Source organism: Sander lucioperca, chromosome 8, assembly GCF_008315115.2.
Source record: "Sander lucioperca isolate FBNREF2018 chromosome 8, SLUC_FBN_1.2, whole genome shotgun sequence".
In the NCBI taxonomy this organism is placed as follows: Eukaryota; Metazoa; Chordata; class Actinopteri; order Perciformes; family Percidae; genus Sander; species Sander lucioperca.
Window position 1 is genome coordinate 31893706 of NC_050180.1, and position 60147 is coordinate 31953852.

General features: G+C 40.2%; 2 protein-coding genes and 1 pseudogene across 3 annotated transcripts; 1 reads left to right on the forward strand and 2 right to left on the reverse strand.

Annotated features, from left to right (window-relative positions):
- Positions 1-20304: 20304 nt before the first annotated feature.
- LOC116054159 lies at positions 20305-21928 on the forward strand (annotated as a pseudogene).
- A 6248-nt stretch (positions 21929-28176) lies between these two features.
- Positions 28177-35129, reverse strand: LOC116054291. 2 transcript variants are annotated; one of them, XM_031305884.2, is made up of 5 exons: positions 34898-35129; positions 34337-34457; positions 31705-31916; positions 31341-31401; positions 28177-29214 (listed from the first exon to the last, which is right to left on the reverse strand). In XM_031305884.2, the coding sequence occupies exons 1-5, from the start codon at positions 35016-35018 to the stop codon at positions 29178-29180; spliced, it is 552 nt and encodes a 183-aa protein (XP_031161744.1). In that variant the 5' UTR covers positions 35019-35129; the 3' UTR covers positions 28177-29177. The 2 variants fall into 2 exon arrangements, with proteins under 2 accessions (XP_031161744.1, XP_031161663.1); XM_031305803.2 differs by having other exon boundaries at positions 31265-31401; positions 34898-35124.
- Positions 35130-47594: 12465 nt separating this feature from the next.
- cd28 (CD28 molecule) lies at positions 47595-54045 on the reverse strand. Its single transcript, XM_031305689.2, has 5 exons — positions 53819-54045; positions 50999-51249; positions 49353-49509; positions 49082-49242; positions 47595-48287 (listed from the first exon to the last, which is right to left on the reverse strand). The coding sequence occupies exons 1-5, from the start codon at positions 53889-53891 to the stop codon at positions 48195-48197; spliced, it is 735 nt and encodes a 244-aa protein (XP_031161549.1). The 5' UTR covers positions 53892-54045; the 3' UTR covers positions 47595-48194.
- Between the last annotated feature and the right edge of the window lie 6102 nt (positions 54046-60147).

Sequence of the window (60147 nt, forward strand, 5' to 3'; positions counted from 1 at the left end):
GTTCAGTGACACTTTTGATGTTCGACAGTTCTCATTTATCTCACCCGATGTAGCGATTGTACAGTGGCGATACACAGATGGTCAAGTATCCAGAGTAAATGATGTGAATGTTTTTATAGGAGCTATGACCACAGCCTATGCACGCATGGAGCTATATGATTTGTTGGATAAGCTGCAGGAGCGTATTTTATACTGTGACACTGACAGCATTGTCTTCACAAGCAGAGACGGTGAGTGGATCCCTCCTCTAGGCCCTTACCTCGGGGATCTCACGGATGAACTTAACAGCGAACAACTCTGTGGGGCTCCTACAGAGGACTATATAACAGAGTTTGTTTCGGGGGGTCCTAAATGCTATGCTTATAGGACTTTGCAAGGCCATACACAGGTTAAATGCAAGGGTGTGACCCTTAATGCCGCAAACGCCAAAGTGGTTACACACGAATCTTTAATTGGTCTTGTTCAATCCTTTGTGACCAATCAGCAACCTCCTATGCAGCTGACCACGAATGCATTCACAATAAAACGTAACAACAAACAGTTTCATCTCAAAAACGACACACTGACACGGAAAGTACAAGTTGTTTACAACAAACGCCGCGTTCTCCCCGACTATACAACAGTCCCTTATGGCTACTAGTAATAACAATAGGCCTGTTGCAGGATTTGATGGTAGACTGCAACACCCTTTCAGCATCGTTATTAGTGGTCCTTCTAATTGTGGAAAAACATATTTTGTCAAAGACATTATTGAAAACAGGGCCTCTGTTATTTCACAAAAAATAGATAACATTGTATACATCTATTCATGCTGGCAGCCCATATATGATAAAATACTTAAAACAGTCAATATAAATTTTGTGGAAGGGCTCCCCGAATCGTTCTGCGACGAAACATTACTGCCTCCCACTAAGAATAATTTGCTCATTATAGATGATTTAATGAATCAAGCCTGTGATAATTTGGAAGTTCAAAAAATTTTCACGCAGTATGTCCATCACAGAAATATTAGCTGTGTATACTTAGTGCAGAATCTTTTTATTCAAGGTAAAGCGAGTCGTACAATCAGTTTGAACACAAACTATATGATTCTTTTCAAAAATGCTAGAGATCAGCATCAGATAAGCTTACTGGCACGACAAATGTTTCCCGGAAATACTAAATATTTTTTAGAAGCTTTTAACGATGCCACTAGTTCAGCATACGGCTATCTGTTGATAGATTATAAATCCACAACCCCCGATATTTTAAGACTCAGAACCGCTCTGATATCCCCGCAGCAGGTTGTATACATTCCAAGAAAAAAGGTGTAATAATGTCAAAACGAATGGAACGAAATTTTACAATGTTAGACATGCTACATAAGGCATCGCCCAGAGCCAGAGGTGTCATTGTGAGCAACGCTAGTCCAGACTTTATTAATGCACTGTGTGAAATTGCTTTGAATGTGTTAAGAGGTAACATACCACTGTCTAATATTCAGTACAATCTGTTAAAGAAGAAGAAGAAAGTTATTAGACTGATAGCTGATAAAAAAAACAAACATTTAAAAAAAAGAAAAGACAATCAACCAAACAGGAGGGTTCCTACTGCCTCTACTGGGGGCTGCAATCCCGTTCATAGCAAGTCTTATCAACAGGAATTGAAATGGAGCACACTCAGAAAATGTTTTTGGTTCCTCAAAATCAATTAGTGGCATTACAGCAGCCTCAAACATCTGACTCCTCAAATGTATCTCTGCGACAGTCTGTACAAAGTGAATTGGATCGAGCTATGAGTGATATATTGAAACAGCTTGACATCGATGTATATGAAAAAGCTAAAAAATATTCAAGTATTCTGCAGAGATACCTAGCCATGGTGAAACAGGGCGAACGTGAGAAAAGTGTGATTACATTATCAATGCCCCAAGTTGATTCAACGGATGATTCAAAAGATGATTCAAAAGATCAAGAAGAAGATATGTTAAAGACAGAAGTGTTGAAACATATGCCTACAAGAAACAAAAGAAATGCGGAATACATAATGGCTTCATTATCCCATCACAATGACCAGATATCATGGACCAGTCAAGGGGAAATAGTAGTTGAAAATAAGAATGTGTCAGGCAGCCACCTTTATGACCTACTGAAAAGTGTCACAACCCATAATAATGTTTCAGAACGTTCAAGACCAAAAGGCTGGACCCTATTTTTAAAAACGTTAGCTAACTTAAATGTGCCGCTATCCGTAATCCCAAACACAATGGTACGTCGTTCTATTGAGGCATTTAAAACAGGGGCACAGGTTGAAACCAATACACAATCACCACGGACTGATTTACGCTCCCCTCGCACTCCTAGAGCAATAAGGCTTGCCCCTACATTTACGCATAGCACACCTTCGGCTTTACAAGCAACTAGTACTCCTAGACCCTTTAGTATTACATCGCCCTTTACTACGACTCGTTGGGCTAGTTTTTAATCTATTTTTATATTTTCTATTATTATTACACTCATTTTATATTTTCCTTTTTTAACATATTTTTTTATTATTTTTTCTATTGAGGGGTATTTTCTTTATTCAAGGATGTGAATGTAACCTGTAACATTAAATGAATGTGTTTACATTTAATTTTATATTTTCCTTTTTTAACCTATTTTTTATTATTTTTTCTATTGAGGGGTATTTTCTTCAAGGATGTGAAAAGACAGTGCTGAATGTAACCTGTAACATTAAATGAATGTGTTTACATTTAATTTTATATTTTCCTTTTTTTAACCTATTTTTTATTATTTTTTCTATTGAGGGGTATTTTCTTTATTCAAGAATGTGAAAAGACAGTGCTGAATGTAACCTGTAGCATTAAATGAATGTGTTTTAATTTTATGTGAATGCCTTTTTCTGTATGGCTCTTTAAAAAAATAAAAAACAAATAAGACATTGTAAGATTAATATATTCCGCATTCTTTATTGAAAAACATCATTACACAATACTTTTTACCTATAGGTAGCGCATGAACATTGTACACATTTAAATTTCTGATCGTGACACACATTAGGATGTATTCTGCTAACAAAATGATTAACCATTATGTCGTTGCATACAAGATTAGTTCCATACATGTTCAATACTTTTGTATAAGGCATTTTTTTCTGAATATGACATAAAAAGAAAATGCAGTGCTGACCACAGGTTGTAGAATAATTATTTTGCACTTGGATTGCTGAATGGTACATCTCCACACAGTTTTTTAAAAGGAAATGGCTGATTTCTTGAGGAAAAAAGCTAGGCGGATGTCCAAAGCTATCAAAGAACAAACCATGCTTGTTCTTGGTAATGTAAATACCCAGCCAGTGTTCACCAGGCATGTTACTGGGTTGTGTGTTTACAACTAACATAGCAGGTAATTTACAAATTACGTTTTTTGGGAGATGATCACAAGGCAATACTCCTAAGAAATTAGTGTCTCTAGTCATTCTTTTTCTAAGCACACTAGTGAGTTCTATTGTATTCATCTTTAGTAGTGATCCAATAGAACCTGCCTTCGGTTAGATATTTCGATTACAGAATCAAAAACAGAATAGCAGATAAGGGTCACCGTCCGTGGAAGTGGGTTTCTGAAGCGTACTTCCAATCGAACGTTGCCATTCTTAATCAGTGAAACGTTTCCTGACCCCCCACCATCAGGTTCCAAATTGAAACAAAAGAGTGTATATCCATCTCCAAAATCGGATCGTGTTATGGCCAACGAGCGGTCTTTTAAATGGCGCCCTGTTGATTCCACCATCTGATAATATTCCCGCGCATATTGTCCTCTTTGAAAAAGGGGCTGAAAAGGGCGGGCAGGGTGTGGCTGACCATCTGCATAAAGACTGATGAACTCTGTATTATAGTTTCCAAAATTAAACGGATTACGGGCATATGATCCTGTATATGCTTCATTATCTACAAAAGCTATGACTACGAATTTAGGTATCTGGCCTATGAATAGATTTTCTTGGTTGCAAACACGTGTGCCTGTAGGTATGGAGAATGTTTTTATGGCTACACGGTCAATAGCATACTTTGCATTAGTATGCTGTAGGGCTCGACTATGAGCTAGTCTAACAGTTGGAGCCACTGATATTTTCTTGACAAATAGACTAGCAGACATTATTTTCACTGTGAATTGAACATTTCCCGGGGTCATTAATACAAAGTCGTCTTTTGAACGGATAAATTTCAGAGACATGTCGACGCCATTTAGCAAAAGTTTTTCCTGAAAAAACAAATCGGCGTGTACAGGCGATATTAATTCCACAATATGGCTTTCAGATGTGTAGGAGCCCCTTTGCTCTAGCCCCAAATTATCACCATTGATAGAAGTGTCATCCATTTTACCAGACGTGTCCTTACAAAATAGCCCTGTGCTAAATTGTGTGTCCAATGTGTCCTTTCCATAGTTAAGCAAACATTCTATAATTCCACGATAGGGGTACGTATTTGAAGACTGGGTGATCAGTCTATCACCCAACATAATATCTACTTGCGAAAAAAGACTGCATCCAGGATAGTTTATAAAACCGACATCAGCTGCATTAGCCAACAACGTGCCATCAGGGTTTGTAATCCTTACACGTGTGTACAAGTACGAATCGTTAAGGTCTAGATAATCCTCTCCACTAGCCGAAATGAAAAATTCAATAGGCCCATGGTCTGTTAGAGCTGACATTGGAGGTATTTCTACAAATGTTGATTTTTCGATAGATGTTTGTGTGAAAGGTACCGTGAACAAGTCGAGTTCTGTTTTCACACACTCTTCGGACTGATTATGAATGTATGCCATGATTAATTCCTTAAAATGAATCTAAAATATGTCTTTTGTCAGAAACAAAGAACGTCTGTTCGGTGCTCTGCGTCTTCGGACAGCTGTCTTCTTTTTGACGATCCTTCGTTTTTTGCTTGTGTTTTTATTCTTTTTGTTCACAGGTTGGTTACGCCCACATCCTGAGGGGGTTCTTTTTAATGCTTTGCGTCTGTACACCACGAGACCTTTTCCCTGCTGTCTGGATGCAACGGCATTCCTGACATTAGTCACTACATCTCCTATAATACTACTGGCAGCTGTTTTCAGATGAGGTTTGGCTATATTAAAACCCTTTTTTAAAAGAGGGACAGCCATTCGAAAAAGATTTCTGAATACACCTCCTAGGCCCTGACCATACTGCGTACTGGATCCTATAAAGCCCTGTAACTCTCCACCGGCTTGATTCATATAATAAGCCATATACCTTCCATCATCAGCCATGTACGCTTTCCGCATCATTTTTAATGTTGTTTCACAGGTCTAAAATGTAGTTTGACAATTACTTTTCCGTATGAGAAAGGGATATGGTGATTTTGATCGTCTCGTAGATCTATTTGAATGTCAGTAATAGTGGAGCGTGACAGCGATGTGTAGTGAGGGCTGTCGTAACTCAGAGTGGGCATACGTTTGTTCTCATCAGAGATATTTATACAGCGTAATAGGGGTACATGACTATCTCCGACTAACTGGTAGTCCACAATGTCACTATAAATAAATATATTATAACGTCCCCCATGAATGTCAGCAGGGTGTGGTGCTATACATTTTAAATGGGGTCCGACGTGTATTTCAAACACCGTGTCTGGAATGAACCCTAGAATTTCGGCCAAACGTCCTTTAAATACAATATGCCACCCATCACCACCCGTGAAAAATATCTTATTAGTGATATTGTTGTGACTCATAGTTATGTGGGCTAGGATTGCACAGACGCACATTTCATATTATATTCTTTAACAATGCTGTTGATCGTATTATAAGATCCAACTGTTAGCCTTAGCTTGTTGATCAGTTTTGTTTTTGTGTCGAAGAATTCAACCTTGGCGTCGTTCTCTGTGAAACTATTCCAGACCCTGGGATATTGTATTTCGATAAGACCCACTTCATACGGTTGATGCAATATGGAATTTAATGTAATTTGGATAAACTATTTGGATAAACTATTGGTGAGGCATTACTAGGCAGCGTAACAAAAAATCCATTCTTATTCATAGCTCCGGTCCCCTTTCACTAACAAGTCACAATGACTAGTTTAAGAGACTGACCCTCTCTTTTATCGTACATCAACTATGTCTTTTTCAGAGATCCATGAATTGAATTTCTCTGGCCATCCTAACCATTTCACAAGTACTAGATTTTTACGACCTGTTTTCTTTCTAGCCAGGACTTTCTCAATTTTAAACACTTTGTTTTTGTCTACAATTACAGCCTGTAACTCTGCTTCGTAAAAGGTGCCTGACAATGTCTCCCCACTATTGTCTTTTAGTATATAAACAGGAGGAGTCCTGCCTATACGTTTTGATATTGTAAAAAACTCGTCTGTAAAAGATTGTTCGTAACCTTTACGAAACAAGCCTCTGTGCTTTGATATCCTAACGGTGTCCCCCGTCTGAAATTTAAACATCACCATTCCGTGGGGTTTCAGTTTGTACAGAGTGTTAAAGACTGTTTTCTCATTGTCTTTACACACAGAGGACGGTGCCATTTTTATTGAACTATGGTATGCAGAGTTGTAAGCGTTAACCATATCTTGTAGCACATCAATATATCGACGCAAATTAACAGCCGTTAAATATCTCCACATCCTGGTTTTGAAAGTCCGATTGAAACGCTCAACAACACTTGCTTTTGTTTCGTTCAATGTGGAAAAATGGTGAATTTTATGCAGAGTCATCAATTTTTGAAAAACCTTATTATAAAATTCTTTTCCAGCGTCTGTTTGAAGTTTCAGAGGTGTGCGTCCTTGTTCCAGTATTTCTTTAAAGGCACTTGTGACAACGGGACCCGTTTTGTTTTTAAGACCTATTACCCAGGCATATTTAGTAAACACATCAATGCATGTCAATAAATATTTCACATTATCGTTTTCCGTAGAATATTCCGTCATATCGACCAAATCAGCCTGAAATTGTTTGTTGATACCATTAACAATCACCCTATTTCTGGGGAAATGTTTCAAGACAGGGGCGTGTAGAGTGTAGGCGTCTTGCCTCAACAGAAACTTTTTAACCGTGGGGATTGACGGAGACAAGCCCGTACATGCTTTGACGGAATCACGAAGCTTGTGTACACCTCCTAACCCCCCTGGGTGGGACGGGTCATAGTATATTTTTTGCATAACCTTCTCCATGATTCATTTAAAAACATGTGACCACAACAGTGTTATGTCTTGCTTTTTATTTTACAAAAACACACAACCACATTCATACACACACCAGTCATGAAGACAGTGAAACAGCTTCTATCACAGATAGCATCTTTACTAATTCGGATACATTGCTTTTACTGATTATGAATATATGTAGTTTTTGCAAATCCTGTAAGACGTCGTTATAGGGTTTTTCTTTTACATACAAACTCACTGTATCTACAAGCATTGTATACATAGCCATTAGGTGATAAACTTTCAACATCTTAAAATCGTGTGTAATGTTAGCTATGACATCACAAAAAGTTTCCACTACACTCTCTCGTGTCATTAACATGGATAATAACATCTGCAACAGATCCTCCCAAGGAGGTGTGCTATGTTGTCTTCTTACAAGCATCATCAATTTTTCTAACCTACAAACAGCTGTATGATCTACATTAACACTCTTACATTGGTATTTTGTAACATCATTCACGTTATTAGCAATGGCTTGATCTAGTATACCAGATACATGCGATATGTGATATCGCTCACTGATATGGTTATACAACAGGCATAAACAACTCCCCATATTTTCACCCTGTTAGTTTTTTCTAGCATATAAATTACTCCAATAGTCCCCAATCTCTCTAATTTCGGCTATTTTAACGGCATCGTCACCTACAAAAGCGTCATACATAGCCCTGATTTTAGTCGTGACATCTTCAGCCGTTTTCAACTCGTACAAAACGGTTTCTGTTACTCCAAGGATTCGACCCTCGTCAGCCGTGAGATGTTTAAAGGACAGAAAACGCTGTACAACACCAATGAATTTATCAGTCAACAGTCTTTTCATGAGCTGATCAAAGTGGACCACATAGAAGTGTTCTGGTAGCCCCTCTAAACAATCATCTGGCTTGGATGATTTATTTGACAGCCATAACACAGCTCCTCCAAATACTTGTAAAGAACAATGTTAAGAAGATGTAGGGACGCTGTTTTAACACTGTCTATAAACAAAGATGACACCGCCCCGTCCGTCTGATCAGGCGCCACTGTGTCCGAACAATCAACAGCATCCTGTTGTAATACAGCATATGTTTGAGGGGGAGGGGTGCAGATCAATAGAGAGGGAGGCAGAGGAGGTGACATATGGGGTGATGATAGGAAGTGTTCCGGATTTAGAGTGGGGGATGATGATGATGATGATGATGATGATGAAAGGGAATGGGGTGAGCCTGTTGCCGTCAGGGGGGCAAATAAACCGGGGTAGTCAGATGGCGTTCCAGGGGACGTATCACACCAATCCATTGGCTCTGGAAGAAAAAAATCACACGTTACAATCACAGTAGCAAAAAAAATAAAAAGCATTTTAACTATTTTGGCAAATAAATAGCACATACAAATTAGACCCACCGTTTTGTTAGTCTTTGTGTGTGACGATTTTAGGTCTATAGAGGGTCCGGGGGAGGGTTAGAGACTGTTGGGCATCGTCCTCAAATATCAATCTTTTTCTTATGTTCTCATAAGAATTCCTTATTTTGTCTCTTCTGATAACATAGTCGATGGTATCAAACTGTGTCTTCAATATCTCCCAGTCACACCATTGTATATAGAAGCCATTTTTAAACCATTTCTCATATTCCTCGTTAGATACAGGATATGGCTTTAACTTCCATTCTTCACGACCTCTGTCTGCAACTAACTTCGCCCTTTCGGTGCATACGCTAAGGAAAATAAAATCCTCTGCTGGTCTGGTGAAACGGTCTGCTTCCACACGATAGATACCGTTCCCACTGCTGTTGTCCCATTGAGACACATACACTAGCTCAGGAAAGCCAGGATTGTCAAGATCAGGACAGACAACCTCACGAAAAAGACTCCAGTCTTTTACAGACATTGTACAGGCTGTTTTAGCTTTGCTAGATAAACCGACGACAACACTAGTATAGACGGCTAATGTCACATATCCGGAACTGTAGCTAATAGAATAACTGTAACCATTGACACCAGAATATTCTAGATCAGCTGTGCACGTGTCAGTCATGCTTGTAGAAAAGATGTCGGGTCGAAATCTCTTTTTTCTGGGGGCCTTGCTCAAACCGAATGTTGCTCCAGTATTAGTCTCACCGCAGCGCAATGACTCTTTTCGATGGACACGGCTCAAACCAAATGCAGTGGGATCTGTTATAGCTGTCTCACCTTCTTCGACACCAGATGATCCGGATTGTTGTCCAAATGCGTAGAAAGACATAGCTGAAAAAAAAAGCCGTCTCTTTTTCTTTCAAACAGAAAGAATTAAAAAGCAAAATCTCCAGAAACCTTTGTTAAGGGGAAAAACGTGGTAACAAAGCTAGCTAGCAGCCTAGCTAAAAACGGAGGATAAAAAAGTGATCAGACCGCCTTGAAACAAGGGTTTTTAAACACCACAAACCACACCCTGTAGGGCGTATTTACAAGTCACCAATAGCAAACCCCCTCTTAACAGCTAGCCATTGGTCTATCAGATGTTTTTACAAATGTAAATGATGATGACTCACACAACGTAAGCGACGTCATTACACCCCCCACGAGCTGCGCTACCCAGAATCGTATTTACAAGTCACCAATAGCAAACACCCTCTTAACAGCTAGCCATTGGTCTATCAGATGTTTTTACAAATGTAAATGATGATGACTCACACAACGTAAGCGACGTCATTACACCCCCCACGAGCTGCGCTACCCAGAATCGGCCGCTAGAGACACACTCGCTCCGCGAACGTAAGGATGCGATGACGTTATTACGGCTGCGAGCTGCCCTCCCTGCATCGACCGCTAGAGGCACGACCGAGCCGCGAACGTAAGGATGCGCTACCCAGAATTGGCCGCTAGAGACATGCACGGAAGACGTGCACGGATGTTCGACCAATCAGAACGCTAGAAAGACAGGTGCGTGCCACTAAAACACACGTGCACGCGCATTGCTGCCATGTATACACGTGCACGCGCATTACTGCCATGTATATACTACTGGCAGGTGTTAAAGCCTGAGTCCGTTTTTTTGTGGTCCACTTTTCGGTCCACTTGGATGACAGATGCCTGTAAAAACACCCTTAGTATAGCAGCCTGTGCCATGCAACAAGTATTGTTCAGTGTAGAGCTACATTATCTGCACACTTAAACTGCCACAGTTATTCATGAAATGCTCTGCTGACTTGCCAGAAGATGGAGCTGTTGACTTGTATTTTGCAGGATAGAAATGAAGTAAAGCAGTTGAGATGACAAGGTGATAGTGCCTTAGTCAAGTCCACCTTTGTCAAGTCCAAGACCAGGTCTAGTCAAGACTGAGTCCAAATGAGAGACAGAAAAAGAAAATCCTCTTCAAGACCACTTAGACACTTGTTCATAATGTATGTGATGCAAGAGACACTATATCTTTTATTTTAAGATAATCATTTTGCATTATTTTTTGTAATGATCCAAAAGCAAGTACAGTGTAACAACACTGTAGGATCAAATTAGGCTATAGACAGGTGTCACAGGTGTTACTAAAAACACAGGTGACCCTAAAAAATACAAATGTTCCCATTTTTTAAACTTGTCTGGAAGAATCCACAGTACAAAGTGCTCAGTGACATTGTGCCTGTGGCCGAAATCAAAAAAAGCTTCGCTGCTCGGCCCCTAATAATACAGGTAGAGTATTATTAGGGTCCACGCAGCTTCACTGCTCGACCCCTAATTATCATCAAGGGATTTATAGGAAATTTCCTCAGGTATGTAAGGTATATCAAATGTGGCCAACCTCACTCATCGTAGAGCTGAGAAATATAGTACACCCAAAAGTAAGTGAAAGAGCAAGACACTCTAATGGGGTTATTCACTGAGAAAACAGCTACTATGGAAATGTTTTTTTGCACTTCATCAAAGGACCAAAATGTACTCTATTTAGCAAAACTGTGATAAGATGTATGTAGGTACACTTAACATACACCACAAGAATGAGAGCACAATAGTAGCATCAGGCATAATGATGGCATAATCTTTAATAAGTGTGAATGGATCAAACTGACACTCCAAAATCCACTATGAAAACTAAAGATCAAGATGAAAGAGTAACATCAATATTGAACAGGCTAGCCTGTTATGTAGCTCACTTCAAATCAAGCTAAAAGAGGTGAAGAAAACAGCAAACATTTATAAGATAGTTAAGTACAATAGGTCAAACTATGCTAAGCCAAATGAAGCTATGGACTCGTGTGCAGTAAGGGTTTTTAAGCAGGAAGAGGTGTACGTGTATGAACTGTTTATTTAAATCTTCTAAATTAAAATATCTTTGATTTTGTGTCTCTAATCCTCACATAAGCACAATGCCAGAGTACACAGTGGCATGTTAACCTAGGACACAAACTAATGAGCTGATAATTTCAGACAGGTGTGTTGATGCTCTGAAACATCTAAAACTGATTATGTACAGTATGAGATGTGGCTCGTTTGAGATGAACTGCGCCTCATCTGTAAAGTGGACGAGAGCAGGCAGCCGGGGGCGGTGACAAAAATCCGCTGTCAAGTCAGACAGTTTACAGCCGATTCCAGCAGCCTTCAGGCTGAACAGGAAGTCACAGAAACACTCATACCCTGTTAGGTCCGATTCCGATTTAATATAATGTTATTAGACCCATATATCAGCTTGTACACAGTCTCCAGTTGTTTTTATTATGACTGAGTAGCTGTCAAAATGCTCTACATGCGATCTGGTGCTGATTTTAATAAACAACACACTGTAGATGATCTGTAATCAGACAGATTTAGTCTCTCTGACTTCTAAACGTAACTATCAGCCACGTAAGTGGTTTGTACAGAACAATCCTTTAAATCAGACAAATGGCAATTAAAATCCCTCCAATTCAAAATCAATAAAAAGTTCATATAAAACGTCATCATGTCAATTCTGAACCAATCAGCTGTTCGATCAGCTGAGAGCCAGGCGTTTCCCAGCATGCCCTGGGTCCGTCTGGGTCTTGCAGTCGGTGAAAAGCAACTGCGCTGCCTGCGTCTCAAACCTGCGGCCGCCTTGATCTCGTGAGGTTTTCGTTGCACACGTGTGCATGACATCAGAACAAAAAAATTATTTCATATTAGAAAATTCTGAGAATTTGTGTACTTGGTTATGACAACATAGAGATGCCTGTAATTTATTTTCAAAAGATCAATAAATAACAGATGTTTAAAGATGCTCTATTTTGCATTGATTGCAATGCGTAGATGAGGAGACAATTCAAACATTTTCTTTTTAAATTTACTTTTTTAGATACAATTCTGAAATTTTGCAAACTAAATCTACAATGATCTTCAAATGTTGTGATTTCTTTCCATGAACATCAAATATTTAGTTTGGAAGAAATTGCAGGATTTGTTTATACTACTGTATGCAGTAAAATGTTTTAATGCACTATGGGCTACATTTTTGATGAATCAAAAATCTGAAAGGTAAATTTGTGGAGGACAGCCTGGAGATGTTGTTGCCCGAATGTGGTGTCAATTGAAACAAACATGTGGGAGGAGATAGGTTTAAGAAGAGAGTGATGGACAGCTTCGCTGCTCGGCCCTTAATAATAATACAGGCTCAAATGATGCAGCCAGGAGTATAGGTGACCAATGTCAGTGCCCGTTCTAGATGGATTTTAAATTAAACTAATACCTGCTTACTGAATAAGCACACTTCAATGGTTTTTGTTTTGAAGGAGAAAGTTACTTGAAGTGCTGTGAAGTGCTGGACTCATTCAAGACCAACTAGAAAATTTGGCGAGACCAATGGTCAAGTTCGAGACAAGTCCGAGTGCAATGACCAACGAGTCCAAGACAAGTCTGAGACAATAGACACAACATATGTAATAGCAGACAGACTTTAAAAAAGATTCATCTACTGCAGAGCAGTTTAAAGATTCCTCCCTCCTCTCTTCAGAGTACACACACTCGCTGCTGACAGTGCTAATGATGCACACCTGTTTTCACTAATGAGCACACTATGGGTACATCTCAGGTCGTTAAATTGCATCAACCCCAAACATTTCTATTAAACTAAGGCCATCTCTGGTGGCAGTTATTCTCTCCTGAAGAAGCCATTACATAAAGAAATGTAGAGAGCTCTACTTTTAAGTTATTTTACAACCTTTTTATGGCATTTTTTTAATGTGGATTTTAACCCCTTTATTAAAGCAGTGATTGCTTTTAATCTCACAGGAGGATTTTAACCTGCAACAGCTCATTTTAATGGAGGACTGTTTTAATAAGCCAGCCAGCCAGGAAACCTAAGGGGTAAGTCAGCTGAACTTATTGTGTGTGCACACTGAAAACTACAAAACTCCCCACCTATACAGGATGGCCTTTTATCAACTTTTAGTGTGTGTTTTTATCCTCTTTAATAACTTGGAGACTGTGTGGACCCAGGGGATACCCAAAGAGGGCCCCTTTCTTTCGGGCAATGGCCTAAGCACCCACAAGGCCTCCGAACCTGTGAGTTTTAAATTCTTTTAACCTCACTGTAACCTTTTACTTCACAGCTTTAAGGAGCCTACCTTCCTTTACTTTTCTCTTTACTTTCTTAATCCCCTTCTCTTTTTATTCCTCTGTATTTTCCTTTACTGAAGGTTTATTGGGCCTATGTAAACAGGTTTCTTTTATTTTACTTTTAATGGTTTTCATCTACAGGTGGTCTCTTTCTTCTTATCTGCGGGCCCGGCCCATGTTCTGTGGAGGTGTTTTTTGTTGGCTTGGACTGTCCTACATTTTTTTTTGCAACTATGCCAATAACATTACGAAACAGGTTCACACCGCTGGCGTTGGCCAAAGGGGGTCGGGCTGAGAGGGTGGCAAACCATCGCTCCTCTTCTGCCCTTCCCCCGGGGGTCAACAGCCAGCCTCCAAACATTACAGTCCACCATAATTACCTCCACACCAAAACATATTTCAAACTTCTACAGGCCATCCACCACTCAGAAATCATGAATAAAACACTACACATAGGCACCTTCCCACAGGGAATGATGAGACAAATTAATAGGCTTACATCTTTCATCAAACCCTCTTCACCTAACAATAATACATTAGAACTGGTTAAACTCAACACAGACACATGGATGCACAATAACATGAACGTATTTAGGGATCACTATGACACAGTCATTGCCACACAACTGCAGGACCTTCCACCATTCACACAGGCATCTTTTAATAAAGCTATTCAGTGGGGAAGAGTGAGATACAGGAGGAAACTCACAGCCTCCTCTGTCGCCACACTGAGGGACCTCATATCCAGGGGTCCCCAGGTGGAGGAAGCCCCTACGGCGCCATCTCAGCTCTCTCCCAACCATTGCTTTTTGTTTCCGTCCTGTGGTTCAGGAGTTATGAGCCATAAAGTGAACTTTGCAATGTCAAGAAGTGCAACACACTGTGTAAACACACTCCTCTGGCTTGTGTTTAACTTGACATGTCTGCAGCCACTGCTGCACATTCCTCCGTCTGTCTAACGGGAAGGAGGCTCAGCAGGCAGCTCAATGTCACGATGAAGCCAGGGCTGTATTTCATCACCCTTAATTGATAGCTTCTTGACTCCTCGGTCCTCGGCTGAACCGGAAGTTGTTCTGTCCCTCCTCGGTGAAGGCCGTCTCAAAGCCCTTATTTCTGCCCTGAGGACTGAGGACCGAGCATCAAGGAGCTATTGGGCGAGGATACACAAGAGCAGCCTTCCTGGAAGCCGTGCAGCTGAAGGAGTTGCTAACTCCGCCCAAACAGCCAACGTATTCACGTAACGCTTCAGAAAGGACAGTTCATCCCTCTAAAAACACATTTCCTCGGTTCCTCTCTCCTCCCATGATTTCCTCACATCTCTCCCGTGCCTCCTTGGTGGGAGTTACTAAGATGCGAGGAAGGTAGGCAAGTGGAGGAGTCGAGGAGGAAATTTAAGATGAGATGAAGACATGAGATGCAGCCCAGACATGTAGGGCCCTATTTTAACGATCTAGCAAAAGTGGATTTGGACACGCCCTAAACGCACCTGCGCCATGCGCTTCAAGCCGTGCGCTTAGGGCGTGTCCAAATCCATTTTTGCTAGTTTAACGGCAGAAAAAGATTTTTTTTTGCCAGATTTTGAGTCAACACTTGTATTTGACGCTCAATATTAAGGCAGTAGAAGTTGGGAAGGGGTGATGAACAATTCATAAAAGCATGAGTCCATGCAAACAGCAACAAAAAGTATTAAAGCTGCAAGCAGCGTTGGATGGGCCCTCACTCCTCTGCGCGCGTCAGGGTTACTGGCGGATGGCACTCAGACACTACAAATGAACCAATGAAAACGGAACTCCCTGCTGAGTTCAATGATACCTCACACAAGACACTACGTCATACAGTTCATTAGCTGTGAAAGGGCCGTGGCCAAAGCATAGGGGTCGGGGCAAACCTTTACCAATAAAAAAGGAAGTCTCTGCTGAGTTCATTGATACCTCACATAAGACTCTACCTTAAATGGGTCATAAGTTATAAAAAGGGGCGTGGCTACAGCATAGGGGGGCGGTTCAAACCATCACCAATCAAAAAGAAACTCTGCTGAGTTCATTGATACCTCACACAAGACTCTACCTTAAACGGTTCAAAAGCCATAAGGCTGGCTTACCCCCTTGCAAGAATCCAGTCTGTATCCCAGCCTGCCACCCAGTCTGCTAGCCTTGGAATCATTAACCTCCAGCCTGTCTGCCTTGACCCAGTTAACCCTTCCCTTCCTTGATCCAGTATCTCCTGATCCCAGTGAGCTTTCAATGAACCAGTTGAGGTACCACCCTGCTGTCGACCATCTTTCACTGGGTATCGCCTTGGCTTTTTCAGATGGTATCCCTGTGTTGGAGTCCCCAGAAGAAGGCCTGGTTCCCATGGCTACTGAGGCTGCCCAGCACGTTGACCTCTCAGCTCCCAGTGCCACAGTCGCCCATCGCTGATTACGCTCATGGCCAAGCTCAGCCAGATCCTCAGTCATCGGTTAAACCTGAGGTCTACTGCATCGCCCTTATCCAGCCCCCGGGCTTTTTGTCTAAGGTCTCCCTGCCATGCTGATCTCCATTGTCCATGTAACCCTTGTCTTTGGTTCTTCCCTTTTTTGGCTTTATATGCCTGCTTTCCGAGGAACTGAAGATCAAAGACGCCCTGCTTATGCCCGACGTCTACGGTTGCTGCAGCTTTATCCTCCTGTGCCGCGGGTTGTGTGGCCACGTATTTTGGTTCATCGTGGAATTAATGATACTTTTCATCATTTAAGTGAACACACAGAACCTGGATTTTAACCTTCTCATTGATGTTTTGAAGAGTACTGGAAAGCCTGTTTAATTTCTGGCCCACTTCCGTCTCTTGGTCGTGGAGCTGGTCATTAGCAGACTCCTCAACCTTTAGACTGGCTTGAGTGCGCCAGCAGGCTCCACATCATGGTTTATATGCTGACTGAGACTTGGCAGAGTATGGAAAACGGCCCTCTTTGAACTTTGACCATCGGGCTGTTCTTTTATCAGTACTCCTAGGACCTTGGGTCGGGCTGGAGGGCTCCCTGTGTTGTATAAGAACTGTTTTTGAAGTAGGACGGTGTCTATCTGGGTTTTTTCGTCGTTTGAACTGCAAGTGACTAAAGTTGGTAGTTCAAATCCGTTTTAATGTATTTTAATTTACCCGACACCCAAGTTCTAACAGCTCTTTAATGTCTGAATTCAGTGATTTTTTTTATTTTTTATTTTATCCTCTATTATTGGGTTGGACAAAGTAGTTATGGTTGGTTATTTAAATATTCACGTCAATGACTTTCTTGCACCTTTGCTGCTGATTTTCTTTTAATCTCAGTCTTTTAATTTTGAGAGAGAGAGAGAGAGAGAGAGAGAGAGAGAGAGAGAGAGAGAATAAGGGAGCGGTTTCGAACATAGCTCATGACATTTTGTTTAACCTGTCTTTTAATTAAGATTTCCTTCCCAGTAAAAGTGTAAGCTGCTCTTTCATTTTTAATCACTTTTCAGCCAAAAAGTTTTTGCAGCTTTTGACCAAAGCGCAGTGTTGTTTTCTCACTCTGACAATAACTTCTCACTCTGACAATAACTGTCTAGTCCACTCCTTCAATACATATACTCTTCCATTTCGATGAAGTGGTTCCAAGTAAAATGAGAGTTGTTCCCTCTGTCAACTCATCCCCCTGGTTAAATGACTCCATTCGCTGTTTCCTGTGTAAATGTCGGTATACTGAATGACAGATGCTGCAATAGTACAGCAATAGTTCCTCTAACCTAGTATTTTGGACTTGAGACTTACTTGGGAGCTGAGCAAACACTGAGTGATGGATCTATGATGTAGCATCTAAGCTAACCTTTTTAAGATCCTCCATTTTTTTTTTTTTCAACAGTCGCCCAGCACACACACCTACACCATGCCCTTAGCTGCCAGTAGCTCTGCACAGGACGCTGATTGGCTGGGCCACAGCAAACCATAGATTGTAAATATAGTGGATGTAGCATCAGTGACATGACGACACCCATTGGTTTGTGGACTGCCGTTTTAAAGCCAGGAGTTTACATTTTGGCCAACACCATCTTGCTATTTTGGAGACAGAAGTGACCATATTTGGACAAGAGGGTCCCTGCTGGAGGGAATGATGCGGCTTAGCCACCATCATGTATGGTTTCAATGGCGCTGCACTAAGCTAAACGCTAGAGAGGGAACGTCGCCGTTGATTTTCAACCGGCTGAGGCAAGTCATCCAGCAGTTTTGCCAGGCCGATTGGTGGGATTGCTAGAGTATCCAGGTTTCCAGTGTAGATATCGCAAAGCTGAACAACAGTGACGCTATTGCTGTACTATTGCAGCATCTAAACTTACCTCTAGGAGCCTCCATTGTTGTTTAATATGAACAGTCATCAAGCACACACCTAAACGATGCCTTTAGCTGCCAGTAGCTCTGCACACGCTGATTGGCTGGGCCTCGGACGACAAACCATAGATTGTAAATATAATGGACGTAGCATCAGTGAAGTCACCCATTGGTTTGTGGACTGCTATTTTGAAGCTAGGAGTTAGCAATCTGTCCTTCACCGCCTGCAATCCATTCAAAATGCTGCTGCTAGGCTTCTTACTAGATCAAACGGACGCACCAATATCACCCCTCTACTCTACTCCCTTCACTGGCTCCCTGTAACCTACAGGATCCAATTCAAAATTCTCACCATAACCTACATGGTCAGGCCCCATATTATCTTGCCAACATAATTCACTTACACACCCCCTCCCGGTCTCTCAGGTCTGTCAATCAAAATCTGCTATCCACGCCACGCACTCGTCTGAAGACGTGTGGGGATAGAGCCTTTGAGGCTATGGCACCCAGACTCTGGAATGCTCTACCAACCAGCATTAGGTTTGCTGAGAATGTGGACTGTTTTAAGGAACAAGTGAAGACTCACTTGTTCAGGCTAGCTTTTGGGTAGCCTATGCTATAACTACCCTGGTCATGAAGGAGTCCACACTTCATACTGATGTCCATATTCACCTTTATTCCTTATAGAAGTATGATGGAACACCGTGAAAACGTGTTCGCCTGGTAGACCAGCAGTAGAATAAAACAAAACAGGAGCTTAACAGTTCGCTATTCACTGTCGCCATTTTTTCTCCTCCGTTCGCGCTTCTCACCAAAACATCCGGCCCTGAATCTTGTAGCTTACCAAAATAAAGGTCGTTCGTACTGAATATACCAAAAGACAAAATACAACTCAGTTTAACTCATAAAGAACTCAAAATTCAGTGAACAATGTTTTATAATAATATATAAAACTGAAAACACCTAGCAATAGTACAGATCACTTATATTAATTTCCGGTGTTGTCATGGCAACAAATATACACTTTCCAGCGTCAGCTACATATGCCTTTTATTTATTGATAATTGTATCTGTTGTATTTGTATTTTATTCTATTGACTATTTTTACCATGTTTAATTGTCTATGCACATTGTAAAGCACTTTGTGACCTTGTCTGTGAAAAGCGCTGTATAAATAAAAATTTACATTTTTTTTTTTACATTTTGGCCAAAACTATCTTGGTATTTTACAGACAGAAGTGACCATATTTGGTCAGCTGGGGAGAACGACAAGGCTTAGCCACTGTCGTAAATGGTTTCACTGCCGCTTCACTAAGCTAAACGCTAGAGAGGAAACCAGAATCAGAATCAGAATCAGAAATACTTTAATAATCCCAGGGGGAAATTATTTTTGTTACCACTCCAGGTATACAAACAACATATACAAACAACATATATTATCCAGACTTTTAACATATATAATAAAAACAAATATACAGTAATAATAAATAAAATATGAAATGTACAGTGTTATGTGCAAATAGTGCAATAAAAAGAGAAAATGATTGTCTATGTTGAGATGATTATAGTGCAAACATTGCTGATCTTCAATTAGCTGATTCGAGTCATTCAGCAGAGTTTTCTGGGCCTATCGGTGGGATTGCTATGGAAAAAGTACACACGGTGGTACTTTGGTAAGAACAAATGATGTTTAACCATGTATCCAGCTAATTTAAATAGCTCACGTTACTGTATTGTATGAGTTAACGTCATTTAATATTGTATGTCGCGTTTTCATTTGCCAGGTGCAAATGTTTCACCAAAACAATTTCCTTCCCGAGACTATTTTGCAGAGCCACCATCTCTGCATCCAGACCTTCGCGCCTCCTGAGTCAATTGTGATTGGGTTAAAGAAATGCAAAAAACCCAGAGTGAGTTTTTTTCTCCTGTCCTAGAATGCGTCTGTGGTGTAGCAAGACTTTACTCCGCATAGAGCTGACAATGCAAGACTACTGTTTTTGAAACTTGAAAACTTATCCGTAGGACAATAATAGGACAAAGCAAAGGAAAGTGTAGAAAATGACAAAAGAGAGATTGGATAGAGAGACAGTGAGAAAGGCAGGGTTACAGAGAGAGCGATGAAGATGATGGTGGGATGTGCAGAGTGAGTCAAACAGGGACTGAGAAAGAGGAGGGGATGAAGAGAATGTGAGAGAGATAATTCAGTTACATGACTCAGGTTTGTTCAGATGCTGCCAGAGCTGCAGCTATCTACAGATGGAGGTTGAGGACAGAGCCGAGCTCTGCTTTCCACAGTTCCCTAACACCTCCTGCAGGAAGCCCATTTCTCCTTGGCCCGAAACAGTTACCATTGTGTTCTACTCCATCTCTCTGATCACTGTGGCTCTCAACCTGGTTATCATCATCTCAATCTCCCACTACAGGCAGATATTAACTTTTTTGCTTCTCTCTACAGGATTTGTAACTTAAAAATGTGAACAGCTGCTGTACATTTAGAAGAATTGTCTTTGAGCTAGTACTGAATAATGTTGCACCAAATGTCTGACTTTAATGCCAAAGACTGTTGTTCATGTATACTCTCTTACCAATACTAAGCATTGCTTTCTGTCCACCGTGACCTCAACCAATTCATTTTAACTGTCTACACTTAAAAATATGGTAAATAGTGATGTGGTGGATCGGAAAATATTCAAACTCCTATGGATTTGTATTTTCATTTTGAATACTGGTTTTGGTTGTTTTGTTACTCTTGTTGGTTAAATTGTGCTTTTTTCTTTCCCTCCAGGCAGCTCCACACACCCACCAACATCCTCCTCCTCTCTCTGGCTGTCTCAGACCTTCTAGTGGGCCTCGTGCTGTTGCCCGCAGAAGTTCTCAGAAAAACATCCTGCTGGTTTCTTGGTGACGTTGTGTGTGCTACGTTTACACTTCTTTCCATCAACATTCCCTCAGCCTCAATAGGTGACATAGTGCTCATAGCAGTTGACCGTTATGTGGCTATTTGTGACCCTCTGCATTACACCACTAAAGTCACCGGGAGAAGAGTTAAATTCTGTGTTTGTCTGTGTTGGCTCTGTTCTGTTTTCTACAGCTTTCTCTTTGTAAAGGATCTTCCGACTCAAACAGAGAGGAATAAATACTGCTATGGAGCATGTTTGTTGTACAGTGATGACATCTCAGCGCTTTTTGATCTTTTTGTTACCTTTCTTGTTCCAGTTACTGTCATCGTAGCTCTGTATCTGAGAGTATTTGCCGTGGCTGTGTCTCAGGCTCGTGCCATGCGCTCTCACATTACAGCTGTCACACTCCAGCTTTCAGTGACTCCAAAGGCAAAGAAATCAGAGCTGAAAGCAGCCAGGAATCTTGGTGTTCTTGTAGTTGTGTTTCTGCCCATATTACGTTGTAACATGGGTAGATTACAACTGGATTAGAGCTTTAATTGGACCGTTTATACTCATTCTGTATTTTTTTAACTCTTGTCTAAACCCTGTGATCTATGCCTTTGTTTACCCCTGGTTTAGAAAAGCAGTTAAACTCATTGTTACTCTTCAGATATTGCAGCCTGGCTCCTCTGAGGCCAACATGTTGTAGAGAGGCTGTGGAGGGACTGAGATCAGACTTGGTCTAAGGACAAAGGAATGACTATGTTCCTGCTGTTCAGTGAGTGAGTTAACAAATAGAGAAAGTGAAGATATGATTACCCGTCAATTAAAAGACCTGTGCTTCAGCTATTGCTTGTTGTGCACTTTTCCTCTCTGCAAAGAGTCATAAGCACCATATACTGTTTCTAGTTAATCACCCGGTTTAATGCAAGCTTTAAGTTCACTGACACTCATGAAGGGTGTTTTCTTCCCAGGGAACCGTTTTTCCTTTTGATGGAAACATTTCCCAACTACAGCTTTGAACTTATGTCTCTGTTTGGTCTGTGATTTGTATCCATTTAGTTGCTAACAGAAATTACAGGCCTGCTGGGCTCCCGTTTCACAGAGAAAAAAGATGCACAGCCACACTTTCCTGTCAAGTATAGAAAACCATCAACTGTTGTTTATCAGATAAACTGTCAGCTCAAAAAGATCATATTCTCTTTCAGCTCAGGGAGAAAAGTTTTTTTTTTTTCCAGTTTAGTGCCATTCATGTTTGATCCCTGTATCACATTTGTTGTACCTATGACACAAATATTTAAAGCACTATGAAGTTCTTTTGGCAACAGGTACTTGTAAAAGACAGGATTATTTACAGTTCATCAGATATCAGTTACATTTAACTTATTTTAGACAAATTATGTGAATGCGATGGGTTGCCAATTTTTATTAGATAAATTATCAAATTTAATGTCATTCTTCAGTTGTCCATAACATTGTGATTTTTTTGTCAAGTTGCATGAAATATAATAAACAAGACAAGCGATAATAATGATATGGTGAAACACAGAACAAAAACTAAAACTACAGTAACAGTAAAAGCCACAAAGGGGTGGGTGGGGGTTGAGAGAATCTGTTTACTGTGTCTCTAAGAACACAGGTCACCAGGGGTTGCAAGCCTGCAGGGCATTAATCAGTTAAACCGACAGAACCAGATACTCTTACTGGCCATTTTCCAATCGTCCCTAATTCTCACAAAGTGATTTCAGAGCTATGAAGCTGCATTTAGACAACATTGTGTGAAAAAATGCAGCCCTTTCATTCATTTAAATAGGACCACTCTGTTGAGGCAGCAGGGCTTTGTTGAATTAAAAAAAAAGCAGTGGTACAACTTTTGCTGGCAGGTAATGTGACGTCATCCAGAAAGGTGTTGCGTCTGTGGTTAGGGTCAGGAAAGGAGGGATTACTTAAAGTCAGAGAGAAACTAGGATTAGGGCTAGGGTTAAAGATGATGGAAAAGTATTTGATTGTTTAGGTGTTTTATTAGCCTTCATACTCCTGGGTATCTGAGTGGGATTGTTGCATTCAAACCTGCCCAAACGAACCACAGCAGCGGGGAAAACCAACCCTAGTGTGATTCAACCAAACTAAATGAGGCAGGTGTTAAAGCCTGAGTCCGTTTTTTTGTGGTCCACTTTTCGGTCCACTTGGATGACAGATGCCTGTAAAAACACCCTTAGTATAGCACCCTGTGCCATGCAACAAGTATTGTTCAGTGTAGAGCTACATTATCTGCACACTTAAACTGCCACAGTTATTCATGAAATGCTCTGCTGACTTGCCAGAAGATGGAGCTGTTGACTTGTATTTTGCAGGATAGAAATGAAGTAAAGCAGTTGAGATGACAAGGTGATAGTGCTTTAGTCAAGTCCACCTTTGCCAAGTCCAAGACCAGGTCTAGTCAAGACTGAGTCCAAATGAGACAGAAAAAGAAAATCCTCTTCAAGACCACTTAGACACTGGTTCATAATGTATGTGATGCAAGAGACACTATATCTTTTATTTTAAGATAATCATTTTGCATTATTTTTTGTAATGATCCAAAAGCAAGTGCAAAGTAACAACACAATTAGGCTATAGACAGGTGTCACGTGTCACTAAAAACACAGGTGTCACTAAAAAATCTTGTCTTGAACTTATCACTTGTCTTGAACGAATAAACAGTACAAAGTGCTCAGCGATATTGTGTCTGTGGTCAAAACCAAAATAAATGATGGCTGCTCATATGATGCAGCCAGGCATATACCAGGTGACCAATGTCAGTGCCCATTCTAGATGAATTTTGCTCAATGGTGTTTTTTGCCCACAACGGCTCCTTCCTCCAAGGCACCTAACCCTAACCATAACCATAACCATAACCTAACCATAACCATAACCATAACCATTGCCTAATTGACTTCAAGGCAGCACTGCGACCGTTGACTTCAAGGCACCTAACCCTAACCTTAACCCTAACCATAACCAGTGCCTAATACTAGTGCCTTCCAGGCAGCGCTGCCTGGAAGGAGACGTTGGGGGCAAAAAACACTGATATGGATTTTGATTTAAACTAATACCTGTTTTCTGAACAAGCACGCTTCAATGGTTTTGTTTTGAAGGAGAAAGTTACTTCAGAAAAATGTAAAGTGCTGGACTCAGTCAAGACCAACTAGAATATTTGGCGAGACCAATGGTCAAGTTCGAGACAAGTCCGAGACAATAGAAAAAATGTCTAGCCCTAACCCTAACACATTTACCCACATCCCAAGAGTTACTACTTAAAATTTGTGCTCTCAAATTTTAGCTAGATGAGAGATTTCTGTTAACTTCTACATAGGTAATGAGGTAAAGGTAAAGTAGGGATGAATACCTTTAGCTTTTGATTTCATTTCCCAACAACCGTTACTGCAACAAGAGGTCACTATCTCCCCTTTCTGCACAGTGAACGCATGCATGCCATACTTAATATATCCACTCATTTGTTTAATTAAAGGCCTGTTTTCTCTGTCAGTTCTGAGACAGGATGCCTACTGAGTGTGTCATCTGGACACAAACCACTCTGCCGTACATTTACCTCAAGTTTGAACAAGCCTGAAGAGGGCAGCAGCTCCTTGTTTGTTAACTGACACATTTCATCAGGTTTTCTGGCACGAGGCAAAATACACAAGTGGATACAACAACAACAACAATAACAAGAGGAGGGGTTGTGATAGAGGGGACAGTTAGATCATTAAAGGACTAAACCAGACACTTTGTGAGTACGCTGAAACATAGTAACCTACAGACTGTTTGAGCCAATGAGTTCTCTTGATAGCTGTCTTCTATTATGCAATACAAAATTAGATATTTGGTTCACATTGATTTTTTAAGGTATACCTGTCTTGGTAAAGTGTGTACATACATTAAATGACCTAACTTTCCACATTATTTGATATCTTCTCTTCTTTTTATCAAAACCCAAATAAAGACATTCTTGAAATATAAGGATGATGTACAAAAATATGTAAATGCAGGAAAACACAATGTTGTTTTGAACAATGTGTGATCCTTTCTTAAAACATGATGGCTTTGTACAACGGCTAAGTTATGGCCATATATCAGGCAGTCAAACTGGTGGTGGTGGTGGTGGTGAAGGAGCACAAAGACTGAATCGAAGGCATCAATGGGAGCGGTCAGCTGGACGAAGACCCAGGGTACCGTGGGTGAAGATGACTGGAGGTGGAGGAAGGGGAGGAGGAGGGTCGCACTCTTTGCCTGAAATGACTGACAACTGACAACCACATAGGAGAGAATAGATTTAAAGCAGGGATGTCATGCTGTGATTGGCTTGTGAAATACATGGTCAAATCGGATTAGTTTAACTGAAAAGTGAATGCCTAGAAACATCTGATCAGTTTAGGAGAGATGTGATAACGTTATTAAAGTCTCCCTGAAAGAATTTACGCTGAGCTTCATTTGTCCATCCATGAATGATTTTTTTTTTTTTTTAAACGATCATTTGTTTGACATTTTTTAGGCCTTTATAAGACAGCAAAGGGTGCGAGAGAGGGGGGATGACATGCAGCAAAGAGCTACAGGTCATTGAACTGAGGCTTTGTACATGGGACGCACGCTCTACCCAAGGGTGTAAATCCCAGGGGGGTCGGTGGGGGTCAGGACCCCCCCCCCCATCTAAGGGTTGTCCCCCCCTGTAAATAACATAATGTCTACTTAATATATCTGTGTAAGTAGTAAAACAATACAAACCCCCAAAAATGCTTTTTAAATTTAGAAACATTTTGAGTTCCCCCTCCCTTGCGTGGTTTGGTCCACTGCATGCTGTACGTTAGGATCTGCACTGACTCACAGTCACAGTCACATCGGTAGTGACAGGAATGTAGTAAGTAGGCGGTTCAAGGCTGTTTTATTCACATTAAACATCGGATTAAGTTTTTCTTTTCTCAAATAGAAATGATGCTGAGTAATTAATGAATTAGTCATGACAAAAAAGTTTGCTATGTTAGTGTAATATAATGTAACATACCTAGCTTGTTTAATAGCTTGTTGGATAGAAATGCACCCACTACAACTAACGTTACCACGGCGATAAGCCTAACGTTATGTGTGTGAACTGATATTAGGCTTAATATTGACGATCTACAGTTGTGTTTTGCGCAATATGAAGTTAAGTGGCAGATCAGTTAAATATATTTCCTCTCTCCCAGATGAAACCTAATATTTATGTGGAGGACACAAGATCATTTTATAATTATAATATGACCGCGTGGTGAACCTATGAACCTAACTCATATTTAGACATCTGCTGTTAAAGATTTGTGTTGTTGTTGCCCAGATAAAATGACAAGAGAAAAGAAAAACAGACATAAGATCCTTTTTCAGTAGACCTACACCAAAACGCCAAGTAAGTACAATAAGTCCTCATATCAAGACAATTTGGTAACATCTTTATTAGAATGGGTGCTTATGGAAATACTAAGGTCACTATGTCACAGGCAAAGGAGCCAGAAAGAACTGAGGAACAGGGAGACCAGGGACAGTCAGGTGGGGAGTCTCAGGTAAGTGTGTTGAGCTTAGTTCATATTTTTGGAGGTGTGTGGCTGTCAGGGTTAGCAGATGAGCTTTACCAGTGGCTCACTAATTTACATTATGATCAGCTAATTTAACAAGTGTACAAAAGTATTCTATTTCTTTTATATGGGGACACTTTTTCAAAATAAGTCATTATGTTTTAAGGTATTTTTGTGGCTTGATTGTAAAGAACTTAAAAATAAATACATGGTTTTAATGAAGAATATTTTGGTCAATTTATTCAGCTTTTTCATTGAATCAAGAGAAGGATAATGGTACAGTCTCCATGCTACACTAATGATATTATTAAGGTTTTCCTCTGTGTACACATGTCCTCTACGAGTATAATTGTGGCTGTATTATTTGTGTCCCCTTCAAAAATTGCTCTTCAGAAATTTTATGTTTATTGTCACCCCCCCTACTGTTAGATCAGATTTACGCCCATTGCTCTACCAGGTGAGCCAATAAACGCCTGTTTAAAAGGCTTCTCCAACCATGCCTTTTATTCTTCATTCTTTATTTGGAACCCTTTTAGCTTCCACAAAGTGGTCGCTAGTCTTCCTGAGGTCCACACAGAAACCGACAGCAGTTAAAACAAACACAAAAAAATCAGACTATATCAATAAAACTAAAACTAAACAGACAGCAAAAATGACAAAATCAGCCAATTAAAATAACAGTGAATAGGTGAAACCACGGCATATTAAACAAACAATAGTAACCAATAGTAATCAACAAGCACACTTACAGTATCTCACAAAAGTGAGTACACGCCTCACATTTTAGTAAATATTTCATTATATCTTTTAATGGGACAACACTGAAGAAATTACACTTTTCTACAAGGTAAAGTATTAAGTATACAGTTTGTATAACAGTGTAAATGTGCTGTCCCCTCAAAATAACTCAACACACCATTAATGTCTAAACCGCTGGCAACAAAAGTAAGTACACCCCTATGTTAAATTCCCATAGAGGCAGGCAGATTTTTATTTTTAAAGGCCAGTTATTTCATGGATCCAGGATACTATGCATCCTGATAAAGTTCCCTTGGCCTTTGGAATTAAAATAGTCCCACATCATCACATACCCTTCACCATACCTAGAGATTGACATGGGGTACTTTCCATAAATTCATCTCTCAATGCAAATCAAACCAGCTATTAGGCTAACCGACATAAAACCATGCCAATATCTAGGTATGGTGAAGGGTATGTGATGATGTGGGGCTATTTTAATATATTTTAAAATAATATTTTTAATATAGGGGTGTCCTCACTTTTGTTGCCAGCAGTTTAGACAATAATGGCTGTGTTGAGTTATTTTGAGGGGACAGCACATTTATACTGTTATACAAGCTGTACACTTAATACTTTACATTGTAGCAAAGTGTAATTTCTTCAGTGTTGTCCCATTAAAAGATATAACACCACACAAATATTTACTAAAATGTGAGGAGTGCACTCACTTTTGTGAGATACTTTAACTGCGGATCTAAATGGGATTCATGAACTTGTGTTTAAGAAACGTTTTAAAAGAAAGTCTGCCTTCATACCAGTAAAGCCCTAAAGTGCTGCAAGAGACTGGACAGAGGCCCACCAAACCTTCCCCTGGGACAAGCAGCAGGCATTAAAAATGTATCATATCAAAGAAAAATATTAACAATAGTATGAACTTTGTTGTGCAAGTGCGTGATCATAATGACCAAAAAAGCTACGCAAATTACATAGTTCAAAATAAAGTGCATTCAATACACAATGGAAATGAACACAATTTAGTAACATTATCATTTATAATGTAAATGTAAGGGATGTGGACTTCATGCATCATCAGGGGAAAAACAAATCCATTTGTGGAGGTTTGGGGTGTGGCAGGATGGGGTTTTAATAAAAGAGCAGTTTTTCATTCACTTCATTGTCTGCCTTCTTCCCTACCTCCTGGTCTCTCTTTCCCTGGTGTTAACCTTTTAGTTATCGTTTGTGTTTTCCTCAATTTTGCAAGATCAAATGTATTTGCTTCTGCAGCGGTCACGCCACAAAGTGACGTTTGCTCATCCACACAAAATAGGTGGCGGGTAGAAGCTTGATGAGGGCCACAATATCTCCAGGAACTTGTCTTTATTTTCTCTCTACTGTTCTGTTTACTTTGCCCTGGCACTTTTGTTCACCATCATACACCATTTAGTTCAATAGAAAGTTATTGATAATGTAAAATTGTCACAGTTCGCCATACATAAAACAGGCACACAAATTCATTTGTGGGGATCATATACATGAAATCACTCAGTGTAAGCATTACATAGCTTCCACTAACTTGGATGTTGAAAGCACTGATTGAAAAGGGTTAATTTAATAACAATTCTTACATATCCACCTATATCGAATATAATGGCTAATATCAGAGTGCACATAATGTACAGTAGCAGACGGCATGGTCGCTCTAGACAGTCTTTGTCTCACCCTGCTGTTTATCTTCAGTAGTACAGTTTTCAACTAAGTTAGAAAAAAACACATATATAAAAAAAGATTGAGACTATGATACCAGCTGCATGTGTTCCCTCTCTTTACACTCAGCATGAGACCAGAGGTGAAGAAAGACGAGCCAGCTACCCACAATAAATGTCCATAGGTGGATTCCTTGGGTGAGGAGCTTTCCTCATTTCTACATAGGTGCAGTTATCGGGCTCTCGGTTGCAGCACTAAAACACAGAAAGAGAAAAGTCACACATTTGTTAGGGTTTTCTTTTCTCAATCACATGTAGCTCAACGAGTACATCCAACATTGTTAAATAAGCTTATAACTCCTGTTCATTTTCGGACGTGTTATGTAAATATTGTTTTTTTTGTTCTTTTAGCTTTTATTGTATTATTTTTACATGTTCGATAAAAAAGCCTTCATTCATTAACAGTGCTGGAGACAGAAGTATTATTCTCAATTGGCAATGATACAGACAACCATATGCTGTTCCTCTGCAGACATGAGCCATGGGAGATTTTGAAATAAAAAATAGTTGTAGCTTAATTTAGTTCAAGACTAGAAGGGCACTGGGAGAGCGCAGACCTCCACCAAAGCATGCCCTGTCTTACATTGTTGATGCAGTGTGAAGTTTCCCAGCCAGGAACACATTTTTCCAATGTCCTACACCACATTAATGCAACACAAACGCCCTATCTCGCAATGTTGACAAAAACGAAAAATAATTCAGATGTGCTTCAAAATGTAAAGGTTTCTTCCTTGGCCCCTGCTACACCCTTCCACCAAGTTTCTTGAATATCGGGCCAATAGTATTTCCGTAATCCTGCTGACAGACAGAAAAATAAATGGAACAAACTGAACCAAAAAATAACCTCCTTTGTGAGGGTAACAAACTAGAGTAGGTTTAGTGGGAGAGTAAAGAGATAATTTCATTTTGGCTCTAACATTATTGACCAAAAAATTGGAGTATATGTATGCCAAAAATGTGGTAAACTGAGGCCATAGTATTAATAGTAAAGTTATTGTCCTGAGATTAGGCACAGATGAAGGCTTGTTCACTAAATTGCACCAAGCCAACGTAAAATGGTAAACTAAGACTTAGAACATGTAATATACCCAATGTTGCAGTAACTGTAACAGAGAAGAAAAACACAACAAAGCCACATTGGACTTTTGTGTTCCTTCCATGTGTCTCTGATTAAATTGGGATATCCTCTGTGTTATTTAATGGACTGGTCTCACCTTAGTTCTGTCACAATCGCCATTGTAAACAAGTGTAAGTGTTGTTTGGGCCAATTGTGTGTTTTTGGTCAATTAATTGAACACGTCAAAAAAAAACCAATTCAAACACAATTGTAAGCAATAAAATAAAATAAAAATAATAATAAAAATTGTATTTGCTAGTGTCCATGTTCAACTCGGAAAGCAAAATAATCTGAACAGATTAACCATTAAACAGTCCACAAACAAACAAAAATCAGTGTGTGTGACAAGCAACAGTGAACTGGCTGGGGAGGGAGAGGGTCAGTCCATTTTGCTTTAGGGATTCAGTTTAAAAAGACCATAAAGTGACCCTAGTGGTCTCCAGACTAGAGGTGATGGTGTCACCTATGAGTAGTATTTGCTTTGAGGCATTAACCAGAGTCAGCTATTTCATGTTTTGTGCTGCAAGACCATGACATTTCCTGACGTGTGGTCATGAATTTATCGGGGGCTTTCCATTAAAGTGCTCATATTCTGCTTTTTGGCTTTTTCCCTTTCCTTGATTGTGTTATATATCTTTTTTGTGCACGTTATAGGTTTACAAAGTGAAAAAGCCCAAAGTCCACCTCAAAGGGACTTACCATCTTCCAGAGAAAACACTGTTCACAAACTGCTCCAAACAGCTCTATTGTAGTCCAGCCTTTACTTCAGAGACAAACGTGGTCACTTTGTAACACACGTTATAATGCTCGCCTAGCGCTAGCATGACACTCCTTCATACTCTGCAACTGACTAGCTAGCTGTGCTGACCTAGCTACTGTGCATGTGCGACTCCCAACAAAGATGGATCAGAAGTGAGATGCCTCACTCTGTAGCTAAAACAGAGAGCTCAAGTTTTTTTATTAAACCACATAAACCTATTCTGGTACAACCTCTAAAAACAATTATGAAACTGAAAATGAGCATAATATGAGCACTTTAAGAGTTTCATGGAAAACTCTTCAGGGGCGGGACAAGTGAGACAGCCAGACAAACAGAAGACATATGACAAGTGACAGACAGATAGTCACCCTCAGACTGATGTAGAAGGAGGTGATGACACAGCAGTACAGAAAGAACAGAGCCAGCAGACCAATCAGAATCCACCTGAGCTGATGAGACGCAGGAGGAAGTGTAGGATGAGGTACGCAGGGTGCTTCCTCTTGACCTAATAAAAGCATAGTAAGGCAATTTACTGTACTTTACTTGGAAAATGAAGTGTTGATTGACACAGAAACGTATTCTGAAAGTGGGTAAATATTGAAGCCCCTTAAAACTTGCTTTTTAAATTTTGAGTATTTTTGAGTCACAAAAATGTTTAATTCAGTACCAACAAAAATACTGGTCTTTTTACTATGTTTTTCATTCAATAAAGAGTATATACAATATGAAAGAGATGCATATAACCATGTGTGTTGTATTTGACTTGATTTCTTCAGTAGCTTGTGTTAGCCAAACGTTTTGAACATACCTGGCAGCAGTATGGTTGGTGTTCCTTTCTCGGTGAAATCTAGATCATTTATTTGCACTGTGAACTCACACTCGTACTTCATGTTCATTGCCTGTGGCCCAATGTTGAGTATGACGAAAAGCCACTTGTTGGGATTCTCTTCAAGCATGGTAATGTTCTTACAGTCTTTCTTCCCCTTCCGGCAGAGCAGGTGTTTGTCTAAGCTGTCTGTTCTGAGAGTAAGTAAGTAAACTTTATTTATAGAGTAGATAAAGATATGCACACATTATGTCTACCACATAGACCAAGTCTTTAGTCTTTAATCAAATTACTTGACAAATCAAAGGACTAATTCAGCATTTTGGGAGATACACTTATTCACTTTTTTGCTAAGAGTTAGATGAGAAGACCAGGCACACCAGGTCAAGAAAAAGTCCACCACACCATCCTAAAACTCAACTGCAATAAATGTGAAATTCTTTTATTAGCCCAAACTCCCTCACGTTCCATCCTCACCTTCTCACTCAACATCGACAGCTCCATCGTCATACACCTCAAAATCACTCTCAACCTAGTCTCGCTTTGCCAGCCCCTCCTCCACAGTGCTGCGGAGGACGGTCTGGCTAGTCCACACAGCATTCGGTAATGGGAGAAAAAACGTGCTCTGGTTTATTGGCATTTCTTTAAACCAATCACAACCAATCACAACCACAATCGTTATGGGCGGCACGAAGCTTCACACGGTGCCACGGTGCCAATGCAAATTAGCCTCGGGAAGGAACTTGTTTTGGTGGAACGTGTACGTTCACAAGTTGTTTAGTCGTGCAACAGAAAACTAAGATTCAACAGGAATGTGGAGAATTTTATACTCCACAGGAGTATAAAATTCCAACACAAAGAAAGCGGAAGGAAACGGACATCGGACAAAAAGCCATCCGGCGGAATTTCCGGCAGCACCGGAGCAATCTTGGAAGTGGAAACGTCGAGGATATATAGACAACTCTCAACCCCAACCTCTCTTTCCTACCCCACATTACCCAGGTTACAAAAATCTGTCTTCTTCCACCTCAAGAACATTGCCCGGCTTTGGACGTTCCTGCCCTCTGCTGCTGCCGGAATACCTATCCATGCCCTCATAACCTCCAGACTTGAACACTGCCATAGCATCCTTTATGGCAGTGTTACTCATTGCACGGCTTGCAAGCCTCCTGCGGCCCGCCAAGCGTTAATTTATGGCTCGCGTGTTAGTAAATAATACAGTGATAATCCTGCAGTCAATACAGATATTTCATAAAAACATTAAAAACAAGGAGGGCTATAACATAACCCTAAGTCTCTATTACAAATAATTTATTTTTATAAAATACCTAAAACAGTGGCATTACAAGATGGAAATATAGACTAGAAAAGATATTTAAACTTGCGCTGCCCTTCCGTCAATAACACTGACTCACTGCAGAGTTGCCAGTTTGTCTTTCCAGCTCTTAACGCCAAATGTGCTCTTGGATGATTAGATATACGATGGGCTAATGTAGAACAAATTGCATATTGTATATTCAGGGATGACAGATTGATAAGCAGACATACTATTTATGACTGGATGTAACTTTTGATACTTTGTGGTAAAAGTGGATCTCCTATTGACTTTTGACTTTGACTATTGACAATCAGCGTGGCTCTCATAAAAAAAATAATAATGAAGAACACTGCTCTATGGTTTACCATACAAGATCCTCAATCAACTTTGCAGAGACCACATCCCCCCTGTCCTTCCGTTAAACACCAGATCCCCCACCTCTCCAACCTCTACACCCCCACCCGACACCTCAGGTCTGCAGACACCAACCTGCTGCCAACCATCCGTACCAAGTGCCGAACCTGGGGCCTATGCAGCTGCTGCCCTCTCCCTGTGGAACGCCCTCCCTAACCACATATCCGAGAGGAGGAGAGAACACCCTGCCCATCTTTAAAAAGACCCTGAAACCTAGCCAGCTAGCCCAGGCTCCTAACTAGCTACTCATTCTTTTTTATTTTTTGTGTTATTTTATTCTGCTCTACCTAGAAAAGTGCTATATAAATTAGATTTATTTTTACAGCTCATGAAACAGCAAACTGACGTTTTTAAACTTTGCTTTTTTTTGTACAAATTAAACAAACTAGATGTATAGTTATTTACATGTGCTGATTTTGCTACCTCTGGACAGAGCCAGGCCAGCTGTTTCCAGTCACTCCATGAAAGTGGTATCAATTCTCTCTCTCTCTAGATAAACTCTCAGCATTTCCCAAAATGTTGAACTATTATTATATCATTTAGTGGCTGCTAACATTGCGATCTCGTTCAACACTAACACAGTCACAGAGTGTTTTTTGTTCTTGCACCTGTTTGGTAATTTAGTGGCTTCAAACTTGCAGCGAGCGTGTTTATGCAGATAAGGTGATGCTGTGACATTTTGGTTATTTGTTTTGGCATAAAATTGAATTGCCAGTTGGTCAAACCACCACAAATACAGACATAAACATCTGTCTGCTTGGCCTCTTTTAAACATTTCATGCTGCAACTGAGGACATTAATACTATGTTTGTAATATGTTTACCCAGTTAAAGATTAGGACATGAAATGTAACTAATGAAAGGACACCAGCAGGATACATACAGTGATATGGCTCTGAGTCCAACATCTTCGACAGTCTTGACATCTGCGGTATGTTCACAGGTGACAGAGGCTGACCCATCGGGGTTTACGGTCCGGTTCTGTGGCTGAATCACCTTAAAGCCTGATCAGTGAAAACACATCAAGCTTATCCCTTATGCTTTAGGAAGCTTTTCTTTTCATGGTTAATTTTCACTTTCATTTGAATTTCATTTAAAAATAAATGTTTTCAGTCAGCACTTCTTTTTATTTTAATAGACTGACGAACAGTGTCCAGATGTATTCTTTATCAGTGTGTTAAAACAGTGACCGTGGCTGCTGTGTGTCAGAAATACAAATGACTACAAATTATTTAACAACCACAAATGTAGAAACATCTCAGCCTGTATGACAAAAAAAAAAGCTTTGTAAAGCATTTCATTGGAACTTTAGGTAAATTATTATTATTGTGAGTTGTATTGTTATTATCATAATATAACAAATATAAGAATTTAAAGTTTGAAATAAAGAACAACAACTATGTTAGTTCCTATAGACACTCAATGGTGAAATGGTGAGTCCTACCATGGCTCGATTGTAAGATGAAGCCCAGATAAATTGTGAATTTGATGAAGATGTTGAAGCTGCAAGCTGTCATCTTAGCGTGTCTGCTCCTTTTCGTTCTGTGGTGAAAACTTGAAAACATATCACGGTAAATTCTGATTCTGACACTGGTCTCTTTATTAAACAGGAAAAAGGAAATTTTGAGGTTGGACTTGATGCTGAGCTAACCAGATTCTGTTTTTCTATGGTGTCTATGTGATGACGCCACACTCAACAGTTATCAACTGTCATTGAAACAGTTGATGTTTGTGTAGTTTCTGTGGGCAGCACTCTTTCCTGTAGCTAACACACAGCTAATTTTTTTTTTCACAGAACAACAACAAGTGTGAATGACACCACTTCATGTACAACAGGTAAATATATTTGTTCGATTCAGTAGAACATTTTTTAAATTTACAAGTTAGGGGCACAACTGTGGTGTTTGACTGTTTAAACCAGAGTACAAACAGTACTATACTATACTACCAGTTGTATGTCTGCCTTTTTGAACTTGACAAGCCTAGGCTTCTTCCTATCCCTTTTTGAACAGGTCTAGTGTGTGTTATGTTGTTATTAAACCAGTCGAAATAAAGATTAAGCTATAAGAATGTGGTTATATGTGGCCACATGTGGCCCAGACCACCTCCTAATGTGGTCTTTGCTAAAAAAAGATCTACATCAGGAATTGATAGTTGCCAATTAATTTCCATGTTGATTGACTTATCAATTCATTAATTTATGTAGGACTATGGTTAACTGCTCCTCAGATCTCTGCAGGGTAAATCCAGACAAGCTAGACTATCTGTCCAATCTGAGTTTCTGTTGCACGACTAAACCAACTTTTGAACGTACACGTTCCACCAAAACAAGTTCCTTCCTGAGGCTATTTTGCAGAGGCACCGTTGCTCCGTCCGCCGCTTAGCACCGCCCAACACGACTGTGATTGGTTTAAAGAAATGCCAATAAACCAGAGCACGTTTTTTCTCCCATCCTGGGATGCTGTGTGGACTAGCCAGACATTGTCAAGTCTAGAACTGTAACGATTAGTTAATTAATTGATAAGTCAATCAACAGGAAATGAATTGGCAACTATCAATTCCTCAAGAAGTTCTTTTTTTTTTTACAAAAATGAGATACATTGGATGTGTCCAGGGTCTAAAATTTAGGAATTTGCTGTTTTAAACACATTTCACTCCAAATGGAGCTTTCTCTCCCACAAACAGCACTTTTTTCTCAACTGCCGAAAAACGTCTCGCACACATTCCTGTATGAAATTCCTCAATTAGTGAAGTCACTGATTGACAAAGCCAGCCCAGTTTTACACATTTGGTTGACCAATCACAACAGAGTGGGCCAGCTGACCAATCAGAGCAGACTGGGCTTTTCATGAGGGCAGGCCAAGAGCTCAGACAGACTAGGCTACTAGGCAGACAACTGCGCCTCGCTTGTAAAGTGGACGAGAGCAGACGGCAGCAGCCAGGGGCGGTGACAAAAGTCTGCGGTCAAGTCGGACAGTTTCCAGCCGTTTCCAGCATGCTCTACATGCGATCTGTTGCCAATTTTAATAAACAACACACTGTAGATGATCCGTAAACTGAGCAGATTTAGTCTCTCTGACTTCTAAACGTAACTATCAGCCACATGACATGTGGTTTGTACAGAATAAGCCTTTAAATCAGACAAATAGCAGTTAAAATCCCTTCAATTCAAAAACCATAAAAAGTTTATATAAAACGTCATCATGTTGAGTTGATTATGACCCAATCAGCTGTTAGATCAGCTGAGAGCCAGGCGTTTCCCAGCATGCCCTGGGTCCGCCTGGGTCTTGCAGTCGGTGAAAAGCAACTGCGCTGCCTGCGACACAGAACTGCGGCCGCCTTAATCTCGTGAGGTTATCGTTGTCCACGTGTGCATGAGGTCAGAGCAAGTCGGGATCAAGTCGGACACAAATCTAACCGGCATGCATTGGGCGGCGATCACCAGTGATCGATTCTGCGCAGACCTGGCTCATCTCGAAACGAGCCTACTGTTTCAGACAGAGGCACTGCAGCAGTGGGCAGTGTCATAAACATAATGTGTTTTTTGAACATCAAAGCATGTTAACTTATTCTAGTAGACCCCAAAAAGGAGTAAAAAGTACAATACTTGCCTCTGAATTGTGGAGTGCAAGTATGTAATTACAGCATAAAATGGAAATACTCAAGTAAAGGACTAGAAACTCAATACAAAAATATAAGTAGACGTACCTACAGACCTCAGTGAGGATTATTATTAACAAGTGGGATAGGAAAGAAAATATGTGTTTTGTATTCGTTGTTGTCTGCACTTAAGATTTCCTTTGAAGAAGCTGAATTTCAATAAGATTTTAGAAAATAACTCTTAATCTAATTTGCTCCTTACCAGTCATTGCTATCTTGCATCTGTCCATCTTTATCAGCATGTTTCTTTGAAAGAAAATGAATCCTTTGATCTGATTTCGCTTAACTAGTCAGCACTTAGTCCACATCCTGTTTTTCAAAGTTTCTGCTTCTTTGAAATCGTTGTGCGTGAGTCTTTGAGACAAGTAGAAACCACAAACATAATCCGTGCTAGAAGCCTAAAATCTGTTCTTTGATTGGTCCATCTGAGAGATGCTGAGATAAAGATCATATTCAATGTCCTTCTGTCAATAACACTGGGTCTTTTACTTCATATTTCTGTTTTGTTTTTGGCCTTACAGCCAAATCATCTTTCTTTTAATCCTGCTTCACAGCTTGTATTACAGTAGTCAGTATTAGAAACTACTTTGGTCCAGACTGAAATATCTCAACACCTACTGGATGGATTGCCATGATATTTTGTAGATAAAAGATATTAGCTTCTAGGGCTCCAGCCCCGAATTTTTTTCTCAAAAGCCGCAAATCTTTTAGGGTTTTGAAATAACTTCCACTTCGTGTCATTTCCATCCTCAGTATCTCTGACTGGACCGGCAAATCAATGGAGCAAAAGTTCTATTACGGGGGAAATATCTCCATTCATTCTGTGAACTCTACCCCAGCATACTGTAACAAAAATTGGTTTTAGGATCATTAGTGCTGTTTACGCCAAATTCCTACCTTACCTCTGTTATGTAGCCTGACTTAAAAATAGAAACATCAGACAATATTTGCCTCTTTTTAAGTGGCAGGAATTAAAATAAGTCATCCTAAACATTTGTTGTATTTGGTTTCAGAATGAAGCAGATAGTTGGAGAACAATTAGATATATAATAGGATGTCAGCTCTACAGGTTTTGTTTCCTTGGCAACTATCATGTTTTTCCTAAATGATGTACAGATGTTTAGGCATTCTATTATCTCAAATGGCTTACAAAAAACTATGCCTTCAAGTGTGCCAGCTCCGAACAGATATAAACACTTTAGATTTTCCGACGTGGTCAAACAGCATGTCCTACAAATTTCTAATCGAGCACAACTCGACCCTATGGCTCTAAATACTTATGGCAGGTCCTTAAACAGAAACAGGAAGTCTGTATTCACACTAAGTCACTGTGGTTGGAATACAGCAAGACAGGAACCTGAATGTCATGTCGGTAACATAGGGCGACGTTTATTGCTTGACAAAAATATCAGATATTAAATTATATCTCAAGCTGATTCTGAGTAAGTGGGACTACTTTTATCTCAGACAAGTTACAGACTACTATAATGGTCTTTGCTTGATTATGTAGACAAACAAAAGGCAGGCTCCAGCTCCTTAAAAAAATCAAGCAGCCCTCACGTGTACATGCAAAGCCAAACACATTACTCCACAACTTAAATCCCTTCATTGGCTCCCAGTGCCATACAAAATAAACTTTATACTTTATACTTAGCTACAGTCTTTGCCCCCACTGGCCACTGTACTGTTTCAGGTCTGTACACAGAATAAGATAAAGATGTGGTGAGGGTGCTTCTATATACATGGTGTTGTTTACTGGAACAATATAGTTAGTCAAATGCAACCACTTTGGCTTATGATTAGTTCCTGTGTATGTTTGTCTGTGACTATCTCTGTGGTTTATGTTTCTGGTTCTAGATGTTAGTCTTTCACTGCCTGTGCAATGTGGGTAACATGTTGTGACATTCCTCAAAAGTGATCATCGAAAGCCCCACTAGCAGCCTCTAGAGTCTGCAGGGTTTTATTACAAGTGTTCAATGAGACTAGGATAAGGATTAGGATTTTTCTGTGGCAAAAAATCCAGAATGTGGCACACAAGGAAATCTCCCAAGGTTATTGTAATCAAAATGGTTCATCCTCTGGGGGACATGAATCTGCATTGCAAGCTGGTCATCACATTTAGCTATTTCTCATGGAAATATTAGCCTAATGATGGTGGCAAAGTTAAAGCTTTAGTGCGTAACCTATTTTTATATTAATGACCGTCCTACATTCAAGCCATTGCCAAATGAGTTGCTAAAAAGGTAATTAATGGTGCTTTTCCATTACATGGTACCTGCTCGACTCGCCTTGACTCTACTCGCCTTTTTTGGTTTTCCATTACGAAAAAAAGTACCTGGTACCTGCTAACAGGTACTTTTTTTAGTACCTCCTCAGTCGAGGTTCCAAGCGAGCTGAGGCGAGCCGAAAAGGTGACGTGAAAGCGACAGACGGGGGTGTCCTGAACAAACCCGCTATTTTTAAACAGTTTAGCCAGCTGTTTTTTTTTTGCTGCCTCCAGCTTCTTTAGAAACTAAATGTGTCTTCTGGCAACAACAACACACCTTCCACGTTCTGTGTGTGTGTCGTGTTAGGTCACGGCAGTTTACTGCGGCGCCGCTTGTTTACAGTTCTGCGGAGGCTCCAGGCAGAGCTTTCGCCGTATCCTACGTACACACACACGCTGGCTCGACGCACACACCAGCTGACAAATGTATACATCAGGCCACATATTACATAGGCTACGGTGAAAGCTCTGCGTGGAGCCTCCACAGAACTGTAAAACAAGCTCAAGTGGCCTGATGTTATACTTGTGCGCTGGTGTGTGCGTCGAGCCGGCAAGACGACCAGCCACGCTGAGGCGGTACTAAAATATGCAATGAAAAACGGACGCACAGTGTGCCGAGTTGAGTCGAGGCGAGTAGAGTCGAGGCGAGTCGAGCAGGTACCATGTAATGGAAAAACGCCATAAGACTATCAGCTCCACACAACTCTCTCTGGATTTCTCAGCATAGCTATGTTCAGAAGATTGTGGGTTAGGGTTAGATTTGGGTTAAAACGCAACGCCCAGTATGGGCGCTGCAAGGGGCACAGGGGACCACTGGTGTGAATAAAACACTTAAAAACCTCCTTAAAACAAGTTTGGTTATATAAAAGCTGTTTAAAAGAAAGCCAGATATTAAAAGCAGGTTAAAAGAACCACTGGACAGGACAGACAGCGGGAGAATAAAACTTTAAATAAAAGGTCACCTCCACACCTGCCCTGTCCTCTCTTCTGGAGACATTACGAAATAAATAAAGATATATATATAGATATAGATATATATCTATATATATAGATATATATAGATATATATCTATATATATATAGAGAGAGAGAGAGAGAGAGAGTTATGAAAATAAATGCCCTGGTGTCGCAATACAAAAATAATTCTATCCCAATCTATCTCCACATAAAAAAGGATTACAAACATTTAAAAAGTCTAAAATACTATCTGAATTACTTGCCCTTGAGGTTAAAAAGTACACATACCATTACAAATTAGTAATAAGTGCTAGGTTTAAAAGTTAGGGTTAGGTACGTCTCGCTTTATTAGATAGATTACACTCAGGACCTGCTGTGCTGCTAGTCTCCTAAAGAGGCGTGGCCGTGGCGGAGCCCACATGACACAGATACAGGAAACTACTCTGAGTTGGGGCGTCTCGGTTCTCGGTTCTAAACCGTCTCTGATCCTATAATACATAGTGAATGAAATTAACCACGGAGAATTTGAACACCACTACAAAATGGCGAACACACTATATAGTGCACTATTTCCGTGAAAGGGAAAGGTTTCGAACACAGCTTCTGTTTCTCATGTGTGATGTCTTGTTTTGCTTCCTGCCTTGTATATTTTCCCGCCTTTGTGATTGTCTGCCCCGCCCTGATGTGTCCCACCTGTTCATCAGCCCTCATGTCACCTGTCCCTCGTTACTACCCTTGTTACCTTGTGTATTTAGTCTCTGTGCTTCCTTTGTCTGTTGTCTAAAAAGATTTGATATTGATAAAAAATAATTATGTGTTTTATGAGTCAGACATTGAAAAGTTGAAGCATTTATTTTTCGTGTGTATTTATTCTAAAACTTTTTGGGAACTCTTTCAAAATTGGATCTTGTGATGTCTAAAATAAAGCCCTAAGGCCTGTCAAATCTGACTCCAATTTATTAATTTCCACGCCTTCTTACATCGGACTTAAGTTTACCAAAACACAAGGATCGATCTGAGACGAAGAGTTCAGTTTAAGCAAAGTTTACTGAGTCCAGCACGAACAGTATCTAGGTTTCCCTGGCAACACACACCTTAAGTCAGAGCTGAGGCTCTGTACTACGAATCAAGATCAACATGCCCTGGATTTATTTCAGTTACCCGGCTTCACCAAACCTAACAACCGCGGTCCCGCATAAGCTGCGTCACAATGGTGGTTAACAACTAAACTTAGCACAAAAAGTAAGGAAATTTGTGTTTGGTAGATTATTTCTCTGTAGTAACAATGCTTTTTGGCAATAAATCTTATACCGTTGGAAAGCCTGTTTAGTTCCCTTTCAAATGGTGCCCCATTTGTAAGGAACATGCATTTGTGGGATGAGCAGCAGCGCTGAGTATGACGGTTGCCCTCATGAAAAATTTGCCAGATCTTCTCTGTCAATGCCAAACAACTTATTCTGCCATTGACTCGTTTGGTGTTTGGTGGATTGGATAATTGAAGTTTGAAGAAACAAGACATATTGGCAATTTAACAGTTTATTTATTTCACAAGCAGGAGCCTCAGTAGCGTGTGGAAGAACCATACACAGCCACAACAGCCTGGCACCTCTTCCTCATGCTGGTCACCAGCCTGGTCACACACTGCTGTGGGATGGCATCCCATTCTTCAACCAGCATTTGTCGCAAGTCAGCCAACGTGGTTGTGTTGGTCACTCTGGCACGAACAGCACGCCCAAGCTTATCCCACAAGTGTTCAATGGGGTTGAGGTCAGGACTGCTGGCAGGCCATTCCATCCTCTCCACTCCCACATTCTGGAGGTAGTCTCTGATAAACCCCGCCATGTGGGGGCGAGCGTTGTCATCTTGGAGGATAGAGTTCGGTCCCAGACTGTGGAGATATGGGATTGCCACTGGTTGCAGAATCTCATCTCTATATCTCTCTACATTGAGATTGCCTCCCATGATTACAAGCCTTGTTTTTCCAGTGAGGGAGATGCCACCCCACACCATCACACTGCCTCCACCAAAAGGTGTTACTCTGTCGGTGCAGCAATCAGCATAGCTACACTTTGACCCTACGATCCAACTGCCATAGGCAGAATCATCCAATCCACCAAACACCAAATGAGTCAATGGCAGAATAAGCTGTTTGGCACTGGCAGAGAAGATTTGGCAAATTTTTCATGGGCGCAACCCACATACTCAGCGCTGCTGCTCATCCCACAAATGCATGTTCCCTACAAATGGGGCACCATTTGAAAGGGAAATGTCCATAACCGCAACACGCTGCTTCCTAAAACAGGAGGAAAGCCGGCAAAAAAATAGCCGACACTGTAGATGCATAAATCACAACGCTTATCAATATGTCATCACTCAGGCACAAGATCTGACCATAATTACACTTGTCCTTTCCATAAACTGTCGTTGCTTTAGCCTATTATTTCAGTTGCAACCCTGGCAGTGGTAAGCGATCGTGAGAGCAAATTAAAAATATAAAAATATAATTCAAACCGATGTGCGCATTGGCAACACACGGCTCAACAAGCCAATGAATAGCCTATACGTAATTCCCTCAGCTGAAAATCTATATCTTTCATAAAAATACCCATCAGGGAATGTTAACGGGGTTGTCAGTCTCTAAATGTTTTAACTTTTCTGAGCGCACCTCTCTCTCTCTCTCTCTCTCTCTCTCTCTCTCTCTCTCTCTCCGCACACCGAGCTCCACCTGATCTTCTAAGAGCGGTGACGCCGTTATCAATTGAGTATTGATTGGTCAGTAGGCGGTACTTTTACACCAGTTGATCTCTGATCTCCAACATAACCTGCTCCCGACCAGGTTAGGTGTTCAGCATAAGTTACCATGGTGATTTAACCCGGTAACAAGTAATCCACCATCGTGATACAGAAAACCCTGGGTTGAACCTGAAGTTACCTCGTTAACGCCAAATCTTGCTTCGTAGTACAGGCCTCAGGTCCATCAAGATCTCGTCTGAAAATGAACTCTGATCTGAGAGTTCCCTGTGTTTTTATTTTCTACTCACAGGCGGGTGTCTCCTAGTTTCTAGACAGAAACTGTTATCTTCAAAAACACACAAGGTCGGGACCTTGTGGTGCAACTTCCTCATCTGTTCTCGCAACTTTAACTGTCCTTCCTTATCTGTCTGGTACATAATGCATTCTTATGCTTTAAAAGGCTTAAACTATAGTTAACAGCTTAACCTTCTATGCGTCAGTGACATTTCCTTGAACCACTTCTTCAATGACTGCACTCAGCTTATTTTGCAATGTGCACAAATATAACTTTAACTGCTAATATATCATGATATTAAATTTGGTACTATAATGAAGGACCAAAAAAAAAAAGGATGTATAATTGTCTAATCGTAATAGCCCAAATATATTTATCCACAGACGTAGATTCAAAAATGAACTGTTGAATTAAAAGATTTTTTTTTTTTAAATTTAAAATCCAAGCAAGCCTTGACTGTTCATGAAAACTTGCAACTTTTGATTGCCGACTAGACCTCTAATTTATTTGATGTTGTTTTTGTTTTATACTCTACGGCAGGGGTTTCTCAAACTCCCTTTCAGTTGTGTTTTTAAGCCAAGTAACCACTGACCAGCGCAAAACATTTTTACATCTATATAAAGAGGAACAATACAGTGTCGGCAGTGAAAGATTTACTAATCAACAACCTTGTAACTGTAACTGAAAAAACCTTTAAATGCTACATTTCAAATGCTCAGAATCCATCACTTAATTCATTCATTATTATAGTATAATTATTTTAGGAATTATGCATGACATATTTTTAAATGAGCATTTTGCTAAAAGATCACGTTCCCCCTGCAGTACTCCAAAGTACCCCCAGGGGAACGTGTACCCCCATTTGAGAAACGTCTCATCCCTCTAAAACAGGGGTTTTCAAATTGGGTGAATGTGAGCCTCCCCTTAGAGTAGTTAAGGACAGCCGAGCCCCCCCTTCCCCAAAATCCCGTCCGCCTGCCCTAACCCACACACGCCTCTGCAGTACATGCCATCTTTTGTGTGTCCCAGACAATGATAAGTTTCAATAACAACTGATAAAATGTAAATATTTTTTAATATTGTATTTGAAGACATTTTATTTCCACAACTTTTTAAAAAGTGCATTCATAAACGATTCTTTGCAACAGCAAATCATTTCTAACTTCATGCAGGCCTAATTGAGGCTACTTTTAAAATCACTGAACATCAGTGGGTTAACATGTGTTATGATGGGGGGGGGGGTGTCAACCCCCTGAACATTTTGAGCATTAAATACTTCATTTCCTGCATTCTGGTGAATTTGTATGCACCTATTTCTACCTTTTTCTGAATCAATATGCTGGAAATATCTTTATGTAAAGGGAAACAGATTAAAATCCAAATCTAAAAACATAATGGAATATTTAGCAGTAAGGCTCTCAGGCATTCTGTATTGCTTTCATCTATTTATTCTCCTGTAGATCAACTTTTCTAATTATATCTGAGTCAGCACACATGTAGCCTAGAGGCATCATTTACTCCTCCCTCCTCTTTTGCTTCTTTTGTTGGGGAAGTAACCTCCTTAAATGTGCATATGACAATTATTCACCTCAATGATACATTATTCATTTTAATTTATTAATAAACTCCTGGACTGTAATATTTCAGGTGTTTGAGCAAGATTTCTGCTCATGTCCAAAACTTTGTGCACATTCACATTCAAATATATCTCATCCCATCTGTGTTCTCTGAGATTTGGAGGAGTCGTGATATTTTGAGAAAAATAAAGTGATAATAGGCTATTACAAGAATAAAGTCACTATATTTCAGAAAATAATCTACCTGCACCATAGCCTGCTGTGCATTACGTGATTGCTCTGCTGATACGGTAGATCTCAGACCTCCTGACAGACTCAGAGCCCCGTTTGGGTCTCTGGTCTCTGAATGAGACAAAGTTTAGGGAAGTGGCTGTACGTTACTCTACATCGGAGGTGGAAAACCAAAACTACGGCAGAAATACACGGAGCACAAACGGGACACATCTACCGCAGCATGTCGACAGCAGAGCGCATCCATAAACCTGAACCTGCACAGCTTTTTACAGCGAGAGTGGACACTAAGCGATTTCATATTTGTCAGTCAACTTTTCAAAATACATTCGGGGCTGAAGCCCCGGCAAAATCAGCTGATGCCGCGTCTGTCAGTGGAAACAATGAGGCCACGCTTTTGATGCGCAGAGGTGTTGGATGCGGGGCTGCACTGCAGAGAGAAATAAACGCAAGTCGACCTCCACCTGCAGCCAAACCCGCACTCACACAAGTAGGTGGAGGTGAAGGGGATTAGGACTTTCATAGCCTTAGTGGAGATCTGGGGGAACTCGTTCTCCACAGACAACCATAACGCGTGATCGGCATTTCTCCCGTTCTCTGTCACACTGCAGCAGAGGTGCAGCCTCGGACCCCGACCAGGTGAAACCTAACTTTAACTCAGGATCATATTTCCTTTCCTCATATTTTTTTGCTGGGTCCTGTCTCCTCCCTTAATGCTGACTTCTGTTGACTTGGGACAAGGAAACGATGCACTTTAAAGCTAATACACGCACGCACAATTACAGATACCAATAGAGCTGCATAGTTATTTTTTCTTCACGTGTCGCGCCTCCCCTGTGGCTCTTTGGCGCCACCCAGGGGAGGCGCGCCTCACCTATTGAGAACCCCTGCTCTAAAACACATTTCCTCGTTTCCTCTCTCCTCCCATGATTTCCTCCCCCATGAGGAACGGAGGCAAGTGGAGGAGTCGAGGAGGCAATTTAAGCAACATTAGAAGCCCCGCTTGTGTTTTTGATTCCCTAGTCTTCAGTTTTCGGAGTGTTTTGGAACACAGGGATGGCAGTAGCTCAGTCCGTAGGGAGTTGGGTTGTGAACCACTGGTTCCATACGGACCGAAGTACGGAGTGTGGACTGGTAGCTGGAGAGGTGACAGTTCACCTCCTGGGCACTGCCAAGGTGCTCGTGAGCAAGGCACCAAACCCCCCTCCCCAACTGCTCGGGGCGCCTGTCCAGCAGTTGCAGCCCCCTCACTCTGACATCTCTCCATTTGTGCATGTATAGGACCTGAGTGTGTGTGTGTGTGTGTGTGTGTGTGTGTGTGTGTGTGTGTGTGCGTGTTTATTTCAGGCCTTTTTGTAGTGTGTTCTAACAACAGAGTGGTAAAATTGTAATTTCCCAACTGGGGATCAATAAAAGTATTAATTATTATTCATTATTATTATTCACTCCTTTTGCCTGCCTGCCTAAGGACTTCCTTTGTTATAAGCCGTCTTATTTAATAAATCTTCCACCACCTCCTCATCTCTGCACTTTTGGGGCCAAGCCTGCTTCCCTAGACGTGACAAATATAACAAAAAGCTGATGCATATTCATGTTTCTGAAGATAATAATTACACAAAACTTTAAAACTTAAAGTTAAGAAACTTTATTGTAAGGAAATATTCAACATGAATATTTTCTGAACATTGCAATGGCAACAAAATATATACTGACATAAGGTAACAATAAAGTCACATGCAAATTACTTCCATAGCCATAATGCACCTGTACTGATTCAAAGCCTTGCATTTTCTTAGCCGGAGTGATTCAGTTTTTAATCAAACTAGTAGTTTGTACACAGTATTAGCCAAGGGGGTAAGCCTCTCTCCACAACGCGTACCTCCTATGGCGCCATTTTGATGCTAACAAGCACTCCCAATGACTGCCATTCATTTTGACGTCACTTTGACAGCGAATAACTTTACATCTGAAGCGTTTAAAGACTTTATTTGTCCATTGTTTATTTCTAAAGAAACACGACAATGTATAAAAGGCTCCATTACCTTGTATCTCACGTTATGGCTCCATAGCAGACGTTTTTGTAAAAATAGGCTAACGATTGTGTCATAACCACGGGACTTACTGTCGCATAGTAGAGGAATTACCGTATAGTACAGGAGAAGCTTGCAGGCAGTTTCGACTTACATTAGCTTTTTAAGTTTAATTACTTATGTTAACTAGCATTTTAGTTAGCAATAATTAGCCTGTGTCCATGTTATCTCCTTACATATACGTACGCTCTCCGTCTCTGCAAGATTCGGAATGATTGAAATTTCTCTTGGCACAGCTACCAGAAGACTTAGTTTTCAGACAGGTTGCTCACGTCACATTTACGTCGTCTCTCTCAGTTGGAGGCTGCGCAGTAACGCTCAGCCATCACCGGAAAAGTGCTTCTAATATCCTTAACTGGTCTCCGTCCAGAGCAACGGGATCTGTTGGTCCATTCTATATATTGTCTATAACACGCCTTCTAGCTGCAGTTATGTGAGAGCTCCTATAGGTGTCTCAACAACTCAAGTAAATGGAAACTCCATCAAAGCTACATCTTTTAATATACTAATGTGTGTTCACAACAATGTAAACATTATTTTTATACTTAAGAAGTAAAATATGCACATGCACCAAAAATGTCATTTTGGTGTGTTTTTTTATAGCTGTGGTAAAAAAAAGAACCTCAATCATAAGAGAGGTGATATTTAATAAACGGTCCAATATTCCTCTAACCCTCCGTACTCTACTGCTTTGAGATACTATGCAGCTTTGGACACAGCTTTGTGACTCTCCAGTGTGTTTTTCAAAGATTATTTTTTTGGGGCTTTCCCCTTTATTTATTAGATAGTGACAGTGGATAGACAGGAAAGTGGGGAGAGAGAGAGGGGGGGATGACACGCAGCAAAGGGCCGCAGGTCGGATTTGAACCCGGGCCGCTGCGAAGAACTCGCTCTTACTGGGTGAGCTAGAGGCCGCCCCGTATTTTTCAGTTTTAACATGAAAATGCAGCAGCGTCCACCTTGAGAAAAACATCAGGCTCTGGTCGGACTCCAATCTCCCTCCTCCCTTGCTCACACTGTTTAGCCTGCAAATAGAAAACACACCGATTTTAATGCAGCAAACAACAGATGATCATTATTATCATATCATTCAGTGGAGAGGAAGAGGTGAGAGCCAGACAGGTGGCAGGTGTTTCAGAGCTATTTTAAAGTTTAACTTTGGCATCAAACATGCTGCATCCAACTGCCATAGTACCTAATGGATCAAATAAATATTTCTATTATATATTTTTATTTATGGAGGGGTTAAAATCAATACGGCATAGTATCGCCAAGTATAGGTCTTTTATTATATAAATTGCCCATGAGAAACTTTTTGGTTCTAAACTAATAAAATCAATTGGTTTTGAAAAGTTTTTCTTCGAACAGAGAAATTTATCTTTTTAGATAAAACAGATAATGACAACGTTTTCTTTTGGGGACACAGTTTGAAGTTGGATAAAAGGTAATAAATTGCAATATATTGCAGAATATTGCAATATGTTTAAAATCGCAATAACATCAGTAGCGTGATAATATTGTATTGTGGGGCCTCTGGCGATTCCCACCCTTAATATACCATGTGTGTATATATATATATATATATATATATATATATATATATTTTAGGGGTGTGAATCTTCACTGGTCTCACGAATCACCCCCACAATATTATTATATATTGCCACATGGTTTTTTATTGACAAATTCAAGCAGTCAAATATATATGAACCCCACCCCCCCATATATATATATATATATATATATATATATATATATATATATATATATATATATATATATATATATATATATATATATATATATGTAATACTCTGACCTGGAAGAAGATAATGATGATGAGGACACATATGACCAGTATCATCAGTACAACCACAAGAACAGATGTTCTTGATGTTATCCTCTCCTCATCGTCCTCTCCTTTATCGCCCTGCTGTGCAGCCTGTCTGTGAGTCTCCGGCAAGGGACAGTCGGAGCTGCCTGTGAACAAAGGAAATGGATGAAGAGAAAGGAAGACTGAATGGAAGACAGACAGATGTGTGAACTGTGGGGCCAGTGGGTAAACTGCAGGTCACGTGTGGGCGTCTTACCTAAGACATGAATGAGCGTGCCGTTGCCAGTGAGCCGCAGGTATGGTGGTGGGTAGAAGATCTCTATCCCACAACGATACAGATCTGTGTCTGTGGCTTTCAGTCCAGACACTGTCACCTCCACAGAGCCCTCCCTCAGCCGAGCAGAGCACTGCACCTAAAATACACAACAAACCCGAGTTTGACTCCAGTTCACACCGGAGGACGGAAGCTGCCGAAATCAAAACTAAATAAATGGCTCGATGAATGGATTTTTATACCATTAAATGTACCAAACATAATATTAAAAATAAATGTAGGCACTTATTAATTGATTAAAATTGTGACATAAATTGATATTTCTGTTTTAATTTGCTTCTTTATTTATTTACCTTTGAATTAATTCCACTATCTATTTACTTTCCTATAAAATTTTCCCTTTGATTTTTATTTTTCTTATTTACTTTTAAACTAATATTTTTATTTTTGCATTTATGTTTTATTTCTTTTAAATCTAGTCATAAATGTACTTATTTATTTTTAAATGTATTAATTTATTAATTCTTTTCCCTGCTCCATGGATAGGATGCGGCATAAAATAGTTTCCATTATTTGGGTCCTTTCTGTGTGAAGACAACCTGAAGTAAAGCATGTGCACTCGTATGCATCGGTGAATGTTTATAATGTAATAATCCATATTGATGGATTACTACGTAAACATAAACATAAACTATAAACATGTATTCCTAACCATCCACATGAGTTCCAAGCATTTTTTTTATTTATTTTTTTGCCATACTCTATGTCTATGTCTATTTAAGGAGGCATTTCTTCTTCCTTGAAATTACATTTTGCTCACAAGAAATAATATTTAAATTCCTAAAAAGTAGATTTACTGAGCACATGTACACTCCCTCCACCTGTTGGACAGTGTGAACTCTGGCACTACCCTCAGGCCAAACTGTCAATTTGTCAACACAAAATTCCTCGTAATCTGTAGCCCAAGGGTCTTAAACGTTTTTACACCAAGGACTCCTTAACTTAAAGAGAGATGGAGCAGGGACCCCCTACTATATATATTGTATAAAATTAAGTTGCATATTAAACTGGGCCTACAATAAAGTGTAGGGTGGCCTGAAGTCTTTATAAATACATTTTAGCATAGAATACTAAGCTATTAAAATAATAATTGTCGGCATTATTTTATAAACCATCCTTTAATGTTACACATACATGCGGTACATTGAACCCTCAGGATTAACTGTATCTGTGGATGGCTACCTTATGACCACTTAGGCCAGTAAGCCTATAATCAGTGGGGCTTTATATTTGTTAATAATATGTTGGATTCAAAACTTTCAAAAATTAACAATAATTTGGAGGCCCCCCTGCAGTGACACTGAGGACCCCCTTAGGGGTCCCGGACCCCCTGTTGAAGATCTCTACTGTAGGACATACTGCCACACATTTTGCTGAACACATTCATCCTTCCTAGTGAATGAACCACTTTGATTTTGAATGGTCCCATCATTGAAGATGAATCTAGGGTCAAAGGAAAGAGGCTTTTTTTTATGTAAGATGCCTGCCTCTTTTCAGTATGACGCTGATAATGAAAATGTGTTCTCAGGGCCTTGAATGTTAGATTTCATTCTTTTTAACAGACGTACCTCTCTCTCTTTCGCCACTCCTGGCTCTGTCTGCTCTGTGAAGCTGAGGGTGGACGAACAGAGTTCCTGGGTGCCGTGGAGGCCTTTCAGCAGAGTCACGCGGAGCTCCTCAGGGTCAGGGTACGGGTACGGCAGGGTTTGCTCGTCGGAGGGTTGGCTCTTGTGGAAGGAGGGTCGGGGTTGGACGAAGCACTGGAGCTGTGCCGTACCATTGGTGCTCACTACTTTGTAGTGTTGGATCACCTTCACAGCTGGCAGAGAAAAAGGGAAGGTTGGGTGGACACGGTTAATATATGGACAAGTGTGCATAGGTTTTTCGAGTTTGGATCTCACCATCATGGGCTTAGATTTCCGGAGGGGGGGGGAGAGAGAGAGGGGGGGGGTGGAAGAGGTATGAAAGACGAAGGCTCGATGGTGTTTTAAGCCCCCAATGTCTCCTTCCAGGCAGCGCTGCGACCGTTGACTTCAAGGCACCTAACCCTAACCTTAACCATAACCATTGCCTAATCCTAGTGCCGTTGGGGGCTTAAAACACCGATAAGCAAAGACAACCCACTTCACAAAAGAGGTACAAATGACTGTTCAAGTCAAACATGTAGGTCTAATCCTCTTAAAGATTTGTTGTTGAGATGTACTGTATATGATTCCTAAAAAAACAATACAGGAGTATAATAATTTCCTTTACATAAATCAAAACATTTACACCATAAATTGATGCAGAAAAGACACAAATTGTTGCCTAGAAATTCACCAGAATGCAGGAAATTAAGATTAAAATTTTACTTTTTTTAAGAATAGAACAAATAGCAACTTAAACTTACTGCAGCTGTCTGCAAAGGAGCGAGCTACTAACCTCACACTATGTTCAGAGGTGGACAACAGAAAATGGTCACTGACTATTAATGCTACTTGAAAAATAATGAATTTCATTACTAGTTACATTACTTTTCGTTACTCAGATCTGTCAGAGGTGGCCTACAAAATCCCGAAAACTCTCCACACCCACACGTCACTTCCTGCGTTTGACATTAAAACACTTAAACATTGTGGTTTGACTGCACACAGCAGCTGTGCAGAAGTGCACACTCCTTAATGAGGGATGGTGGCTAAAGCTAGCTAATAAGTTAAGCAATACAGTTTCCATCGAGTTTTTCCACTGAACACAGAGAAAAACAGATATCAACCTCACATCCAACTCATAGTAAGACAGCAAACAAGCCAACCTCAAAATATCTGAATTTTTATGTACAGATAATTACTGAAGTGCATTACATTGCAGTTCCAGTGCCACAGTGTGATAGTTTTACAGCCACAGATAAGATAAGAAGCCTTTATTGTCATTTTATTACAATGAATTATTATTTTTATGACTATGATATGATAATTGTGATACTGTATGACACACATTCATTTAGAACATAAAACAAACAACAACATTCATTCAACATGTATCTTCAAACGAGGGCAGGACCATCAATGATCAAAAAAAAAAAGTTAAATATTAAATTGAGTTTGACAAGAGAGAGAAAAGTTTCATGAACACTTTTTTTTTATCAGAATTTCACCTTTCAGATGGAAAAGCTTAAAGGAACAGTTTGACATTTTGGAAAATGTGCTTTTTTCGCTTATTTGCTGAGAGTTAGATGAGAAGATTAATACCACTCCCAACATCTGTGTGCTAAATATAATACAGCCAGCAGCCAGTTAGCTCAGCCTTAAGACTAAAGGAAATAGTCCGTAACATAACCCTCTTTAAAAACAATGAATTGTTTCCACACTTTGCCAACTAACATCTTCATTATTGAGCAGTTAAGTTGCTGGAAGGTAGTTTGGCTAGCTGTTTCCAGTCTTTGTGCTAAGCTAAATGGTTGCTGGGGATTTATATTTGCTAATAATATGTTGGATTCAAAACTTTCTAAAATTAACAATAATTTGGAGGCCCCCCTGCAGTGACTCTGAGGACCCCCATAGGGGGCCCGGACCCCCTGTTGAAGATCTCTACTGTAGGACATACTGCCACACATTTTGCTGAACACATTCATGCTTCCTAGTGAATGAACCACTTTGATTTTTAATGGTCCCAAGGGTCAAAGGAAAGAGGCTGTTCTAACTTGGGGAAAAAATGGGGTTTTTTTAATTAATTTTTTTATGTAATATGCCTGGCTCTTTTTTTGTATGAAACTGATAATGAAAAAATGAGAGTGGAAAGCATTTTCCAAAATGTTGTCCTGTACTTTTAACAATGAGTGCAGTTTACTATCTATTTACTATCATTTTCTATGCTTTGCACTCATGGTGGTATTTTATTCAAAGACAAATTAAAACAGGTGGTTCCTAATAGGCAACACATCCCCAAGCCCTTTACACCGAAAATCAGTGTAATGAAGGACAATGTCTGTCTTCATATAACTGGTTTGCTCCACACCCTCAGTATGACAACACTGTTTTTTTTCCAGTACTGTCACATTTTTTCTAAAAAAAAATATACAAAAATAAAATCCAGATACTCCACATATTATTAGTTAAATCTTGCTAGAAGGTTAAAAGGTCTGGCTTTCAGCTCAGACTGAAGTGGTGTGAAATTGGTGTGTATTCAGTGTTAATCATGCTGTGGTTCAGGTCAGTTCCTCCCAAATGTATTGTTTGGATAAGTGAAGAAATGGAGCCAACATAGGCAAAGGTCTGGGTTCAAGTTGCCTAGAGATGTCCAGCAAAATTGCAAAAACAACTGTTTGTAAAAATCTTTTAGTTACCAAGTGTTACCAATCCATGTTCTGAACATCTGGATCATCACATCAGTAAAATTCTGTTTCTACTCACCACTCCACACAGGTAGGCAGAGGCTGAGGACTGTCAACACAATCCATGGCGTCACAATGTGAGTCAGGAGCATCCTGCAGTATCTCGAACAGTTACTGTACACAGAACGACACAGGCAGTAAAAACTCTAAAATCGCTGGTGAGCACACACCCTCGCACTGAACAAATTTCATTAAAATACAGCAAAAACTGTGAAAGTTACCTTTTATAGTGGTACATTTCCTTCAGCTGTCATGGAAAAAGTGTGCCAGCACAGGAAATGATGCTAGGGTTTTGCCGGTAAAGAGAGACGGCAAGTTAAACCGGCTGTGGTTCTTCAGGAAAGCTGAGAAGAACAAAATTCTGTATGTAAGCAAGCATTAAAATGAAACAATAATGTATTAGTGTGAATATGTACAAAGTCACAATGGAGTTTTTTTTATCAGTTATGAAGAACACAGTCTTGCATTGCCAGGACTGGAGTATGTAGAACATCAAACAAGATACTAATAAAACCTGATATCCATTTGATCCAAGAACATTCTTAAAACAGGGTTGATATGCCTCAGAATCAAAAGAAATATATTCAACCTTTTTGCACATAACTCTTGTGGAAGGTTTTGTATTGACTTGTTCATGTGGAAACTGTTGCAGGCTTGACATTTAGTTTGAATTCCTGCTAATTCCGTGAATTTTCCCTGCAAGATTTAGATTACAGTGCCATCAAAGTCTGGAAAATATCTATATGTAGGCTAATAAGATACATTTTTACTCAACTGAACAACTCCATTAGTTTAATTCTTGTATTCTTATATAAAAATACACAATCCTCCTGAAGTCTGCACTGATTGTGCCACCACAGCACACCACTTTTTCTGGTCTTCTGATTATTTCATTTTTAAGTAGTAGCAAATATAGGATAGATAGTTAATTTTAGACAAAATACCACTCTTTTTGGGGACCTTAAGGAGTCAGTAGTTTTTCCTAAAAGAACTCAGGATAGCTGAAGAACAACGTGCAAACGAAGGGCAGCATTCGCCACATCTGCAATGGAGCAGAACAGGATTTTCTGTCAGCCTAAACAAAGAAAAGGCTTTATGCTTACTTTAACTTTACACCATTCTTATCTGATCTGTCCCATTAAAGGAGTTCTACAACATAGAAATACCACAGTTAGACAGTTCCTTGACAGCCTTCAACTCCTTCGGGGGTGTAGCTAATCACTTAGGGCGCCCGCTGCCTAACTAACCGCATGCCAAAAGTCTTGGTGTAGTTTTCGATCCAGATTTTAAATTTGACACTGTTTTGAAAAGTTGTTTCTTTCCAACTAAGAAATATCGCCAAACTCAAACCGTTACTCTTATTTAAAGACCTGAAGATATTCACAGATGCCTTAGTTTTCTCTCAATTACTGCAACGCTCTTTATTTTTTGCCTGCAGCTGGTGCAGAATGCTGCTGCAGGGCTGCAACTAACGATTATTGTCATAGTCGATTAATCTGTCGATTATTTTCTTGATTAATCGATTAGTTGTTCAGTCTATAAAATGTTAGAAGATTCAGCTAGTGCGTTTACATGCAAAGCAGTAACCGGGGTATGGTTAGTGAACATCCGGGTTATGCCAGTTCTCCCTGTATACATGAGAGGGGAAGAATGGGAAGAATGACAGGAGTAACTCTATCTCCGGTACAGTAGGTGGCGTTCTGCCAACGCGCAGCGCTTTTTCTTTCAGTTGACCTATGCCAAAATTACACAGGCCGATCATTAAATTAGTAAAATTTAACCACTTGATTTTCGTTTACACACCCTTGTCAAAGCATAGGACAGCACAGTGTTCCCGCCAGATGACTGACAACTTGTTCGGCTCATTATAACGTTATCTGTAACCAGTGTCGGGTGGAATTAGCAAGTTAACTTCGTCAGCTAACTAGCTAGCTAACATTAACGTTAGCCAGCGACCACAGCGGGAGCTGCTCAGTCCCTTCACTTTTTTGCGGAGACACAGCGTTGACAAGCCCCGGAGATGGACAATTTATCTAGCCATCTCCCAATGTCCACTGCTGCCTCGGCGGGGAGTAAAACAGATGAACCGCAGACTCTTTACTGCCGATGACCCGCTGATTCGGGTAATGCTGTTTTGTTGTATGGTGTCATAGCAACCATAGATATATATACTGACTAGATGTCGCCTTGAGCTTCTAAGCATGCGTCAACACCACCGCCATCTTGGAATGGGGATCTGAAGCGCCAAATTAGTTTTCCCGCATTCAGATCAGTACTAAAGATGCCGGACTTTTGTGATGCTTATGGATGTTCGAACGAAATAAATGAAAAAACAAACAGCAAGGGATAACATTTCACAGGTGAGAATGTGTTTTATCATATTGAATGTTACGAAATTATATTTCATGTTTCAGTCCTTGGTCGACGACCGCATGTAGTTAATCCATGCTAGTAGGGAAGAAGGAAGAAGGTAGTGTTGTTGCAAGGATACTTAACACTTAGTTTTAAGAATGGTTGACCTGTGTTATATACTGTAATCATGTATGAAGCTATGATAAATATAAAATGTTTTGATATCAGTTAAAATATCAGAAAAAAAATGAGTCCTTGTTTTTGTCTTGTAATATATCCATTTTACGCTGGGTAGCTCTTACATCACATTGTATTGCAGGCTTGCTGATGTACAAAGTAAACCAATACAATTCAAATGTTTAAATTAATTAACATGTATTTTCAAATATGGATAGTCACACCATTGTAGCCATTTTGCATGCAGTAGGCTAGGCTAAGGTAAGTAGCGATAGTTCATTTTAAGTTTACTTAAGTGGAAGAATGTGACTAATAAACCTAGGCCTACTAGCACTAGGCATTCCATTTTGAACATGAAGTAGATTACATTAATATCAAAAGCTTAAATTCTCTCTGGACTCTGGAATCATAAATACATGTCTGACCTTTGGAACGAACCAAAAAAACTAGAAAATCGCATGAGATTTTTACGATTTATGGTGATTTTATTTCCGTTAGACCTTTGCCTACATTGACGCTGATGCGTTAAAGAGGAGTGGCTTCCCTCCGCCAAGATGGCGGCTCTATTGACGCATTCGTTCCAATGAACAGCAGTAGCCAAGGCAATATCTAGTCAGTATATCTATCTATGCATAGCAACGACTACGACTCACAGCCATTGATGTGTTAAACTCACAGCGCGCTGACGGATTATGTTCGGTTCAAAAACCACTCCAGGAGAGTGAGGAGGGCCGTTGAAGCATGCGCAGACACTTAGATCAATCATAGCCCAGTTAAGGTGTATACATGGAGGAATAAACCGGTTACTGAAGGAGTTCTCTAAGTCTGTTAACCGGGTTATGAGAACTCCAATTTTAACCAGGCTAAGGTGTTTACATGGCGTTTGAGAAGTTGGGGTATTGCCTCATTTGCTTAAAATAAGCTTCAAATGTAACCATAATAGGCCTGAGAAGTTTTTTGATATATCAACAGAAATACTATTGTTTAATGTTACATAAATGACATTTGTTTTCTAATGTGACAGAATTACAGTATATAATATATATAATATATATATATATATAATCAGTTTTTTAAACTGCATGTAAACTCACTCACTGTTTCCCAAAAGCCCAAGATGACAACCTCAAGTCGAGTCTTGTTTTGTCCTTCAGTTTACTGTCACAGAGGAGCAAAGAAACTAGAAAATATTCACATTTATAGAAGCCGGATTCAGAGAACAAACTGATTAATCGATTACCAAAATAGTTGTTGATTAATGTAACAGTTGACAACTAATCAATTCATTGTTTAATCTTTGCAGCTCTAGTTTGAATGTGACGGTACATCACATGTGACAGTTTCTGTTATTTCATCAGTTCAGTTTCTTCTTTGGAATATTAGACTATTTGCTGCGTATGCATTTCTTTGCCCGACACACTTAATATGCAATGATGAGGTGCAAACGGTGGAAAATAGCTAATTCTACTCACTGTGTTTTTTCACATAGATTGACAATGAAAGTGCTGATGTTATGACATTCTGTGTCCTCCTGACGTCACATCTGTGTTTTGCCTGGAAACACTCTGTGGGGTTAAGCCCCATTCTTGCTGAAGTTACAGTCAGCACTACGCTCTTCAGTCACACGGAAACCAGTGGTTTATTTCTGCTGCTGTCATTGTTTCAGTAGGCCTATATGGTTGAGCATGAAATGTAAAAAAAAAAAAGAGCCTGAAGCTGGAAGTCAGCCTGTATGCACTGATCACATGAAGCTAATTAAGTGTAGTTTAAACTATATCTGATTAAAAGGTAACATATTATGTTTTCCCTATTTTCAGTCATATCTACAATGTTATAATATTGGATTTTCATGTTAAACGTGGCCAAAACAAATAACAAAAATGAAGTTTTCTGTTCAGAACTGTTCTGAACGCTCCGGTTTCAACAGTTTTTTCTATTCTCGGCTAAGTGTTGCGCAACTAGAGGGTTTCCGCGGGGTCTTAAAAACTCTAAAAGTCTACATTTTCAAAATCCCAATGTTAGACCTTAAATTCATTAAAGTATTTTGTTCTAGGTCTTAAATAATTTTCAGTAGGTCTTAATTTTGCTACGTCAATGTAACGCTACCTCTAATGCTCATTGAAATGTTTCTGCAGCACTTGGAGTGTTTTTTTTTATTCCTTGGTGTTGTATTTCATTCTGTTGCTAGTCCAACTACAATTACAACTAAAAATTAAAGCTGCAAGCAGCGTTGGATGGGCCCTCGCTCCTCTGTGCACATCGGGGTTACAGGCGGACGCCGTACCATGTGACCCTGCATTTGTGCAACGGTCGGACACAGCGCACACAGTGGAGTGTGCGGCGTTGGAAATGGTGTATTGCAAATTTACAAAGTAGAGGGGGTGGACAAACGGTCACCAATGAAAAGGGAACTCTCTACAGAGTTCAATGATACCTCACACAAGAGTATACCTTAAACAGGTCACCAGTTATGAAAGAGGGCGTGGCTACAGCATAGGGGGCGGGCCAAACCATGACCAATGACAAAGGAACTCTCTACTGAGTTCAGTTATACCTTACACAATGGTCTACATCACATGGGACATTAGTTATAAAAAAGGGCGTGGCTTAAGCATAGGGGGTGGGTCAAACCATGTCCAATGACAAAGGAACTCTGCTGAGTTCAATGATACCTCACACAAGACTCTACCTGAAACGGTTCAAAAGCCATAAAAGGGGGAGTGGTCTGATTACATGGGCGTGGTTAAAGTATAGCAGCCCGGTCTCACGGCAGTTCGTGTAAATGTCACGTTATTTTAATCTATTGATACGTGTTCACAGGGACGTTTTTCTTGTTTTTTACGTGGTGGCCAGCATTAAAATGTGAAGTAATGTATTTCAATGGGAAGCATATTTCGTGGTCACAGCACGAAAATGGTAGGGAGTAGTATAAAAAGCCAAAAATCCGCGTAGGGAGGTTGGTCGGGGTGGTGAATGGGTCAAAAACACAGAGCTTTTACCCGGGCGAGCGGGGTTCGCGTCGCCGCGTGTGGCGATTTGTTTCCTAATCACAGGCGCCCTTTCCCTGTAGTGTTTTTCCTAAACCCAACCTCCGCCATCCCGTTATTGTGGCGCGTCCCCAGCGGCCGTCTCCCGGCGTGTGAGGCGCCCCATCCCGTTATTTTGGCGCATCCCCAGCGGCCGACCCAACCTCCACCATCCCGGTATTGTGGCGCGTCACCCGCAGCCGTCTCCCGGCATGTTGAGGCGTCCCGTCCCGTTATTGTCGCGCGTCCCCTGCGGCCGACCAAACCTCAAAAAAATGGCTGCCACGCCCACACCATTGGACGAAAAGTTTTGCTTTTAATAACTTTTCATCGTTGAGGTCTTTAGATGACACAGACCAAATTTGAAGTTGATCGGATTACATCTCTAGGAGGAATTTGTTAAAGTATAGCACCTATAGTTTTGGACCTACTTCCTGTTGCCACTAGGGCACGCTATGACTTCGAGTAAATATCTGTCTCTAGATGTCCTCAGGGTTGGACTCTTATGAATCCTGAAAAGTTTCGAGCCAATTGGACAATGTACACTCAAGTTACACCCACTTCCTCTGTTGATGGCGAAACGCACAAAATGGCCGCCGCTGTTTAGATCTGTTGTGGTATTTATGCAAATTAGCACATACGTAATTAGATTATGCATTGTTTTCCCATGTTAACAAACAATTTAAAAAAACTTGTAAAACATTTTTGTTTGGCTTGATGTAAGTAATCAACTCAGTAATTTTCATGGTGATATCTAAAGGTTAATATTTTTACCCTATTCAAGTGAGAAAAA

Coding starts and splice junctions, on each gene's coding strand:
- LOC116054291 (XM_031305803.2), bottom strand. CDS start 35,018: ATGTTTTCAAGTTTTCACCACAGAACGAAAAGGAGCAGACACGCTAAG. Junction 34,458..34,897: donor CATCTTACAATCGAGCCATG/GTAGGACTCACC, acceptor TTCACTGATCAG/GCTTTAAGGTGATTCAGCCA. Junction 31,402..31,704: donor ACCAACCATACTGCTGCCAG/GTATGTTCAAAA, acceptor TGCTTTTATTAG/GTCAAGAGGAAGCACCCTGC.
- cd28 (XM_031305689.2), bottom strand. CDS start 53,891: ATGCTCCTGACTCACATTGTGACGCCATGGATTGTGTTGACAGTCCTC. Junction 49,510..50,998: donor GAGTGGCGAAAGAGAGAGAG/GTACGTCTGTTA, acceptor TGTGTATTTTAG/GTGCAGTGCTCTGCTCGGCT. Junction 48,288..49,081: donor TCATCATTATCTTCTTCCAG/GTCAGAGTATTA, acceptor TTCTATTTGCAG/GCTAAACAGTGTGAGCAAGG.